The following is a 72,089-nucleotide window of genomic DNA, read 5'->3' as shown; positions in this document are numbered from 1 at the left end:
TACAAAATCAATATTCATCACGCTTAAAGAGTTGTTTCCCTCTTTTTTAATTAATTTTTAAATTTATCTAAATTTTTTTAATAATTTTTCATTTTTTTAATTTTCCATATTTTTTATTTCAATTTATCTATACTCTTCAATAAGTTTATATTCTCTTTTACTTTTTCTATATTTATTCCATTATTAATGAGAAATGACACAAAGTTATAATATTTACACGAACAACTTTCCTCAGTTTGGTTAATAACAGATCCGGGAACCAGTTCCACCGATCTGGGATCCGCTGATCTTTCAGTTAAATTCCTAGTAAATCCTTTAGGTAATTCTACATCTGGATGTTTTTTCTTTACATGAGCTCTTATTCCATCATATCTCACAACAAAACGACAATATAGACAATTAACTTTAGCTGAAGTACAATTTCTACAAGTACATTTACTCTCATCAAAATCAGTTAGTGGTTTTAGAGAATTACATTTGTTACAATTTCCAGTTAAGACTTTGGTGTTAAAGTTCGAGTTAGAGTTAGAGTTAGAGCTATAGTTAGAGTTAGAGCTAGAGTTAGAGTTAGAGCTTGAGTTAGAGTTAGAGTTAGAGTTAGAGTTATATCCATATTTATCTTTAAAGGAACAATCAATTTTCATCGGCGAAGCAAAATCCTTGATACAAATACCACTTAATGCTTTATCACCACATTCACATTTACTAATTTTATCTTCATGATAATTTGAATAATAAAAAGCTAAATTAAAAGGGAGTCCGCATTTATGACTACACTCTAAACATTTTATAAACATTTATAATTGGTCAAATTTCAATTAAACCCAACATATTTAGCCAAGATTTCATTTAAATCTTTAGTATTATCTACAGGATACACTTAGCTAAATACTCTTTTCCTAACATATTGAGTGTATTAGTTTTATATTTTCTATCTAAATTCACTTCAAGGTCTGATTCAATTTTATCTTAAACAAAATCTATACTTTCATCTTTAAATTCTTCACTATTATCATATAGTGTGCATAAATATTTTTGTCCCTTTTTTAAAACTCCCTCATTTATATATTTCCTTGTAGTTTTTTGAAAAACCGTTCTCTCTGCTCTTCTTCTCCAAATCCATATGGTTTCCCATTAACTAATGTATTTGTTCTATTTGATACACTACTCGCAGCAGTTGCTACATATCCAGCAGTTATTATTGTTGTATCAGGACTCATGAAATTATAAATCATAAAACACGTACCTATAATTCCAGAAAGAGCTGATACTATCCTAAAACCATCCTCTGGAATTTTTCTGGTGTTAAAACATCATTCTGTATTTTAATACATTTTAATGTAAGAAGTTTATTAAAGTAGAACTGATAATTAACATGACTACAAGTATTTCTATCTGTATCATTTATCATGAGTGGTTTCATATATGCTATAAGTTCATTTTTGTCTTCACTTTCTAATTTTTTTTAAACTAAGAGCTTTTAAATCAAGGAAACCAACTCTCGAGTCATATATCATTGTTCTATTCTTAAAATAGAAATAAAAGTATTCTTTTCCTATTATATTTTTGATTATACCATAACGAAAATCATCTGACATTCCATCTGCACAACTACAATTGTTACTATTGAACTCACTAATTATTTGTTTGAAGTTATGTTCGCATTTATATATTTCACTAAAATTTATGAATAGATCAGCTCCATTAAGAGTTGTTAAAATAGTATCACAGCTCATTCTTGCTGTATTTTTTATTTGAGCTGGTTTATGACACATTACAATCAGTTGAGTATTATAATGTCTTCCTTCTTTGAAAATATAAACTATTTCCTTATTTAACCTATCACCCATATCATCAAGTACTATTACACTATCTTTGAATTTAGACCTATTTTTTGATGTGATCATATTTATATCGCATGTATTGAATCCAATATAAAACTCACCAGTCTCAGGATCTATCCAATCTCTATCATCTATACATACAATGATTATATTTTAAGCTTGCTGTAGGTTTTGGTTTTGGTTCAGATCTTAATCGGTGTAACCGCTTCGCGGATCTAAGTATAACTTGAAAGATTGTCTAATAAAATATGTTTTGCCTGTACCAGCTCCACCATAAACAATAGTATGCAATGGTGACTTTTCATATTCAAATCTAACTAGACTCCTAATAATTAACCCATCAAAGCTTTCTTTTAGTTTTGTTTATTTACTTGGTATTGAATCATATATTATATAACACATTAACCTATATATATTAAACTATATAAATTAATAATATTAAAATATATTATAAAACAAAAATTATAACTGCTCTGACTGTCTCCATTTTTATACCTATTAAAATTGCTTATCCTAACTTTTGAGGATTTCAATAATAAATTTAATATTGATAATAATGCTATGAGCGATATCAGAATAAATGATATAGCAAAAGATATAAGTCTAACAGCAATTGAAATTGTAATGAGAGATCAAACTCCAGATAACACAAGTAAACCTAACGTCAACATTATTGTCAATCTACATCCAACTGATGGTACACATTGGGTTTTAGTTATAAGAAGAGACGGTGGTCCTGTGTATTACTATGATAGTTTTGGTGTAGAAACCCCACCATTATTTTTTAGAAGAATATGTTGATCTAGGCTCTAATGAAACAATACAACAATATGATGAATCTTATTGTGTGGCCTATTATTTAAATATGATCTATCTTATAGATAGAGGATTTAGAATTAACAATGCTTTGAATATTTTAGTTAATCAATGTAAAAATCCAGGAATAAATAATGAGTGTTTTTGTTTAGATTGTAATGTTAATGATAAATATAATGTTAATGTTAGTGATCTACGAAGTAACTTTGCGAAAAGTGATAATGATAATGATAATGACAAAGTTAATGATAATGATAATGATAATGATCTACTAAGTAGCTTTACTGATAATGATAATGATAATGATAATGAAAATATTAATGATAATGATAATGATAAAGATAATGTTAATGATAATGTTAATGATAATGTTAAGGATAATGATAATGATAATGTTAATGACAATGTTAATAATAATTTTATATATCTATTTGATGAAAAACATCAAAGGGATAAACCTAACAACAAAGAATAACCGCGAAGCGGTTTCACCGATCTTAGTAACAATATCTCTGTTAATATAAATGAAGATCTACAATCATGGCTGAAAGATGATATTATAATTACTGAAGCTACACTCCCAGAGAACTTTAGATGTATAATATCTGATCCTAGTGAATGTGGTAAGACATTCTTATTAAAAAATCAATTCTGGCTAGAATATACTTTGATAAGCTATACATCATTGGTCCTACTGGCGATCAATTTGAAGGTGTAAAGAGTTATAATCGACGAAGTCGCAACTCTGTTGACGATAAAGCAGAGTTTGTTAAAGATATAAAAGATTTACCCTCTCCTGATCAACTACCAAAAGACTTAAAAAAACTAAAGATATTCGATGATGTTAGAGCCAAAGATCCAGTTATTAATGAATACTTTCGTAGGGGTAGACATAATAATTGTAATATGAAATATCTTTATCAAAATCTATTCACAATAGATAGACATAATGTTAGAGAGAATTGTAATCTATTTATTTTATTTGATCAAAGAGGTGAAGTCCTCATATCTAGATATCAAGATTTCTTTAATAATGTTGAACTTAGTTATAATGATTTTGCTAATATATGTAATAAGGTATGGAAAGAGCCTTATAATTACATTGTCATTGATATAACTAAAAATAAAAATATTAATGGTAAACTAAGGAGTAATTGGGATCGGAGAGTTTTGTAGTTAAATTATTTCTATGTCCATGGCTATTATTATAGACTGAGATTGAACTATAACCATATCATTTACTATAAATATATTCTAAATCAAATGTAAAGTAAAACATAATACGTCGCCCTTAAAGTCTATAGGTCTTCCATGCTCATCTTTAATATGAAACTCGATATATTCTATTCTATCTTTTATTACATTTTGATACAAGATATTGGTTGGTATAATATTTATCAAGTAGCCTGGTGGTTCTGTTAGAGTAAAAGTATATAGCATGTCTGTGTTATTGCCATTATCTTTAACACCAGATATCACATTACGATGAATGTTAATAGTTCTAAAACCCAAAATTTCAACAATTTTCTGAGATGTACATTTACCTTGTTCATATAATATTTTTCTAAAGCTCAGTAATGGGGCTATTGAATTTTCGATGTCAAAGTTAATTGCACCTTGTTTTAGTTCCTTTAAATTTTTCATTGTATTCTTAATTACCATTAGTTTCTTCTTTTATTAATTCTGCTAATTCGAATAATTCAAATGCTCCTGGTTTAATAGCAAAAAAATACGGGTATTTGACCATGTTTCACCCTTGATATCATATATGAATTGATTTTTCCTTCTATTCGCATTAAACACCGAATTATAAGCAGCTAATCCAAATAAATCTAGTTTTGATGAGTTAAGTATAGGTTCACTAAAGTTAAATCTTTCTGTTGGCTTTATTGTTCTAAAGTTAAGTGTATGCTCTTCTTTAGTTCTACTTAGAGTTCCATTTATCTTTCGTAGTTCATATAAGATTAACGAAGTTGTATTTCCCGAGATTAAACTGTCAGTCATTTTATTATATTCAAATATTAGATTATAATTGTAGTTATAATTATAGCTTTGGTTATAGTCATAGTTATGGTGAAACATGGGCAAAGGCCCATAGTTATAATTATAGTTATAGTTATAGTTAAAGTTTAATTTTTGGATTATAAAAATGAACTTTAATTTGGATACAACTTATGGCTATAATAATGATATACGCAAAAGTACGATTATAAAATATAAACCTAATAATCTAGCAACAATGAATACGGTTAATACTAATATTAATATCATTCTCAATAGAGAAGAGAATCATTTAAATTTTCATGATTCGTATCTAGAGATAGAGTTTGTTGTATCAGATGATGCTGGCGGTGTATTTGCAAATAATGCTAATATCAGATTAGTTAATTATGGTATGATGGAATTATTTAGTTCAGTTAAACTTGAAACTAGTGGTGGTAGGACTATTGAATATATAGATCATTGACATCCTAATTTATTAATGTATAAATTATTAACTAGTACTGATGATCAATAGGAGAGTGGTTTTGTTAGAAATCAAGGCAACAGAGATAGTCAACTTGAAGGTGACCATATTGCCGCAAAACGAGGTCATATGTTTATGATGATTAAGATGAGTGATCTATTTGGTTTTGTAAATGATTTAGAAAAGATTATATATGGTTTAGGATTTAAACTAATATTAAAAAGAAATAATATTGTTAGAGCTCTATTTAGAGTTAATGCTGGTGCTGATGCAGTTGGCAATGATGGTAATACAGATATTAGAGATATATCATGTTGTGTGCCTGGTATTGAGCCTAGTAATGACAATAGAATTATTGTGCAAAAGCGTTTAATTAAAAAAGAAAAATGTAGACTTTAGTTATTATGAAAGAAAGACATTTTATAAGAATCTACCCATTGCTACTAACTTCTTATTTGATCTAGGCATGGAAAGTGGTATGGAAAGACCACAATATATAATAGTTGGTTTTGAAAATAATAATGTTAATGAACAAACTCATGATGCAAGTACATTTGATATAATGATCGTTACTGAATGTTATTGTTAGATTGGTGTGAGTTTTATCGCGAGGATAGAATGAATATTAATTATGGTACCAATAATTATATTGAAGCTTTTAAGGAGATTGTTAGCATTAATAAAGATTATAATGAATTACCTCATAATATTAAACCATATACAAATCATAGAACATTCAAAAGTAATTATAGAATATATGTATTCGATACTGGATATCAAAGTGATCATATAGGTCCACAACCAATACAACTTAATTTTAAAATTAGTGCTGCAGTTGCCGATGTTATATGTCATGCATTAGTATTAACTAGAAAAGTTATTAGTGTGAATAGTGATGGAAATAAGATGGTTGATATAGTATCATAATTATAGTCATTGTTGTGGTGAAACATCTGCAAAGTCCCATCCGTCAAGCGGTTTCACCGATAGCTCTAAACTATTTCCTACTAGTCTTAACAAAGCCCCTAGCAAAAAAAATGTCTAATTTCTTTTTATTCTCTAAAGATAGGACTCCGTCCATGCTACGCCGTAAACCTTTTGCTTCAAGCTTTATCTTGGGCTTAGGCTGATTCATAACGACAAAGGGAATATACTTTTTAACTTCCATTATTTTTTATATATAGAAATGATTCTTTTACAGAAATTTAAAACTAATTGATATTGTGCTGGTGGTAGACATTGTAGTGGTATTAATAACATAAGAAGTTTTATCACTTCAAAAGGTACTAAGATGCTGAAGGGTAATTGTGTTAAGTGTAAGAGAAATAAGTTGGAAGTGTAAGGAAATGAACAATAGAAGCAGAGGGATTGAAAGATTTCTTTAAAAATTTTGGTAGAGCTACAGTTAATTTTGGAAAGAAAGTTGCTAATAATCCACTAAGAGCATTAGAAATAACAAGTATAATAGGAAGTGCAGCTGCATCTAGAAACTCTAGAGCTGCTTTATCAGCCAAACCTGATTTAATTAAATTTGCAACTACTGGTGAAGATATAAAGGTAGTACAAAAAGGAGGAGTTTTATACTTAGGTACAAAGAAAAGATAAATAGTTATGGCTAATACTAAGACTATAGTTTCAGTTAAACCTCTATATCTATCTATAAATATTAATACTAATATTATTATTGCTAAAAACATTGTTATTACTAAGCACTAATAGCTTTAATCTAAAAAACACTTAACTTATTTTTCCTATCAACGGAGTTGCGGCTGAGCCGATTCTTCTTATATTCTTCATATACCTTGGCTAATTCATTATATTCATCATTATCTATTTTATTATCATTCATTGATTTAGTGTATAGTTTATTAAACTTGTCGCTAATTTGTGTACTTAAAATATACATTTGTTAATACTTTATAATTTTATTTCTAATTTTAGTATTAATTGTTTTTGATAATGAACCACAAACAGTTGCTGTAGCAAAAGCTGTTGGTATAGAATAAGGTAATCCTATACCTGTTCAAGAAACTGATGTTGTTGTTGTCGTTGTTACAATTGATGATAATATTAGTTCTGTTATCTCAGCTACATTAATATAATTTTTATATCTATCTAACTTCTTTTTATAGTTATTAGTTTCAGTTTCAAATTATTTTCTAATATCTTTTATAATGTTAATATTATTATTAAATTTTTTATTGGCTTGAATCTTTTCATTTATTAACCGTTCTGATACTGAAGACAGATCTGGATATAGTAATCTCTCACTCGGTGTTGTTGGGTTAGTCATTTTAATTAGTAAAAATTCCTTCTATTTCTATCGTTATATGTTCTTGTTTAAAACCATAATGCATCTCAAGTCTCTCTTGCTCTTTTTTATCATCTAACGTACTTCGTAAAAGTATAGCTTTTGTTTCTAGTATTAATAATTCTAATCTTTTTACTAAATTATTTGGGTTAGGGTTGCTATTTAAACCCCTGCCAAATACATCATCTTTTACCCCCATTATACGTTTTATTGTTCTATATCTAGCGCTTTTCTTATCACCTTCTCATACATCATATCTAATATCCTTTAAAAACCTTTTAATTTTTTTTCATCTTTTTCAATATCATCATATGTTACATTTGGTTTAGTAAGAAGGTCAACAAATCCTCTGACAATTCATATATATTATCCCTAACTAAAAATACACCCTGCTCTAGAGTTATATTAATATCATTAACTTTATATCTTCTAGTAGGTAAATCTACGAGATTTTATTTTAATTGAGGATTAGTTTGAGCCCCCATGTCATGAAGAAGTTTGGCTGTCTTTGTATCAACAAAAACTGGTGCTATATCTCGAGTTTCCTTTATGGTCCCCTTCAACGTTTCAAAAATCTTGGAAGTGTTTTCACCGATCTGCGAAGCAGTTTCACCGATCTGGAAACCAGCTTGCTGGATCATCTTAGTTTGTTTATCTAACTCTTGATTTGGCCAATCTATTGCTCTTAATGTTTGTTCACTTAATGCTTGATTGTGTTCATTGTTTGCATTTACTGTTTTAGTTAAAGGATCAAATAACTCTTCTATTTCACCATAAAATTCTTGTTGTTTCATTTTACCTTCTAATCTATTTCTTTTGTTTTGTTTTTCTAGACAGTTTAATTCCATAAGTTTATCTAGTTTAATCAATTTTATAATTATAAAAAATCATCAAATAGTGCATTGGCGGCAAGGATGAAATTTCTATCATCATTGATGGTTAATTTTTTAATATTGTTTATAAGTAGGTCTTTGTCTCCATCTAATGTTGCATTATTAATTTCATTTACCTGATCTCTTTTGAATAGATTTAGATTCTCAGCATGAGGATAGCTTTTAATGTTATTTACATAAAATCTTTTATCATCAAATGTGTTTAGACTAATCTTACTTGTTTTTGTTGTTGTCATGTTATCACCAACTTTTTGTATTCTACATTCATCTACACCTCTCTGTGTTATAAATTAGTGCATTATAATACTCCTCATGTTTAGCATTGTTACCATTCTTATTCCTTTCTCTTAGGATAGTATTTGAACGGGCTCTGCCCGTGGATAACCATACTGTTTGTCTTTGTTGACAGGGCTATAAACTCTTCTATAACTTTACTAACTAATTCATGTTTGAATTTGCTTGGAACTTTATTATTAGTTTTGATTGGGCAATCTAGATTGGCTAGATCCATGTGCTCGTCACTAACTTTACCTTCATTTTAACTCAAGACAAAACTATCAGTATCCATATAATGGAGTTGTAAATATTTGAGTGATGGTTGAAGAATATTATAGAATACATAATACATGTGTAATTTACTTAATTCTAAGACAGTAACGCCTACATATACTGGAAAATCATACTCCATTTTTTTAATATATTCGATTTGGCTATACTCTCTATATCTGGTAATATTCTTAAATGTTGGTTTACTTATACTTTTCAATATCTTTTCTTCATCATGTAAAAATTTACTTTGAAGGAAGTGTAGGGGATTCATGCACATTCTTCCATATAGTGAATTGTTCTCTAATTTCTTTAAATCCTTTTCTGCTTCAGTTTTAGCTGTTGCTCTTTTATTTGTATTGTTTTGTATATAATCTCTACATATATAATCTTGTTTATATTTAATTACTCTACGAATTTTAGCTACTTTTACTCCCATCTTAACATAAAACTTTAACATCCTATAATGTATCATAAATTCTGTTTTGTTGTTTTGATCTAAGATTAATTTCTCTGATCTTGCTTTGCCTCCATCTCTTTCTCGATATCCCAATTCATTATCCTTGATCTTTCTCTTATTAGGCATCAGTGTTAACAGTTCTGTTCTCTCTTTACAACAATTTGTATAATCAATATCACAAACTATATAGTAACCATGATCACTATCATCTGGAGTATTCAATATTGCATCGAGGAACCCGCTTCGCGGATCTAGAGTAGTAGTAGTAGTAGTAGTAAATTGGAAGTCCTTATAAGGTAGTTTTTGCATCAATGCATAGCCGTATATTTTGTTTGCATCAATGTACCGCTTGGATTTACCATCACTGTTATTACTATATCTATCACCCATTGTTCCACATATACCACCTCTCTTTGCTCCAACAAAATCATCTAACATTTGTTTATCTTGCAATGTGTCTAATGTAACACCACTTGACATTAACCAACAATCAAAACTATAACCTGGTAGACTAACGTAATGTAGTGGATTGAGCTTGAATTCTTTCATGCTTAATTTAACATATTCATTCATGCAATAGTCTAATATTTCGACATGATTCTGCAAATAATTTATAGTTAGATCTCTACCGGTTGTATGCCTGTTTTCATTATTAAAGTTATCTACTTCTTCTTGTGTTGGTAATTTATTATGTAGTGAGGATTTGAAGTCTTCTATTTTAGGTTACCTATAACTTCATGGTAGTCATTTAAACCAAAAAATTCATATGGATCTAATGTTTTAGTTTTACACCCGTATATCTTTGCCATTTGATCTAGAGGCATAGCTATGAAGTTATAACTATCTAAGAATTTAAGACAACCAATGCTAAACATCTTAGACTTACCAGCAGCTAGTGGTATGTTATCTACTTTTCTTTTATCATTATTCTGTATAAAGAGTTCACTGTATAAAAGGTTGAAGTTATAGCCAGAGCCATTGTGGAAATGTTACAGGAATGAAGTTTTGTTCTTTATACCTCAGATTAAATATTTTACATGCTGGTCCTCTATAATTACCAGTTTCATGACAATGATCTCATACTTTATTAATACATGTTTTACTGCAGATTTGACAAGTGTTATTAGGCTCATGATATAATTTATCTTCTTCAGTGAATATCATTTGCTTGTTGCGCTTGAAGTTATTCTCATTCTCTTTTTAATAGATCACTAGCAAATCTTCTGATACAATCAAGACCGAAGTAGTATTTGAAATTACCATGCCAGAAGTAACCCACACTTATTGGTATGTGTTCAGCTATTACATATTTGCTAGTTGAGGTCGCGACGTTGGTGACACCACATTCTATATCAGTTGTTATAAAATTTTTTATATTCTGTCGTTTGTGTTCATTCACAAAAGTAATTTTCTTCTTCTTAGGACAAACAACCTCGGTTTGAAACAGTTGTTACATTCATGTTTGTCTTATTTAATTTGTGAATCAAACCAATATGTACATCTATCACAATAATAAAATTTAATGTTATTTTTATTTGGTCGTTCTAATTAGGCTTCTATGTTTTTAGTTAGAGCACAGTGTTCTGTAGTACCGTCTCCCCAAACCAATATTCTGACATCTTTTCTATCTTTATCAAAATCATCCACTGGTTTCAACAAATCTACTTTACCCCCACCACAAGGTGTGTATACCTAAATATTAATATTGGATAATTTCTGTATTCTTATTCTATATCCGAAATCATCTTCATTTCGTTGTCGTGCTTCAATTAGATTATTTATATATTTACTCTCACGTGTTGCGTGGTGCATGGCAGGATATAGCCAAGCAGTATTAGTCAGTTGCAAGCAGTTATATTTGGAATTGCGTATATTCAATATTGATTTAGAGTTTTTGAGATCGGGAGGTAAACCTATACAACTACCAATAGATGCTTTAATTGGTTCAATATTTATCTGAATACTTCTTAATCCAAGAAATTTGAAGTCATAGCCATAACCCTCATATATTTACTTTTCAAAATTTAACCATTGTGAGAAGTCTCCATTTTCATATATTGGGTTATTTATAATATAGTCAGCATTGAAAAATCTTTTAGTAGTTTTAACTTCTTCTTTGGTTCTCTTTTTACACTCATATTCGGCTGTGATCTTATATTTAAAACTCTTAATTTTTCTGAACTGGTAACAGTTTTTAATTTCTTCTAAAGAGTAATTAGTTGCTTCGTCTATGTCTTCAATTTTATTCCCACCTTTATCAGTAATATAAAATTCTCTCATGTTCTGACTGGAGTTTATATCAAAGTGTTCTGTGTTTTCTGAATACATGCGATTGTGACTATATGAGTGAGTAGTTAGAGCTATTTTATTCCTAAATTCTTCGTGACATTCTTTACATTCAAACTTAATTGTGGTGTAGATATTGTCGTCGGGTTTAGTTTCAGTTTTGATATTATCTTCAGTTTCAGTTTTAGTAGAAGGTTTGACATAGATAAAGCCTCCATCCGAATCATACATTTTCTCTATAGTTTTATTTGAGGCATCAGTTTTAGTTGAGGCTTCTGTTATAGCCTCATCCAAATCAGAATCAAACATTTTCTTTTCCAATAGTTCTTTATGTTTGGGATCGTATGATTGATGTCTGTATAAACCCTTCTTTGTTTCAACGGATAAATTACAGACGTCGCAGAAGTTCACACTTGTGACATTACTGTTTGTTGAGTGAGACATGGTGTATTTTATTAGGGAAAGTTTTGGAAAAATAAATTTTTCAAAAGTGAAAAATGAAGTGTGATAAGTGTAAAAATAAGCCTTGGAAAGAATGTTGTAATGATTGCAAAGAATTAGAATATTGTCGTTATATAAGTAAAAATATAGTTAAAGCAAAAATTATTTTAAACATTTGGGAGACCATTATGATAATCCAGATCAATATCTGGCGTGTAACATGTGAAAAGTTTACAAACATATTTCTTTCCTTAGGTTTAAAAAGGGAAGATCCATATTGTACATCTATCTTAACAGATATAGATATACACATACCAAAGATAGGTTCAAGGAATATGCTGACAGGTTTAAAATAAAAGTGTAGTATAGACAAGAAATAATTTTTTGTGATGTACATAAGTGAATTTAGAAACGAACTTCTTATTATTTTCTAGAATTAAGCCATTTCTTAATTTAATGTTAGACTTAGAGTGAATATGTAGTAGTGAATATGAGAAAGGGACAAATTTTGCTGGTGGTTGGTTTCCTTGTTTTATCCACTAGTATAGACACTACGATTTTCACATACATATATGTTTTTTTCCAAGTACGATATCTAGAGAAGTGAATCGAATTTTTGTTCAGCAAAAGAACTCCAGTTACCGTCAAAATTGTTTTATTTCTTTTTCAAGCTTTGATTTAATTGAAAATTAGTTTCAGCTGCTATGATTAGTTCTTTGTTCATTAGATACTTAACCATGTTGACGATCATAACAAAACCTCTGTGCAAGAAAACCCAAATTCAAATTAACCCATGTTTTGAGAAAAAAATTTGCAGGCGATTGCTCCATTCTTAACGCTCAATAAAGTGCTCTATTCACTCCAACAGCCAGGTTCCTTTTTCTGCATTTGTGCATTGAACTCGAACCAACAAACGATTAAATAATGCCAACAGAAATATAAACAAAACAAACTGCCCTTCGCTAAAAACAAGATGGAAGCTGTCAGTATAAATGTGTCTTTCTGGACAAACTACGGGGGGACATAAGTGTCTTCCCGTTAAAACTACGGGGGGGGGGGGGGGGGGTGGACACAAGTGTCTTCCTGGGCACACTACAGGGGGGACACAAGTGTCTTCCCGTGAATATTACGGGGGGACACAAGTGTCTTCCTGGGCAAACTACAGGGTGGGACACTGTGAAATTCTTTCTCCTTATTTCCCCTGCCATGCATGAAACTAATCTTAGGAAACCATTTTCCCTCCACTTGCTTGAAGCCATTTTAACTACCACCGCTTTTGCTTTGAGAGTTAATTCGTCATATGTCTGCGCCAGGGTACTTTAGTCTTGTTTTGGTCTGGGATCATTTCAACATTTTACCCACAATTATAAAGAACCTACACACCCAGTACAATATTACGAATTCCAAAATGCCACCAAGGCGAAAACGTTCCTTCTTAGACTGCTTTCTGTGTCGCTCCAAATTTTTAAATTCTGTAGATCTTTTTACACATTTTGAAGAAATACACCCCAACAATTTTAGATATAGATGCGAAAACTGCAATCAGAAAAGTTGGCGTTTAATTGACACACGATACCACCAGTGTGAAAATTCAGCAGTTATTGCGTCCCCTCGAATTATCGAAAACCCTGTTTTTAGGTGCGAAATTTGTTTCAAAGTTTTTACCCAGCAAAATGGTTTGACTAACCATGTTAAAAGTCATTCCCCCATAGAAATTATTCTTAGTCGTCGTGGAATCCCAATAAAACGACATTAGAGAAACCTTTTATTTGACTTCTTTTTTATAATAAAATTTCAATTTTTACGTTAATTTGTATTTAGTTTGTATTAATGCTTTTTATAATTTCTCCATGCACTTCAACTACAACTAAATGTAAGTTATTAGTTATCTTCACTGCTTGAACTGTATAATACTAGACGTCTGCGTTTTGGTGTTGGTTCTATTATAAGACTATTACTTGAAGATAAGTCAGACATAACACTATTATTGCTTGCTTCGCTTTCAGCTGCTTCCAATTCTAGAAAAGAATTGTCAAGGGCTGGCGGGGAAATCGCGTAATGTTCATTCCAACCAACAATATCTTGATCAAGCTCACTTTCCGAAAAATCCTGGATCGGGGGGAGAAAAACTATTGTTTTCAGATATCACATTTTCCGGGGTTGGTTGTGAAATTGAATCCAGGTCGCTTTCGTTTTCTGACTCCCAATCCCACTCATTTAATATAACAATGTGAAATGCAAATTCTCTAAAATTTTTATGTCCAAATGGTAGGAGTTAATTCGGTCAAGGTAAAACCTTTTGTCACAGTAGGCCGAAAGCGCAACTCTGTTTAGTTCCAGTGTCATCAACTCATGTTTTCTGATTTGATGGTCACATTTTTGACACGGACAATTTCCCCGCTGTTCAATACTCTCTTGAAGACCTCGTGCTTTAGTTGCTTTTGCCCCTCATGTGTTATTCTCTTTGCACTTTTCTTCTGACAGTCTGAAAGAACATTACAATCAATCCATTTTCTATTTTAATCTATGTGCTTTCCTAATCTAGGTTTCAATGTTCCTGTTATGTTAAAAAGACGTTTTCTTGATTTTGGATAGTTTGAAAACTGGAATTTGTTTAAACAAGATATAATGTTACACATACCCTTCGTTTGTATTGAATACATTTTGGGTTTCAAGCCACAGAACTCTTCCATTACCACCCCTGTCAGTTCGTCTTTGAATTTGAGAGTTACCATATTATTTTCTGTGTTGTACAAGGCGTTGTTAGAAGGGTAATTGGAGAAATTGAATTCTGTGTTGACTTCTGCTCGTGCGAGCTCCTCATACAAGTCATCACAATCAACAGCATGGGTGAGTGAGTCCGTATCAGAGTATAAAAGTTCGCACCTGAACCACTGTTTCATATTCTCGTAGTAAAATCGAAACATGAATGCTTTAGAAAGATCCAGAATTGAAGCACCAACTATTGTAGGTTTCACCCAGTTTATTTTTGTTTTTCTTGTTGTCACAACTGCCATGTTTTCATCAAAAATTTTGAAGGATTTCATGTTAAACTTATCTGTGTGGTTGAGGAGAGCTCGTTCATCTCTTAAAGAAGTTTTCAGCAATTTTGCTGGTTGCAGCTTGCCGCAATCGTGTGTTCAGTTCGATATACTTTGCCATCCACTTTGATTGTCGGAATTTGAGCACCTTGTGCAGTTTTGAAACTTTAAGGCCGTTGCGTTCATAAATCTTTAACGTTACTTAGTGTAGTGTAAAATCCTTCTTGTCATAGAGTGTTTGAAGCAGTTTGTGGCACTTTGAAACCTTTGGGAGATGGTATTCTTCCTAAAGTTCCAACTGGTAGTTACTCAACCACATGCTGTCCACAGGTTCTCGGGCAGGTGCCATTGGAAAATCTTGGTGAGCATCGTGTATTGAGTTGGGGTAGTCCAAGTCGACGCAGACGATATATCCAAATTCAGCGTCGTCTGGAGTTTGCAAAATTTGTTCAACCGTCACTTCTGCGTCCGTCTGAAAGGAATTGAGTGGCAAGCAGAAATCTTTCATGATCCCACCATAGAGGTTATTAGCATCTATGGTGAGCCCATAAGTTGATTTCTGAGTGTCATCAAAACCTTCCAGATATTTGTTGTTTGGAGTTAACAGCCTTTTTGTGTATACTGAGGACATGACCCCTCGCAACAATTCTTCTGCTAGATCAAGATGGTTGCGATCTGTGAGAAGCTCCAGGTCGGGGTGACGCTAAGTGTGGTGCTGACAGATATTGAGCACAGTCCAAGCTGTACGAGTCTAGACAGACCGCTCGTAGCCGTTCCAACCAGCAGGCGAGCTGGAGGGTGTCGACTGTCAAGTACAGATCGTGATAGTCACCCATGTTTATACAATCAAACTTTTCGAAGATCAGCTTATCTTTTTCGTAGTCATCTTCCGTAATTGTGACTTTTCCTGATTTGAGCTTGTCGACCCAGCACTTTTTAAGTGGTAATTTTTTAGCTTGACTTTTCTGAAGGTGTCCATGTAGGAGTAGGGGTAGAATCCTTTACCGTGCAGTAGTTTCACATCATTTTGGTCACAGTATTCAAAGTGGTTATCGAATATATCGAAACTATCTTCAGGCAAAGACTGAACTAGTTCATCTAAAGACGACTGCATGAAGCGAAGAGAATCGATAAAGTTCTTCGTATATGGGTATGACGTTTTGATTTTTGTTAACAATATCTTTGATCCAAACTTTAAAGCTAAAACTGATATAATTCTCATCAGTTGGAGGAATTTTTGAAAATTTATTGTTAAGGTTGCTGTGATGAAGACTCTTTACAACATGATGCAAGTCATATCCTGACAAATTGTGTGCAATTATGGGAACGAAACTCTGTGTTCTGTTCTGCGCTGTAGGTTGCACTTTGAGTGAGCCCAGCCAAGAAACTGATTTGAGAAGTGGCAGTGATCCAAGACTTTTCCGTTGTCCGCAGAAAAATTGGTTTCACATATCCAACACAGACTGGCAAGCTCTCTTGCTTGTCCAACGGCTCCTGTGAAGTACCTGTGTTTTTGCTTTTTTTCGTAGATATCTTTTGCTAGTGTCTGCAATTGCTTAACAAAAACTTGCATGCAATCTGCCCCTCTGTACAAATAAAAGAACTCCAAATTTGGACTTCCATGTGAAATGGCTACATAACAGTAACCGCTCGGAATGTGTTTGTCCAGGACACGAGTTCCTGAAGTCTGCGGATTTTGTTCAACTGATGATACCGGTACAATGATTGACTCTATGTCAAAATAGATAACCAGTGGAAGAGCTGTTTTTGCTTGAAATTTTTTGAAGGCGAGACTGTTGCTGTCTGGCTCAGGTAGCAGAACTTGACAAGTTTCGAATTGACAGCAAAGTTTTTCGTGTTTTTGAGGCGTTTCGTTGTTCGAGCAAACATGAAAACAGTTGCGACAGTTTTTTGCGCGTCCATCAATCTGCCGCCCTTGCACTTTTCTAAATAAGTTTACGAGGTCCGTTATTAGCACGTAGTGATAACGTTCACCGTCAGTTATCAGTAGGAGATCAACAACAAAATCAGGGTCGTGCTTTGAAACGCGAGAAGGATACAAACTTTTCTTTTCGTATCGAAAAACGTTCACTTTTACTTCATTACATCTTTCAAACACGCTTATTTTGTCAATTGGCATCGGCATTGGGAAATCTCCTACTGCTTGATGAGTTAGAGGGTTTGAGCGAGCGTATGTTGCGGTGTTTGTTTTTTTGCTTAGCCGATCCCCAGGTTGCGTGAGGGGGAAACATTTCCCCTGCAAATGGTAGGCAGCCGTGAAACAATACAAGAAACAGTTTGGATCGTTAAAGTTTCGGATATTGAGCAAGCATTTTAGAGCACTAAGTTCAATCGGAAGTGCTATATAGGTTGATCCCCTAATTGGGTTGAATTTTGCAAATCGAATTTCAAGTTTTTCCACCTTTTCAATAATCCAACCAGTTCCAATTGTGGCATACATTGAAACCACGTTTACAATATGCTGCACGGACTCAAAGAACTGCTCGTCGGAAAGACCATCCGTGTACACAATTTGCATTTCAGCGTTAGCGTAAATTGTAACGTGTTTTTCTTCTTCATTAACCCCCTTAGTGAGTGTAATGATTAGACAAAGTTGAACTTTCTGAGGACCTTCAAGGGTCTTTTGACGTATAAGTTCATTGAGGTGATATCTCGTTGAGTTCATGAACGACAAAACGTCAGTGTGATCATTACCTTCAATCTCGTAGATCTCCAGGGCACCTCGAATTGCCGAATTTACTGGTACTGCTTGATTATTGCCTTGGCCTCGGTTCCAAACAGGCAACCCGTGAACATTCTTCAGATGTTGATGAAAGTTACTCTGGTTGTTGAAAACCAGAGGACAGTATGCACACTGATTTTGAACTTCTCCACCGTGCTCCCATCGGCTGTGTTGGTTCATTATCAGAATGTTGTGAGTCTCAAAACCACAAGTGCTACACTCCAAGGCTGGGAAATCCGGTTGAACTCCATGAACTCGCTGTTTGTGTCTTCGAAGGCTTCTTTTGTCGGCCAGTTCCTTTGCGCAAATTTCACACGGTTGGGTCATTTTTGAGTTTTTCAAATTTTTCTTTCGAAAATTCAACTGACTGTTTTACTGAGAAAAGGACTGAGCAAATGAAGTCAAATTGTAATAACAGTTAACTAGTACAATTAGAGGGAGTGTTAGCTGGTTGAAAGTTGTGTTTTACACGAGAACAATTTCCCTATAAGGGTGTACTTGCACTTTGACACAATTTTCCAAGTTTGGAATGCAACTATTGGTAGGCGTGTAGGTCAACTTTAACGCATGTTAACTTTTGACCAATAAACGGTGTGTTCCTGTTTCAGAACTACTCATTTCCATTATTTCCATGCATGGTAAAAGGTTATGGTGTAGTTGTAGTTATAGCTTTTATCTACCACAACTGGAGCATAGCTAACGCAGTATAGTTACAATATACTCGTTTCTGTCGGGAAACAGTTCAAGTGTTCTAAGTACTCTTCTACAAAACTCGTTTTAGACTTTTTCTACTCTTCGAGGGTTCTATCAAAATTCCGTTGTATTTCCAACCTTATTATCAGTTTTCACGTTTAGGTATCTGGAATACTTGGCCGTATTCTTATACTATTGACTAAAATTGTTCTAAATTGCTATTATCAGCGTGTTTGTGTGAACACAATGTAACTCCTTGAAAGACATTCTATCTTATCATTGTGCAAAAGTAAATTGTAGCTATATGTAAGACAAAGTTGGTTAGAAAGCAATTGAAATTAAGGATTTTAATTTTACCATTAATACTGATAACAATTTTACCAAATATCATTAGGTGAAAATCATAAATGTAGATATGGAATAACGAAAAGCATTCTATTTAAAGAAATTGAACTTCTTTAGTGTTTAAAAACCTTTCTCTACTATATGGTCAACAAAATAAAAGTTCTTTATAACTACCTAAGTAGTGAGATTTTTGCCTTTTTACTGAAATCCTACCTTGAAAATTGACTTTTTACCATCTAAAAAAATTTTTTATACAAAGGTGAATAAAATAAAAGTTTTTTGTAACTATTTAAGTAGTGAGAATTTTGCACTTTTACAGAATTCCTACATAAGAAAATTGAATTTTTACCATTTAAAAACCTTTTTTTACTATATGGTGTATAAAATAAAAGTTTTTTGTAACTACTTAAGTAGTGAAAATTTTGCACTTTTACTGAATTCCTACATACGAAAATTGACTTTTTGCCATTCAAAAACCTTTTTTTACCCTATGGTTAGTAACATAAAAGTTTTTTGTAACTACTTAAGTAGTGAAAATTTTGCACTTTTACAGTATTCCTACATATGAAAATATTTTTTTTACCATTTAAAAACCTTTTTTTACTATATGGCTAATAAAATAAAAGTTTTTGGTAACTAGTTAAGTAGTGAGATTTTTGCATTTTTACAGAATTCCTATATATGAAAATTGACTTTTTTACCATTTAAAGACCTTTTTTTACTATATGGTTAATAAAATAAAAGTTCTTTATAACTACCTAAGTAGTGAGATTTTTGCCTTTTTACTGAAATCCTACATATGAAAATTGACTTTTTACCATTTAAAGACCTTTTTTTGCACTATAGTGAATAAAAATAAAAGTTTTTTGTAACTATTTAAGCAGTGAGACTTTTGCACTTTTACAGAATTCCTACAAATGAAAATTGACTGTTTACCATTTAAAAACTTTTTTTTACTACATGGTGAATAAATAAAAAGTTCTTTATAACTCCTTATTTAGTGAGATTTTTCTACTTTTACTGAATTCCTACATATGAAAATTGACTTTTTACCATTTAAAAACCTTTTTTTACTATATGGAGAATAAAATAAAAGTTTTTAGTAACTATTTAAGTAGTGAGAACTTTGCACTTTTACAGATTTCCTACATATGAATATTGACTGTTTACCATTTAAAAACCTTTTTTTTACTATAGGGTGAATAAAATAAAAGTTCTTTATAACTACTTATTTAGTGAGGTTTTTCCACTTTTACTGAATTCCTACCTATGAAAATAGACTTTTTACCATTTAAAAACCTTTTTTTACTATATGGTGAATAGAATAATAGTTTTTTGTAACTACTTAAGTAGTGAAAATGTTGCACTTTTACTGAAATCCTACATATGAAAATTGACTTTTTACCAATCAAAAACCTTTTTCTACTATATGGTTAATAAAATAAAAGTTTTTGGTAACTAGCTAAGTAGTGAGATTTTTACACTTTTACAGAATTCCTATATATGAAAATTGACTTTTTACCGTTTCAAAACCTTTCATTCTTCAATATGTGTTATAAACAGAGCTTTGCTTGCTGTGTTTTTATGTTATAATATGTGAGATTGTTTTCTTTCAACGTTTACTAGCTAACAATTTGACGGAATACTTTTTTGATTCTGTCTTGTCTTGCCCGTTTTTTTCTCTCAACAAAAAGAGATATTATGATGTTCAATTAAAATTACATTTGCAACTCAATATTTTTTTTACACAATCACACCCAAAAAGTATTATTAAAGCACACCCTTTATTTATTTACAGATTCATAGAAATGGTGACAGTTTCAAAAAGTTTCAGTTCTCAGAGTTTAGTTTAGTCCTCAAATATATCTATAAGTGGTGTTCGATTGGCACGTTTTTGCTGTGGAGCGTTGCATACTTTGGGAGTCTCTGAATTCAAGGGTGTTGTGTTGGTTGAGGTTCTGTACGTTTCGAAGGATACTGTAGCATTCTCTGCACTCTGGGTTGGTGTCACAAATGTTGTCTCTGAAAGAAGAGAAATATCGAAATTCGGTTCGAACTGCTCGGTTGACCCCATATTCCAAGACATTTTGTTCATGATTGAAGCGATGAATGTTTTTCGTTTTGTATCTGTTGTTTCCGGCGTAACAATGGGGCTCGGGTCGTTTGTTGCCGGTGATCCAATTGGTGAAGTAGCTGGTGAGGTTGGCGAAGGTTGAATTCCCCAAAGTTGAGCCAGTTCTTCAATTGCCTGGAAATGGCCGAGTTGATTCTCAAAAATAGGCGCACAGTCACAATCGTATCGGTACAAAAGTCTCTTTGTGTCTGGAGAAAGTGTGTCAATGTCATAGGGGAAAAGTAGGGGCATTTTTCGAGGAACGCTGTATCCTCCAGCTGTTAGCACAGTTTTTGTGCCATTGTTTTTTGTAGATACGTATTTATCTGGTAGTGTTGCAACAAAGTTCACAAACAGTTTTGGTATGATGCAATGTTCAACTGATCTCCAACAGCCTATTTCGCTATTTTTCTTTTGCTGTATAAAAACAATGTAGTTTTCGTATTGATTGTGATAGACAATACTGCGGTCCCAAGAATCTTCAGACTCGCAAAGAATTTGGTAAGACATTATTGGTAAAGCGTTTTTACAATTTCTTTTCTTGAAATTGGAGCAGAACTGAACAACTACAGCCTTGAGTGTAAAACGAATAGAATAAATAAAATCCAGTAAATACCAGCATTAGCAACACTTGTGGGTAAAATTTGTTGAATACTTAACACACCCAGGACAAGGGTTGTAACTGCAATTGTGAATGCTTATTCTACATGAACTTGTCTGTGTTATGGTTTTATGTATTGGTAACTAGTTGCAAAGTGTATAACTTTGTCCTATCTCCACGGACTCAAACACAATAGTATTCAATCTTATTAAACCTTTATAATGTATACAATAACAAGAACATTACAACCAGTTTTGTTTAGCATAGACTGTGTTATATCAAACGCCCAAAGCCTGCTATCAAACGCTTGCTGTGTAATTTTGAGTTCTTTCTTATCTATGGACACACCCAGAGGTCACATTTGTTTTACGTTAAATTGCTCTATGTCTTGCTCTATGCTGAGTATTATTATTATTATCCAAATGTAAACTTTATTACCTATGCAATAAAACAGTTTAAGTGAGGGTCACGGGTTTTGTCTTACATTTTGACGAAACTGCTAAGTTTTATAATCTAGATTTGCAATCAAATTCAAATCAGAAGCTTACATGTTAACCAAGAGCGCTCTTATCAGTAGCAAGCCATTCAAGTGTTGTTTGTGTTTTGTGTTTTAAAGGTACTTGCAAATAAAATCATTTCCGAAAATTTTTTTAAAACAGGTAGTTTGACACAGTTTAAGTACACAAATCTTGAAAATGCCATTTACTGCTGATAAGGACGCAGAGTTTGGGACGTGTATTTTGAAATCTCTAGAACAGAGAAAAGATTGATACGTGCAACAGTGAAGTCATATCAAAATACGGGTTTCTATGTATTTCCCAAGCTGTTTAAAAACGTTGACAAAGAATATGAACTTCAAAAACGAACTACTCTAACTTTAGATGAGTTTGAGCTTTTGCCAAAAAGGTCAGCAAAAATACGGTCTGCTGCTGTAGGTACAGCTACTGTAAACGATCAAGCTAACAAAGCTCCAGCAGCAAAAAGACGTAAAACTAAAAAAGACGACGAGCAAGACAAATCAGACTAATTATAATATATTAGAAAATGGTGGAAGCAATGTATGAGCGTTCCCCGGGTTTCTTAAGAACAGTTTCAGAAAAACTTTAAATATTTTATATCGGAAGAAAAACCAAATTTTTTTTGTCTCAAGAACTTTGCCTTTTGCATGCATTTTGAGAGTGTCCACTGTGATTATAACCCTACTAGTCATTACCATGTTCTTATCGACGTGTCGGAGTTCTCAGCAGACTTTCTCAAACAAACAAAACCGGGTTCAGTTCCGTGTCTTTTTACAACTTTCATGTATCTGTTCTCGTCTTCGGATACACTGGAGGCAAAGGGAGATGTTTTTCAAAGACTCTTGCTGGCAGTGGAGTACAACAAAAGCAATTTCAACGGATTCTCAAAAGCAGACTCTTCTGCTTCCATACAAAAGCGTTTGTCAATGTTCACGAAAATTGCCACAAACAAATTTCAACCACCTGACTGCTTACAACGAAATTTTGCTGGACACGAAAGTTTGAAAGTAAATGCATCGAAGCAGAAAAATCAACCAATTCAAACTGATCAACTAACAACTGAAACTCTGAAAAGATATCAATCGATTCTCTCTGGACCGCATGTTGGTGCTTTTTGTCAAATAATGGACGTTTTTATTAGTGGATATGGAAAGTTAGAAATTGATTCTGATGTTCTGTGTATTCGTTTCCTTTATGAAGAAAAAATTAAGTTTTGAAAAAAAATTATTTTCCATATGGGTTAGTAATGTTAGAACATCATATGAAGCGCAAAACGAAGCAAATCAATATCACTCATTTTTACAAGTTTTTGTCCACTGAAAATATTATGAGCAATATAAATACAAAATAAGCCACACAAAATTGAGTTTCGTTTCTGTATAGGTTGGTTTCTCAGTAATTCATATACGGTATTAACATTAAAGTTTGAGGCGATTCTGCTCTGCAAGTGTTTGTATGACGATAGAGTTTGGCCTAAGGGATCTGCAAAAATAAATTTTTGATCTTTTCGGCAGAGAAGAATCCAATGGGTTCCAATTGATGCCGACGTTGAAATATTGACTATACTGAAGCTGTTGTCGGTAAAGTTGGTTGGAAAATTATCAGCAGCATAAACTCCACGAAATTTGTATTTTAGTTCCGAACATCGCTGAATTAGAGAGTTTAAATTGTCTTCGTCCATTAGTTTGTTAAAATATGATTCTTTGAAACTTTCCGCGCCGAATCAATATAGATGGTACTTGCTTTTTCACAAATGATGTATACTTCTACATTATGAGCTAAGGCAGCAGAAAACTTTAGCTCAATTGATACAGAACAATTTGTAAGTTCAGGGTGAATGAAATCATGAGACGACTGCTAAGTACTTGTCAGATCGAAAACCATAATAAAAATGATTTGGGTAGTCTTCTAGACTAATTCCATGTCCATTGTCGATATAGGCTAGATCTGACATAGTGTTAAAGTAAACACGTTTTGAATCATCAGTTGAAATAGGACTATCAGCAACGGGGAGACCATTACGGTAAATGCAAATTTGTTCCCAATTGAATTTTCTATAGTGAAATGGGTTAAGCAGCTTGCTTCCGAGGAAAGCTTCGTTCGTGTTTAAGCAAATGGCGAGTCTTCTAATAGGTTCTCTACCAAAAATATCTTCTTGCTTCCAGCTCTGCAAACCAGCTGAAGCCAGAAAAGTTTTAGTAATCGTTTCTAGGTATGGATAGGATGCTGGACTGGACAGAAGGGTCTTTTCAATTGCTGACACAACATCATCGTTCAGAATCATTTTCCGTACATATAAGTTAGCTTCTTTAATTTTTATTTTGTAGTATTTTGCAGCGTCATCTGAAATTAAAGAAAAATCGTCAATTGATCGCCGAAAAGAGATTCGATGTGTTACACCACTGAGAAGATGTCGATCACAAGTAAAGAAGTCAACCGCCACCTTTCCGTAAAATGTACACTCAGCAGATCCTCTGACTAGAGCTTTTCGTCTGTTGATTTCGGATGCTGCAATCCCTCCTGGGTTTACTTCATAAGAATAGCCCTGACATGCCAACCAGGTGCTTTTGGCATCTTTGTAGTGAGAAAACTCGGTTTCGATGAAACTTTTTTGGGCATAGTTACCATTGGAACTTGGAAATTTCAAACCGTTAGCAGATACTGTACAATCAGAAAAAAGTGAAAGTAAGACATTGTTGCAGAAGTATGGAGCGTTTGTCTTAGTCACATCTGCAGCAGCAGTGTTGTCAAATTTCGAATCAGCGTCAGAAGACTGTTCAATCTTGCACTTGGTTTCAAGAAAAATTTTTTGGAGATCAATGAAGTTGTTGCGGTCTCCTGCAACTTCAAACTCTAGCATTGGTCCATTAGGGCTGTAAACCAGTCCTAATTTCTGACAAAAGCTTCCATCAAATGTAACAAGGAGAGCTGGTTTCTCGAATAAATCCAACGAACTATGCGATGCTTCGGCTGGTAACATATTACCGATCATCTTTTACCTTGGCGAAGAAGTCCGACCGATTTCTTTTGGGTACTCTTTTTCGTGAAATGACGGTTTTGCGTTTGGTTGTTTTCTTTGGTCCAGTGCGTAAGCGTTTTGAATTTCTTCTCATTCTTCTCTTTTGTCTCATTCGGAGGGCTAAAGATCCACTTGTTTGTTTTTTCACTGTGTTTGATATGGTGTTCCTTAGAGCTTGCTTTGGTGATTTCTTTTTACCGATAACATCCATCAACTCAGGGACGCTTTGTAGCAACAGTTCTTTTCCGATGCGTTTAGCTGCTGGCAAAACAAACTTCCTAGCAAGCGGCAGTGCAACACGTCCAATACCGCTAGCTAGTGCTCCAAAACCACTACCCCTTTGTCTATAGTGACCGGAAAAGTGAGGCAATGATGGTGATGCCTGGTTTGCGTAGTAGGAATCCATTTAATCACCAAATTTTTTAAATTGTAACGTTAAAATAACTTTACCAGTCCCCGAAAAGGGAACTAACTGTCCCGTTTCAGTTCGTAGCTCAATTGAAATTGATTGAATGGTGTTCGAAAGTAGTTTTTTGTAGTCTAAGTTTGTGAAAACTATCCGGTGAGTGGGCTCTAACTCACACACGCTACCGTTTTTCAAACGCTGTTTTGAATCAATGACTCTTAACAATGGTGCTTTTGCATCTTCCACGTACTGATACTCAATAATGTTTGGGTAAATAAAAATTAAATTTTTTCCAGCGCAAAGGTCTGCCGGAAAATCACCATAATAGTCTTTCGTATCATCATTTTTCATTAATCGTTTCGCTGTTGTGGGAATCATTTTGTATTCAATATGTATTCCGTAACCATCTGGAATACCTTTAAAGCCAATTATACTAGGTATTTCTTCACTTGGAAAGGTAATTCCCTCGTATTTACCAAAAATGATTTCATATTTCCCACTGCTTTTGATTTCTCGGAAAGAGAAGTTAGGCAGTCCGACTGTTCTCTTGATAGTTGCTAAAACTTGAGCAACTTTATCATAAGTGCCAGCCATAAACGCTAATTTTTCTCCGTTATAGGGTCGTGAAATGATGTTGGATTCAGTTGCGCGGTTTTGTGATTCCTCATATCCCCTGAGACTGAACGCAACCAAATCTCCATTAACTATGTGTTCAATTTTTGTTGGAAAAATTATTTCACTCAGAGCCACTCTCCAGTCTCCTGTGAGATTAATTTCATCATAAAAAAAATTTCGAAAATTTGCTAAAGTGTTTTCCTGGAAAATATCCATCGAAGCAGATAATATAACGTGTACTGTGAACTCATCCTCAAAGCGGTTACTACTCATTTTGATTTGGAGATTATCGTACTAGTTGTAATTCTGGCTGGTAAAACTTGCCATGGATAACTTCTTTATTAGAAACAATAAGAGAATATGTGGGTGGATTAAGCGTTGGAATATCGGCAATTTCAAAAACTTCGTCAGCGAAAGATTGCTTGTATCCTTTTCGGAAAGTCTCTTCCTTTTTAACAATTCGAACAAATTCATCAACGTAAATTTTTGGTCTTTGACTACGACGTGTCTCCACAGTTAATGATACAAGTCTTGGTACATCTTTTTTGGTAACTTTGTTAGGAGCATGTTTGATGATACGATTAACACGGGAGTTGATAGTTTTTTACGAATTGATCCAAATTGTTAATATAAGAATATGTCATTTTTCATCCAAATATCGGTAAATAATATTTTTAAGTGACCTGATGTTTCTTTCTGCAAACGCAGACTTCTTTTCACTGAAAGTACTATACAAATGAATTCCTCGTTTGTTGCAGAGTGTTTTGAAAGCTCCCAAAAACTCAGTACCATCTTCAACCCAAACTTTTTGCGGTTGCTTGTGTTTGATCATGTTTCGGAAGGCCTTTGCGGTTTCTGTTGCATATTTTGTTTTCAACGGTTCAACACGTAGATACCTCGAGAGGCAGTCAACTGCTACGAGCAAATATTTAACATTACGATTGTGTTTTGCAAGTTTATCAACATGAGCTAAATCTAAAGACCCGATTTCATTCAGATCGTTGATGATTACTTTTAACCGTGGAAAGTTCAACCGCTGTGAACGATATTTTGTGAAAGATGGTTTTGTTTCCAAATACATTTTGACCTTTGCCATTGGTAGTTTGCTCAAATCTTGCAATCGCTTTGAACCTCTGAATGATGCTGGACCTTTAGAATAGAGTCTATCCAGTAGTTTCACATCTTTAATAGTTAGACCATATTTTTTCCTTTTGTCTCCTGCTCTGTCTTTTTGTTTGTTTGATTTTTTGGTTCTGCAGATTTTGATCCGGAGGCTTTACTTTGACTTGAACTGCTCTGTTTGCTTCTCTGTTGTTTTTCTGATTCTCCTTGACTTTGTTCGGTTTCCTCTTCTTTCTCCTCATCACTGTAAACTTCTTTGAGAATTGTTCAAGCATGAGTGTTGGATACTAAGTGTGGGGGGTATCTTGAGTTCGTGCAAAATATTTGTGTACACGGCTAGGTCAATTTTCTTTGTCGGCTGTTGCAAGTTGTACAAAAAAGTTGACACTTTAACTCTCATAGGTTTGTCCTCAATATGAAGGAAACCACTCGGGTCCTCAATGGAAACTGTTTCTGAAATAAATATCTTGTTTAGGATGATTTCAGCTCGTTTGATTTTGTTTTCTTCCATTATTTCTACTTCTGACATTATAGAGTCAAAGTCTGATTGTCTTTTTCTCAATACGGGCTCAATTTCGCCATCATCACTAAAGAAAGACTGTACACTTTCACTTCCATCATCCAATTCACTTTTTAAATCAACACTACTTGTTCTTCTTCTTTTGCTCTTGTTCACAATATTAGGTTACTAGTTTCCTGTTCAGTCGCCTCTTTGCTTTCAAAATCTGTTGGGTTGTTTCGTTGGAGGAAGGATAATTGAGCAGCTTTCTGTTTATAAATAGGATTATCCAAAATTTCTGTCCTAGTCGGTTGTTTTGACACAAACATTCTTTTCGGTATCAAGACAAACTCTTCCGCATCCATTACTACTTCCTCAAGTAAAGGTAACAAGAGAGACTTATGCTTCGAAGTAGATGTAAATTTTTTACCAATAGCTGACGCTTTTTCCCCAAACTTGCCTCTTCGGAAAGAAAATGTCGGAATGATGTTTCGTAGTTTTCAATTAAACTTTTATCTGTGGGCACGTTTCCATTTATAACGTTGAGGAAGCATTCACAGAGAAATTTTAAAAATATATTTGATGATTTTTTGATGAATTTTCTTAGCATATTTTCCGACATCTCGAGCATTCGCCTCAGCACACATATCTCTTTCTCTCTCATTTGTGAGGTGGGTAATTACAGATTTGGAAGATGGCAGATAGAAAATTGTTGGCCCCGGTGGTACAATATTTGAACAGTAACGTAGTGAGTCGGTTGTTTTTGGGTCTATATCAATCAATAAGTGTCCGAATGGTTGTTTTCTTGCAAGATCATAGCTGTCTTTTAAAAAGTTTGTGTTATTGAGTTGTTTTCCAATATAACTGATCTGCTGTATATCTCTGGGAGATTTGAATAAAATGATGTGTGTTGTATTGAGATCAATTGTTCGAGACCATTTACTCTGTTGAAACAAATTATGCTTAACATAAATAACACTGATTTTTTTGTGGCGTCCAGCTGTTGCAAGTTTTGAAAATTCCTTGTCATTGAAAACTTCCTCGCAAAAATCGTCAAAGACGAGCAAACAGTTTTCCAACTGTGAAATGAATTCAAATCCCGAAAATTTGGTCAAATAAATGTTCAAGTTACGCTCCATTGTTTGAAATTTTGGTTGACCATGTTGATAGAAATAGTATATTGACTTGAAATTAGGGAAAAACGTATTCTTAAGAAGCATTTTAAAAATAATTTCGGTCTTTCCACAACCTGAAGGACCACAGACTGTCATGAAAAGACGATCACTTGTTGAGATTATTTTATTCATAACTTAGGATTTGGAAGTGCGTATCCAACTGTGCACGATAGCAATGAAAACCAAAATGTTGATTCTTCACAATCGAGGTGGAAAAAAACTAATTTTGTCAGTGAAACTACAATAAGAAAGACTATTATCGAAACTTGTGTAAAATAAACTACCTCAGAGCGCGGTAATCTAGAGTTGCAAAACCTCCAAGACCGTCTCTCTTGGTTTTGATCATCAAAAACCAAATCAGTGATTCCTGCTCCTCCACTGCCAGCGTAGTCTAATTGATCTGATTGACTCATTTTGAAAGCAAAGGATTTTCAAAAATGATTCTAATTCAAAATTGTGTAATTTGTTAGTTTATTATTTAGTTAGTTCATCAAGTTTGGTCCTAAAACGGCTTCGAGCGCACTTGAGTCTGACCTCGACCAAATTCGAGCGCGCTTCGAGCGCATAGACACTGCCGGGCGCGTTTGAATTTGATCATAAACGGCTTCGAGCGCAACTGAATCTGGACTAGGAACGCTTCGATAGTATAAGCTCAATTACACTCATTAGAACCCGATTGGTTGCTGCTATTATTAGAATATTAATATGAACTCTGACTACAAAGAGATTGAGATTAAAAAAACAACAGACAGCGAGAATAATTGTAAAAGGAATTTATCCTAATTGAATTAGAAATATTGCGTTAATGTAAGCTCCAGGATGAGAATACTAAAAGCAGCGTTGCTATCACTCTCAGTTTTTTAACAGTACCCATTTGTTTCATCTATTAGCGCTTTTCAAAACTAACAACAAAAAATTTTAATTTGAAAATACTCAAATTAATCAAATCGTCATATATGTAAGATCTTGGCTTGACCGAAATAAGAGAAACTTATTACCATCAAACGCCATGTATGGATTTTATGGAAACGTCCTAAACATGCACTGAGCATAAAAATCTTTGAGTTTGGCTGACAATCAGCACAATGGGCAACTGCACTTCAAAAACAACGTATCGGTGCTCGAAATTTCAAGTTTCTGTACTTTTCTTTATTGTTGCTGTAATTGCTATAAAATAACATAAAAAACCGTTTTATGGTTGCAAATTTTCTACAAAAAAAGCTGCAGTATAAAATGCTCAATTTTTTGTCGGATATTTTCAAATCATTTTGAACGCCCGCTTTTGAATTAATTGAATCCCAAAAGACACATCTGTAATTTATTGAATCTTACTTAACATAAAACACCATAAAAAGTCATTTATGGACCGTTTTTAGACTACCAATTTCCGTAAAATGTGCTGGTGCACATATTATTATGTTTTTTAATTATATTTCAAACAGGCTCCAATTTTTCATAACAATTGTCCATAAGTCATTGAAATTGTCTTCGCTTTTAGTTTTTGTGATAAACTACCACCAGACAGAAGATTTCAAAAAGACTGAACTAGGATACAACTGAACATACTTTTATTGTTGTGCTGTTTTTGCAACTGTTTTACCTAACGTAATATCCCATTTCTGAATTGAATCATTGTAACAGTTCGCCAACGAACGAAATCTTCCTTTTGTGCTGTTTTCTGAAAACTTAAATTGGCTATGTCAATGACTTTTTCAAGATCAAACGCAGAAAATTTCGTCCTGGCCCGTTCTTTTTTATTTTTCTTGTTGTTTAAAATGGAAATAAAACTAGACTGTGCACATTGTGGTCCCAAAGGAACGTTTGTATCTCTGTTTTTTGCCGTCTTTTTGGTTTTTTCCTTTTCTGAGTGGCCAAAGACTAATAAAAATCAACTCCGTTAATGAACCACAGTTTGTTTTCCCATGTGCTGTCCAGATTTTGACAGGAACTTGAGTGCTTTTTGCACGTTAATAAGTTGTTCTATGCAGTCGAATAACTCAAAAAACAATTGGGGCAGACAAATATACTTATTTTTGAAATGAGCTAGATCCACAATGAAATCAATACAGCTGTTAAATTATCCTGAACTATACACAAATTTCTCATATAACTGCAAGCTGTCGTTAGTATAATACATGATGCATAATACAATTCTCTCAATCATTTTAAGAACACCAAAAATCTGGGTTGTGTAACAAAAACAAGTAATTTCCAGTTTGTTTCACTTCAAATGCTTGATCTTCATGCATCAAATAAAGATACCACGTCATTTGATTTTTGTTTCCGAATGTCCTCTAGAATGACTGAACCCCCAGGTAGATGCTGACAGTTCTTCCCGAAGAAGACCGTGAAATAAAAACAAACATTATTTATTTTGTTCTGATCAGAACAGAACAGACTTCTTATGACCATCCAATTCGTATTTTACTTATTTCTTATGTCCATCGTCAAAATCTTTCACTGCTTTGAAAAGTTTTGAAAAATTTATCTAGACACAATAAAACTTGCTAATTGATTTTTATAGAAATATGTTATACTCTGGGCTGTACGGCATTTTTTTTCATCTTCGGCTGCTTTTTAAAACGCAAGCAGTAAATGTTTTAAAGACAACTCAAAAGACTGAGTCCATTTTTGACGCATTAGACATTTTGCTATTTTGAACTAATGTGAGTTTTCAGCATTGAGGGACTTCGGCATTGAAGGCTATCACTTGAGTGTGTACTGTGGAGTAAGAATGCAATTAAATCATCTGATCGATGATCGGTATTAGTTTTTTTTGAACAAGACAAAAAATAGTGGGCTAATTTGCAAACTTAAGTGCGTTCAAGTCCAAATTTTAATGCGCTCATGTCCAGACTTTTTTGCGTTCATTTTTATACTTTTTTACGTTCATGTTTAGACTTTTGTGAGTTTTTTGATGTTTGCAAACTATGTAATCTCGAACACACGACGCGCCTGTCATGCGTTTATCATTGGTCTGAGCATAATTGATTCGGACCTCAATCGGGGAAATGACTGTACATTTCTCTGAAGGTATGGTACAAGTTCAAGTGTTCTGATTAGAACATGAATGGGCGCTGCTGTTAATAGAACAATGATAAGATTTTACCCGGAGTTAATTAGAAACATTTCGCTAATGAAAACTCCAGGATGAGTCTACAAGCAGCGTTGCTTTCACTTTGTGTTCTTTAATGGCACCCATTTGTTCCAAATATTGGCATTTTTAAAAATTGCAATGAAAACTTTCAAAATGAACGAAAATATCATTTGTAACATATTGCTGTGCTTACTCCATAAATTCAAACTTCAAAAGTACGCGCCAACTTCTTCGACCCTTACGTGTGCCTCAAAACCCCGAGTAGTAAGGTTAGAGTTATAACCAGGTAGTAGTAACACAGCTTTTATTAGGAAGATGCGGGCAAACAGTTGTAGGGCCCTTCAGCAGTAGTTAGGCAGACCTTCCGAGAGAGTCTTTTTCAGCCTAATGTATATAGCGTTAGGTCTACGTATTTCTGCGCGCCAAGTAGATCTAGCTAATTCTCTCAGACTTACCGACTCACAAAAATAATGAAGCAATATTTCAATTATAACGGCGTACAAAACAGCTATCACCGGGGTCACGGAATTGAGTATGCACATGATGTATATTCAACTATAAGTACTAGATTGACTGAAGTCACCTGTTCAAGCACTATATATAAGAGAATAGAGCCATCTCAGTCATCTGCTACAACCATCAGGGGTTAAGATTTTTTGTAAGAATCTGTAGAATGTAGCTCAATTCAGCTGAATGTGTCATCCTTGTCGAATGTTGGAGTCTTCGGTGCTTTGTGTTTTTGTCTGATGTTTCGGTCCGGAGAAGTCTGTGACTAGAGCTCTCAGTGATTGATCCACATCTTTTAAATTGAGGAGTCAGGCAGGGTGGCAGTTACAGGGTCTGCTGGCCGGTAACAACTGTCCTAAACTGTAACAACTGTCCTGAGGAGTATCCAGATATCTCCCACTGTCAGGTAGTGATGATTTGTTCCCAGCTGGGTGAAGAACTGTAGTCTGTAGACTCTGTCGGTTTTACAAGAGAATTTCAATTCGTCTACATCTTTTACTGGTCTTGTTCCGATCAGACATAACAGATTACCTTCTGTTTATATTCCATCATTAGCTACGGTGAGCTATTTGGTCCCTTAAAAGTTCAACCAGTGAAAATAAAAAAAATATGTTCCTCATCTTCAATTTGTATGAAGAATAAAAAAACAGAGCAGGAAAGAGGAAAAAGAAGAAAATAAATAGAGAAATTTACACTGATAGAAGTTCTCTGCGAGTTTTTGTGAGAACTGTGTCTTATTAGGGACAATGAACCTGGGGATTGACGTTCAATCAGTGGCTTTCAAACTCGTTATCTTAGGGACGATTGTCAAGATAGCGGATAAATTCGAGAAATAAATTTTCCCGCGCCTGACATGCAACAAGAGCATCAAGAGACCAATAGGTGGTTTAGCATCTCCTGCTCATCTGTGGACGGCTCTTTGTTGTCCAAATATTTGAATTTAAAGCCGTACATGCACTTCGTACCTCCTCCCCCTAAAAATTTGCGGTACTCAATTGGCACGAGGATGGGTGGATGCCTCCTAAACTATAGGAGAACAAATAAGTAGTAGTTTGATCGGAACAAAAATCCTCAATGTTCATTCTCATTATCTGTGGTCAATGGCGTCAGAGTGGTTCAGGTAATACGAAGCTGTGATCTTCGTATTGCATTTTGGAGTTGTGAGCAGATGTACATTAAGGGAAATGAGTTATGAAAGTGATATTGCACAAAAGATACTTTTGGATTGTGTGGAGCATCTTTGTGCAACTTACTTTGTGAGATTGATTATTGACATCCATATGTGATTTGGATCATAATTTTGGTAAACACGATAGGGAGTTGGGTCCGTAGTAAACATCGTGTTAATTTATTTATTCGATCCACGAAAGCAAATGAACATTTGGACGTGTGGCAAAAAAGTTCTGTGAATCAGGGATTGAATGGAAACGGGCACAATCGAGGGAAAAAATTTTATTGCGTCCCTCTTCTCGAGAACTCGAATTCAGAGTATGTTATGTGGAGTAGGCTTACAATTAGTCCTCTACTGAACGCCGCAGACGGTATTGGCTCAAAAAGTTTTGAGAATTTCGTGGTACAAGAAATTTTGTCCGGGTGGTCTGTTGAAAGTGCTCAAAGAGGAGGATTGAGGATGCTCGATTTCTGTCTTGAGGAGGATTGTGGGCCTCGGGTTGGTCTAGTGGCCCTGGTCCTGATGTGGCTTGCAACTCTGTCTCTCAGACTGGAGGCTTGCGGAGTGGGTAGTTCTCGTATCTCATTGGGAGAGGCCGTCTTCGAGTTGAAGGTTGTGTGTAGCGATAGTGATTGGTAGCAGTGGGTCTTTCATACGCAAGAGGTTTTGGGACTTGCTATTGTGGTCGTGATGATGCTCTGGGGCTTTCATATTGTATTTTGTACAGCATAGTGGATTCCATCAGTGGTGCGTGCGCTCGCTTTTGTGGAAAAGGTGGGGAAAGGTATACGAGTGATAGTGACTGCGGTTATAGGTTGGGCACTCGTCCATAGTAGGACAAATTGGGGACTAACGTTTCCGGTGTCAATAAGCCCAGGCTTGTTGATGTTGTCGTTGCCATTGTTGTTGCTGTTCTGAGGATTGTTGACCCCGTTACATTAGCTCTTGGGACAAGCTAACTGTTCCTCGTAGTGTTGTCAGGGATTATGGTGAGGTCATACTTGACATTGTAATGAATTGATTATACATCAGCACATAAAACCTGAGGTAGGTTGGCATCTGTGTTGATACTGAACCAAAATTGAGTTTACATCCGAGCACCTGGTAAATGTAAAATGATTTTATAGGGATTTTTCTGATAGTCAACATTTTCCTCAAGAAAATCGATTGATAGTGAAAACACATGAGAGGTTTTCAACAAGTGGGACTGAAAAATTCAAGGTGTAAAGATTTAATATTGCGTTTGATTGTAATTATTGCCAATTCATGAAAATCTTAACTTGAGGTAGGAGGATACGAATTCGGCGTTTTTTAGAGTTATTCCGTACGGGACTGAAGACTTTTTTTGAAGGCTTTTTCAGTATTTCTGTGTAATACATTCAGTGCAGGTTTGGAGTGTCGACGCATCATTTGTTAGGCGATGTTGGCTCCTTTTTTTAATTTGGGCAGTTTGTAACACGTGAAGATGGTCTTTTAGAGCACCCTAAAAATCCTATGGTTATTATTTTGTCTAATGTGCTATTAGGTTCCTAAAGAGTTAGATTATTTGCGTTCAAAATTCTGCGAAACAAACCAAAGAGACAATGTAAAAAACTAAACACTGTCGACGCATTGGCTATTTCTTTTAATGCATATCAAGGTTTTAAAAGATTCCAATATGGGAGTCTTTTAAATATTTTCCGTCAATAAGATTTCAACAATCTAGGCAACGCAGTGTGAATTCTCTACCGCTGATTAATAGCCTGTTAAAATAAAAAGTTTTTGGCTCTGTAACTGGGAGTTTTGTGCTTGTACCTGAAACTGTGCTGCTAAACCTCCGAAAGTTACAGCTTGTTCAATTTCAAATTTCTCCGCCGAATCATTGACTAATTGGTCAAATTTCTTTTTTCGACGTTATTCGTCCAGTTATTTCGGCTAAGAAAACCGTTTTGTTGTGCTGCTAAAACATTTTGTGTAAAACGGCGTTTAATGTCACCGGACGTGATTAGTTCTACATTATTTCGAACTCAGTTGGGTAAGGCGGCAAGCGATATGGTTCATCGCCTTCTGTGTGAAGCGAGACCTGTTTTAAACTTCTGTCAAGTCACCTAATTTCTTATATCTAGAGAAACCATTATGGATTTTTCCTAAGAATTTTCAACTTATAGCGTAGTCCATTTGGCAGCAAACTGTGGGTTTGGATGTACTGCGCTAATCTAAATAATTATAAGGAAAAATCCTTTTTGTCGGAATTTTCCTGATAGTCGAGATTTTCCTCAAAAAATCGATTGATGGGGAAAAAACATGAGAAGTTTTCAACAAGTGGGACTGAAAGTTTCAAGGTGTAAAGACTTAATATTGCGTTTGATTGTAATTATTGCCAGTTCATGAAAATCTTAACTTGAGGTAGGAGGATACGAATTCGGCGTTTTTTAGAGTGATTCCGTACGGGACCGGAGACTTTTTGAAAGAATTTTCAGTATTTCTGTGTAATAAATTTAGTTCAGGTTGGGAGTGTCGACGCATCATTTTTTGGTGATGTTGGCTCTTTTTTAATTGAGGCAGTCTGTAACACATAAAGATGGTTTGTGAGAGCACCCTAAAAATGCTATGGTTATTATTTATGGTGAGGTCATACTTGACATTGTATTGAATTGATTATACATCAGCACAGGAAGCCTGAGGTAGGTTGGCATCTGTGTTGATACTGAACCAAAATTGAGTTTACATCCGAGCACTTGGTAAATGTAAAATGATTTTATAGGAATTTTTCTGATAGTCAACATTTTCCTCAAGCAAATCGATTGATAGTGAAAACACATGAGAAGTTTTCAACAAGTGGGATTGAAAATTTCAAGGTGTAAAGACTTAATATTGCGTTTGATTGTAATTATTGCCAATTCATGAAAATTTTAACTTGAGGTAGGAGGATACGAATTCGACGTTTTTTAGAGTGATTCCGTACGGGACTGGAGACTTTTTGAAAGATTTTTCAGTATTTCTGTGTAATAAATTTAGTTCAGGTTGGGAGTGTCGACGCATCATTTTTTGGTGATGTTGGCTCTTTTTTTAATTGAGGCAGTCTGTAACACGTAAAGATGGTTTGTGAGAGCACCCTAAAAATGCTATGGTTATTTTTTTGTCTAATGTGATATTAGGTTCTAAAAGAGCAGTTAGATTATTTGCGTTCAAAATTCTGCAAAACAAACCAAAGAGACAATGTAAAAAGCTCAAAACTGTCCACGCATTGGCTATTTCTCATGAGGCGTATCAAGGTTATCAAAGATTCCAGTATGGGAGTCTTTTAAATATTTTCCGTCAATAAGATTTCAACAATCTAGGCAACGGAGTGTGAATTCTTTACCGCTGATTAATAGCCTGTTAAAATATAAAGTTTTTGGCTCTGTAACTGGGAGTTTTGTGCTTGTATCTGAACCTGTGCTGCTAAACCTCCGAAAGTTACACTTTATGCAATTTCAAATTTCTCCGCCAAATCATTGACTAACTGGTCAAATTTCTTTTTTCGACGTTATTTGTCCAGTTATTTCGGCTAAGAAAACCGTTTTGTTGTGCTGTGATAACATTTTGTGTAAAACGGCGTTTAATGTCACCGGGTGTGATTACTTCTACATTATTTTGAACTCAGTTGAGTAAGCCTTCAAGCGATATGGTTCATCGCCTTCTGCGTGCAGCGAGACTGTTTTAAACTTCTGTCAATGTCACATAATTTCTTGTATCTAGAGAAACCATTATGGCTTTTTTCTAAGAGTTTTCGACTAATAGCGTAGTCGATTTGGCAGCAAACTGTGGATTTGGATGTACTGCGCTAATCTAATTAATTATAAGGAAAAAATCCTTTTTTCCGGATATCTAGTAAACTTTTGATTCTTGTGGAAGCCTTTATTCTGTTGCCATTCCAAAGTTGATTTTGTGTACGGTGACATAGAATGTGCTATGTGTGCAATTGTTGAATTCATATATTTAAATTCTTGGGTTTTAAGGTGGTAAAAATTAAAATATCTTTATTTTAGGGGCGGTTTTTGTCGCATTTGTGTAGAGGTGATTACTGCGAGTCGAGAAAAGAACTGATGCCTATTAGAGGTGATTGTGAAAGCGACTACAGTATAAGCGAGCTTTTTGTTTATGTCCGGAATGACTTTCGTTAATTGCAAATTTGTTGATAAAATAGCGTCTTTTAAACTTCATCATTCTGGCAAATGATAGTCCTTCGTCGAAAATTCGACAGTGATCACTAAGTTCTCAAATGACAGTGGTTTCACTTTGCTTTTTGATGGACAGTACCCCGTTTCATTGTTACAATCTATGCGTGTGTTTTCTTTATATAAAATTTCAGATTTTAATTCATAAGTGAGTGTGATATTGTTTAGTTATAGTGAACACCCTAGTGTGTGATGACATGATTTTATTATGTGGGGATTTTTCCTGGAAAGCTTGCCCAAAGGTCATCTTTTGCGTTCGGAATCCAATTTTGGTCACGTTGATTGTAAACGAGATTAACTTGTTGGAAAGGAATGAGCGAAAAATATCAAATTGAAATTGTCCCTGTTTTGCTTCTATGTTAGCGTGCCAGCGTGGATATACGCCATCGAGTAGATCAATTGGTTTGAATTGTGGAGCTTAGTAATGCTTATTTTCCAGCTCAATCCTAGCAAGTTCTCTACGATTTTCAATTTCTGTTGGAAATAAAGATCATTCCATATTGTCATCACAACAAATATCGTGATCAAACCTTAGCCTCTTTTAAGAAAGATTTTGTGGCAAAGGCTTTCCGTGTTGCTGATTTTTGCATATAGCAAATGCATGTATTTGAATCGTTCGAGTTTTTAAAAAGATTGAGACGTGGGCAGTTTAGATCTGAATATCTCATGGTTTGAATTTACATTCAAAGATCTTATTGAGCTTATATTACTGCATATTTGTGACACGTTGTGGAGAGCAGTCATAGTGTGTTACAAAAACGTCTTGGAACCCTGTTTTAGGAGTCGATGTATTACGTTTATCGATGGTGATTGGTTATTTTAGAGGCGGCGAGAGTGAATGGAGAACAACAATGAAATATAAGGTCAGATTTGTAATGTAAATGCGTAGGATTATCCTGAATCCTGAATGAGTTCATATATAAGACAAAGTGGCCTAATAGATTTTTAGGGTATCGATCAAATTCATACTGGATTTGCAGAAAAAATAACTGAGGAGGGATTTGTCTTAACCCTAAAAAAGTGTAAATACAACATCCTACGCATTTACATTACAAATCTGACCTCATATTTCATTGTTTTTCTTGAAGATGGAAAATTTGTTTGACAACATTTACAACCAAAAAAAATGAATCTTCATTGTTTAAGTAGATTGTGCACTCGTTGGTTTTGTGCCGGTGGAATTTTGGTATAACTTTCTTTTTTTTTTCACAGCAAATGTACAGCAAATTTTGGATCGAGCTTTAAAGGGAGTATAGCGCAAGTTCTTGTAGTGTCTTGTTGTTTGCCACTTGGGGTATTTGAAATTCAATTTTTGACTTGGGGTCATACCGTGAAAAATTATTTGTGTACCGTGTTACCGGATAGTGCGGTTTGAAAAGAGGTTGAGGAATTAAATATATTAAGTAACTGTTTCCACTGAGCTTGTAAAGATGATCGTTCAATATTTGAAACTGGAACTTGTGGTTGCCTAAAAGTGTTATCTGCGATTTGTGAGGGAATTGGTGAGGAAAACTCTGAGCTTAAAGTCTCTGTGCTTGAGGATTTTACTGAAATAAGACTAACGTTCTGCGGGGATTCAATATATTTGATACAGTGCGGATTTGTTTTGAAGATCTGAGCTTTGTGTTTTGTTTGTGCAAGCAAATATTTTGGTTGAGTTGAGACAATTACTGAATTAGAGTAATACTAAAATTCTGTTTTTGGTGCTCTCGGTGGTGTAGATATTATTGCTGTTGGTGGCAAAACTTTGTTGTCCATACAGCCTGAGTTTGTCAATAAAATTTCTGTGTTCACTTGATGTTGAGTTTGCGCTTATTGTACTTACGCTTGAATCTGATTTTTGGGTACGGTATTACTTATTTTGAGGTGAAGCGGAGGATGTGTCTAATAGGATGAGGTCTAATTGCACATTTGGCAGTAATAGTGACCGAATAAGTGCCTGCATCGGTTTTCTTCGCTTGTGTTTTCTTATTAAAGATTTTAAATATTGATTTTTCTGGAATGTAATGTTAAGTGGCGTCTCTGTAGGAACAAATTGGTGTTCCGGTAGCCTGGGGAGCCTTAGGGTTTGTGTTGGGATGAAATTTAGTTGTCGCAAGCGTAAATTTATTTTTTATCAAACGGTGGGACAATTATTACAAGAGAATAGTTTATAATGCATGTGAGAAAGAATTATTTTTTTAAAAGGTTTTACTGAGGTATACTATCTCTGATTGCTGCGAAGGTTGAATCTGTTGGGAACACCTTGTGCTGATAGATGAGGTCTAAAAAAATCTGAGGAAAAAAATATTAGAGGCCATCCAACAGTGCATTCATTTCTTTCAAAGGAAAAACAATAGGTGTATGTTCGGTTATACTTTGGGATTTGTTGAAGGTAATACATTTTTAAAAGGCCTCCGATATCTTTTGCACCATAGGAGGCTGCAATGGACTTTAAATTGGGAGTTTATAATATAGGGCAATTCTTTAAGCTTTGGTGTAGCTTTTGGTGGAAAAACTGGGAGATAAAATAGAGCAAAGTGATCGGTTTAAAAAATCTCAGATTGAAAAACTCCACTCGAAGATAGTGTTTAATTGGAGTTTGTGATCTTTGCTGTAGAAGATTTTGTGAAACCTGATTTGTTTGGTCTAGAAATATTTTTTATATCGCATTGAGTCCGCGTAGGGTGTTTGTTTAGAAAACACTTCGAGTCATTATTGAGATGTACTTCTCATATCTGCTGTTTGGGTTGGGTCGGAGAAGAGAATTTTCATTACAGTGAACAGAAATTTGAGATTTCATTGCAATTGTAAGCGAGCGAGAAAATTAGGGAGTGCTATAAAAAGTTGATGCTGGAAGCAAAAAAAAAAGAAACTCTACGAAACAAATGAGACCGTAGAAAAACTGTAATGTGAGACAGTTTTTTTGTTCTGCAATGTTTTGAGGTACGTTAGGTTTTTGCGGAGAAAATAAAAATATTTTTAAAGATATGAATTAGAGAAGATGAAAGAGGTCGAAACTGAGAGAGTTAGAGGCCAATTGTTAGAGGCCATCCAACAGTGCATTCGTTTCTTTCAAAGGAAAAGTAATAGGTGTATACTCGGTTTTACCTTGGGATTTGTTGTTGGTAATACATTTTTATAAGGCCTCCGATATCTTTTACACCATAAGAGGCTGGAATGGACTCTAAATTGGGAGTTTATACTATATTGGTATAAAGCAATTCTAAAAGCTTTGGTGTATGAGTTAATGGCACTGGGGGTTTTTCCCTTCCGATCTGTGGAGCAGTTGTCAAATTAAGTTTTGGTTAAATTTCTTTCTTCTATATCCGTTCTGAATGTACTGCTTTTCATTTGTTTCTGTTTCATGATGGAGGTGGTTTTGTTGTTATGCTTAGATAACAGGTAATAAACAATTCCCCAAATTGGGACATCGCGGGGTAATGGCTTTTGTATATATTCTCACTGATTGTAACGTTTTAGGTGAAGATGGATGGAGGATCTGCCCGAGTTGCTTCTGCGTTTTGGAGATATATACTTTTGTGTTTTCCTACTAGATATATTTGTGGGGTACTTTGTTTGAAACGGCAAAATGAATTCTCCTAAAGAGAACGTCGGATGATAAATTGAATTATTTTGTTTTGGTTTTCGTATACAATAATAGTTCGTCGTGTGTGAAATTTTTTCTAACTTATGAGTGAAAAGCGTAGGAAAAAAATTTACTTACTGTGACCAAGTGTCATATTGAGTATCTAAATGCATTGAAATGCCTTTTGCTGTTTTCTACCAGGCCATTTGCCCACGGAGCATGAGGCACAGGTGGTTTAAATGGTACATTGCAAAAACGACCAAAATGTCACACCTAATATGTTCATTTCCATTATCGGTGGCTAATATATCTGGATTTCCAAATTTACCGATCCAGTGATCGAATAAAACGTTCATGGATTTGGCTGCAGAAATTTGTGGAATGGGTGTAGAACTAAATAGTGTGAAAATGAGTCTACTATAACAGAAACGTAGGAATTTCCATTCGATAAAGTGTAACGAGTCCTTTTGTATCCATAGATATAAGTGATTGAAGTATGGTGAAACTTGCTGCTGAGGGGCCATTTTGAGGCTGGGCTTTGCTTCTATAGTTTGACAATCTAAGCCATCTTGTGTAAGTTTTGCTATCCAAATTATAATATTAGCGGAATTCTGTTCGGGTGTAATTCTTGCATGACACTTTTCAAGGCCGGTGTGGCCGGAAAGATCATGTGTGAGTGCTTTCTAGAATTTTACCAGTAGTAGGGATTGTGACAAGTAAACCTTTTATGGTTTTGTTTCTTGTTGTTAGTATGAAATTTTATTCAATTCATTTGTAATTAAATCTTGAAATTGACGATAACTGTGAACAGGTCTTTTTTTGCCCTTATTGTTAATTTTTGTGTTATAGGGCAGTTTTATATTGGTTCCAAAGCATAATCTACCCATGTACTGGATCCTGCTGTTGTGCTTCGCTTGAAAAAGGTTTAATGCTGTGCAAGCAATCTGTGACGTCCTTTTCGGCAGAGAGAATGAGAGATAAGAAATTGTTCTTCTTCGCTGAAATAGTATGTTTTAGTTGATTTGCTGTGTTTAAATATAAGTTTAGTTCATTTGCATTTTGAAATGGTTTAATCACGAAGTACAAGTAATACAACAATTTATTGGCGTTCAACAATTTTTGCTCTATGGTGTCTTGGATACGATATCCGTGACCATAGTTTTTTATGGCCCATACATTATCAGTAAACTAGTTTTGTTCAACCTCTTCGTTTGTTCAAAAATGTTTTCACAACGCCCTCTGCGGTTTTCAGACGAAGAAAATGGAGATTTAAAAACTACCCAAGAAACGAACTTTTTGAAGTCTTGGATACCATATCCAGGACCCTAGACTTTTATGGCCCAAGAAAGATGATAGAGGGATTGCATCACGATTTCCAGAGATTGCAAAGCTGTTGCTGGAAAACCGATCCTTAAGCCGGAAGGAGAAGTGGAGCCGTTTGGAAGCATCTGGACAGCAGTCATGGAAGAATTACAGGAGAAATGGTAGCTACAGTGGAAGAAGAGTTGGTCATCCATTCAAGCATCAGAGTACGAAGATTTTCGTGTACAGGTGAACGAGTGTATGATGAGAGGGACGTTGACAGCTAAGTTATTAAAGCTTTTTCACCCAATTGTTGTCTACATTGTTTTAATCCATTTTATCAGGACAATTTGATCAAGGAATATAGCCGTAAGGAAAATTTTTTTTCAAAATAAGATGATTTAGAGATATGTGTTGATTTGGTAGATCTGTTTTTAGATTTGATTTTTTTAGTGATTTTGGGGTTCCCTGGGTAGATGTATGTCAAAGGCAATAGAGTTTGGTCAAAAGTTGATGTTGATGAATTAGGTAGGATATGTTGAAATGTGAAAATGCAGGAGTGTGCTCCAATCTGATTTAATCAGCCGCTATTCAAATTTTGGTGCGGTTAGTTTATATTAACCCGGAGCTAAATATAAGTGGTTCACTTTACTAGATCGAATATGGTTAAAGTACGTAGGAGTAAGTTAATCGGGTCAAAGGCTAAGGCTTTGCAATTATTCGGGAGAATAATAATCTAGGAGGGAGGAGTGTAGAAAGCATAAGAATAAACTCAATAGAAATTTCATAACCAGATAGCGCTAGTTAAGTCAGATAATTTAGGTCAAGTTAGACAAGTTAATTAAGTGTTTGAAATAAGCGTTCTTTCGTAAAGTGTTATTGTTTTGGAGGCGCCAGATGGGGTAGTTGAGTGATATCTCTTAAACAAACCAATTGATGAACAAATGCATATTGAGCTGTCGATATATTTTGATTAATTAGCAAAGTTGTATTCGAGCATCAGGACAAAGTCGAAATGAGGGATTTAAATTTAGATGAAAACTAGAGAGCAATGATTTGAAGTGAACTAGATATTTTGATCAAAATTGGAATTTCAATTTGAACCAAATTAAAGTGTGATTTTGAATTTGCAAAATTATTGGCAACTCCAAATTTGTTACCCTCGACTTTTTAAGTTATATTCATCATTGGAATCTAAAAATTTTTGGGGATGCTCCCCTGATTGTCCATATATAATAGGGATGCGCGGTAGGTTACACCTTTTTGATCTGAGTTACTTAAGTAGAGTTTTGTTGATTTAGAGTAAATAAAAAGGCAATTTATCAGTTTTTCGAAATACCACCAGGCGGATGTTCCCCCCCTGGAGGTTATATTAACCGGACGTTTACCAAATTTTATTGGCATGTACACCCAATAGTCTTCTCAAGCTGGTATACCTTTTGGGCCAATCCGACCACCCAACTCCGAGTTATTCGCACCGGAATTTGAGTGATTTGAAGGTTTTCGATATTTTGAGCGACAAAAATGACTGTTCTAGTATGATACAAAGTAACTAAGGGTTGCAATGGGTATTAAGTCTAGAGTAATGTAGCATATGATCATGGGAAGGGTTTAGGAAATTGTGGGAGAAATTTATTAGCATTTTGCAATAAGAATAGGCAGTTTTCACTAAAGACAGTTAGCACTTAAATTGAAATAGCAGTTTTAAAAGTTGAAGTAGGATTGACCTGAAATTTGGGGGATAGACTAATTTGGGTACGGGGAATCCGATTTTGAGGTCGGATTTGACCCCACACCAACCTGCACGGAACAAGCGCACGCCCGTGCTGTGGAACGTAAAATTTGAATTGCTCGTGGAGTATTGGTAGTAGCCCTATGATTTTTGGAGGGTTAGTGTAACTTTTCAAGGGCTTTCGATTGGTGATATTTTCATTCCCAAATTCCGACCCGAGTGCCGAAAACCGGAAATTAGGCTTTTTGAACGGCCGAATGACTTTGTAATGGTATTAATATGATAACCTGAGACAGTTAGTGACAAAAAATAACCACCCCGGTCAATTTTGACGAACTCGGATTTTTCGGGTTTTGGCAACCACGACTCGTTAAAAATTTTGAAATTGCAAACGACTAGCAATGGCTGATCCGTTGGTCATGAAACTTGGCACGCAAGTTGGTGGCACCCTATAGTTAATAGAAAACTTTATCCGAAGACGTTTTGACCACTACTTCGCAAGTTATTAAGTTCCGAAATTTGGGGCATCCGGGAGATCGATGAAAAGTGTGCACGGTCATTGCTCGTGTTCTATTAGGAGTTATATGCTAAAAATTGGTGGGTAGGTGTAACTATGGTAGGACTTTCCGCGCCAATAATGATTTTTACCAAATTGACCTCTCATTTTGGAGGAGTGACCTTTGATTGACTCCTAGAGGTCAAATTTTGGGCTTTTACGAATATTAGACTCTTCGGCGGCTTTTAACTGGGGAATTGCATGAAATAGTTTCAAAATTGGAAATTACAATTGGTCTTTGGTTTAGGGTTGAGTTTAGTTATTTATTCAACACTTGATTATTGACAGGGATTGATTGCAGCTAAATAATTTTATAGCGGAAATAGAGGTTTAACAACTTTTCAGTGTAACGTTCAATGTTTACTACGCAAACACTGATTGACATGCCAAGTGCAAATAAGAGATAAAGTGGAGTGGATTTGTTTACATAAGAGTCCAAAGGTCGTGTACTTAAGATAAGGAGAAAGTTGAACAAGTAGCAGTTGAATGACAGAGCATAATTTGATATTGGTTTGTTTGCATAGCAAACAAAGCCCTCCTACAGAATGTGACAGATTGCAAGTGTAAGTTGCATTGTTTACTTAAGAGATTAAAGTTTGTTTGCTTAAGATAAGAGCGTTTTGATTGAGTATAAATTGAAGTGACACAGAGAAATTTTGGCAGAGAGAGAGAGAGACAGATTTTGGAGCTTTTGGGAGAACTTCAGAAGTTTGGTTTCGATCAAGCGAGAGAAAGTAGTTGGTTTAGTGGGAATAAACTTTGAAAGATTTGTAATTGCAAGACCAGTTGGGATACTGTGAGCGTTTTGATTTAGTTCATTTCGGAAATGAAGCAAGGATATTGGTAAAATTATTTTAATTAATATTATAAATTGTCTTGAATTTGTCTTTACCTTTGATATGCAGGTAATTCTCTTACCTTTGTTATCCATATAACTAGAATTGATATTACGAGCTCAATTGTGAATTAACTTATTTCAAGGCAATCTAACTTACAACAGCATACAAGAGTGGAAGAGGAGAATTAGCAGAGTAACAAAGTAACGCTTGCTTCACCAATTCAAAACCTTTGGTTTATTTTATTTGATCGATCATCTGGGCGACAGAGTCCCCTCACTGTTGAGCCTTGTCAGAAATTCAGAAGACGACATTGGCGCTCCTGGGTGGGCTTCGTTTCTTTGTTACTTTTTGCTGTGGATTATTATCTGATTAAATCGAGAGCGTGCGTATTTTTCGTCGGCGAAACTGCTGAGAGCGCAACGAAATTCGACTTACATTTTAAATTTGGGCTACCAAGAGTTTGATTATGTTTGGTTATCAATTGGAGAAGCGTTTTCCTTCACCAGGTTACGAAATTTGGGAAGATTGGCGTGAACATTATTTGAGCACGGGCATGAAGCTGGAATGGACGGAAGAAGAGATGATGAAGTGGTTGCCTACAAAATTGTGTAGGTGGGCCTTGAACGCAGTAAGTGATTTACCAAGAGGTTATTGGCGGTCGACTCCAGGGAAGCAAGCATGGACACTGACAGAGACGCTGTATCAGTTTGATATACAATTGTCTGACAATCCACTCTTTTATGAGCGAAGCTACAATTTGTTTAAGAGAGGGAAAGCGAGAAGTAGAACGGAATTCATTGAAGCCAGTAATACTATGAATCAGAGAACGCGACAGCAGTGTTCTCAAAGGCAGGTGATTGATACCAGTAAAAGCGTTGAAACTTCTTTGATGGATAAATTTTGGCAACCCGCCGAAAGTTCTGATGGGTTTGTCATTGGGTCCCGCTGTGGTGTACCAAGAAAAAAGGCCTTCGGTAAAGATCTGTCTGGAGAAGTGGAAGATATGAGCATTGCTGAGAGTGGTAGTAGGATAAGAATTCCAGGTGACGGCAATGAAGTGCAAACTGCTACTGAGGTCGAGTTAACGGATGAAATTGGTGGTCAAACAAATCAGGAAATTTGTAGAGCAGCGCTAAGCAAATATGAAATTAGTGGATTCAGAAATATTCCGATAGAAGGAAAAGTCATTGAGCGGAGAGTTAAGTCTTATGGACCAGATGAGCATCATGCTATGGAAAAGGAATGTGTGCTGTCACCAGAGTCTGGGGAGCTAAGCGATGAACAATCGGATGATGACAATTTGTTTGAAGATATTTGGGATACAGATTTTTTGGATGTAGAGGAATTTGATGTCAACGATGCGAGAAGCGAGACAGGTTTTGCCGCGAGTTTGAACTCAGTAGCATGCGACAACGTAACTGCAATAGCGAGCGATTTTGGCGGTGGTGTCAAAGCTAGCAGAGACGATATGTTGGGAGCCTGGGCCTTGATGGAGTTAAAGAAAGGAGGTATGGACCTGAAGCTCTGCAATGCAACAAACGAGGCTGATGAGACACAATTGTGTACAAAAGAGTGCACTGTGGACACTTTGGAGAATTGGACAAGTTCAGGGGGAACTGATCGGCTGTTGATATCTGAAACACAGAAGGGTCAAAGCAAATAGCAGCAGTTGACCGAAGTAATTTTGCACAGTTGGAAAAGGAGTTGGAGTAATGGGTGCAATCGCAATTGAATGAAAATCAGCCTAATGGTAGTGTATTGGTCAAACCAACAAATGAGCATCAAGGGGAAAGAGCTGGAATTGACAGGACAGGGAAATGCGATCAGAAGTCAATGGCTAGAGTGTTGCACAGTTGGGTTCATAATGATCAACAGCCTAGGAGGGAGGACTCTGGCGGGTTTTCGATGGCACTTGCGTAGAAAGATGATAGAGGGATTGCATCACGATTTCCAGAGATTGCAAAGCTGTTGCTGGAAAACCGATCCGTAAGTCGGAAGGAGAAGTGGAGCCGTTGGGAAGCATCTGGATAGCAGTCATGGCAGGATTACAGGAGAAATGGTAGCTACAGTGGAAGAAGAGTTGGTCATCCATTCAAGCATCAGAGTAAGAAGATTTTCGTGTACAGGTGAACGAGTGTATTATGAGAGGGACGTTGACAGCTAAGTTATTAAAGCCTTTTTACCCAATTGTTGTCTACATTGTTTTAATCCATTTTATCAGGACAATTTGATCAAGGCAAAAGAATTTGGTCAAAAATTGATGTTGATGAATTAGGTAGGATATGTTGAAATGTGAAAATGCAGGAGTGTGCTCCAATCTGATTTAATCAGCCGCTATTCAAATTTTGGTGCAGTTAGTTTATATTAACCCGGAGCTAAATATAAGTGGTTCACTTCACTAGATCGACTATGGTTAAAGTACGTAGGAGTAAGTTAATCGGGTCAAAGGATAAGGCTTTGCAATTATTCGGGAGAATAATAATCTAGGAGGGAGGAGTGTAGAAAGCATAAGAATAAACTCAATAGAAATTTCAGAACCAGATAGCGCTAGTTAAGTCAGATAATTTAGGTCAAGTTAGACAAGTTAATTAAGTGTTTGAAATAAGCGTTCTTTCGTAAAGTGTTATTGTTTTGAAGGCGCCAGAGAGGGTAGTTGAGTGATATCTCCTAATCAAACCAATTGATGAACAAATGCATATTGAGCTGTCAATATTTTTTGATCAATTAGCAAAGTTGTATTCGAGCATCAGGACAAAGTCGAAATGAGGGATTTAAATTTAGATGAAAACTAGAGAGCGATGATTTGAAGTGAACTAGATATTTTGATCAAAATTGGAATTTCAATTTGAACCAAATTAAAGTGTGATTTTGAATTTGCAAAATTATTGGCAACTCCAAACTTGTTACCCTCAACTTTTTAAGTTATATTCATCATTGGAATCTAAAAATTTTTGGGGATGCTCCCCTGATTGTCCATATATAATAGGGATGCGCGGCAGGTTCCACCTTTTTGATCTGAGTTACTTAAATAGAGTTTTGTTGATTTAGAGTAAATAAAAAGGCAACTTATCAGTTTTTCCAAGCGGAAATACCACCAAGCGGATGTTCCCCCCCCCCCTGGAGAATATTTTTAACCGGACGTTTACCAAATTTTATTGGCATGTACACCCAATAGTCTTCTCAAGCTGGTATACCTTTCGGGCCAATCCGACCACCCAACTCCGAGTTCATAGCACCGGAAGTGGTGTGATTTGAAGGTTTTCGATATTTTGAGTGACAAAAAGGACTGTTCGAGTATGATACAAGATAACTAAAGGTTGCAATGGGTATTAAGTCTAGAGTAATGTAGCAGATGATCATGGGAAGGGTTTAGGAAGTTGTGGGAGCAATTTATTAGCATTTTGCAATAAGAATAGGCAGTTTTCACTAAAGACAGTTAGCACTTAAATTGAAATAGCAGTTTTAAAAGTTGAAGTAGGATTGACCTGAAATTTGGGGGATAGACTAATTTGGGTACGGGGAATCCGATTTGGAGGTCGGATTTGACCCCACACCAACCTGCACGGAACTAGCGCACGCCCGTGCTGCGGAAAGTAAAATTTGAATTGCTCGTGGAGTATTGGTAGTAGCCCTATGATTTTTGCAGGGTTAGTGTAACTTTTCAAGGGCTTTCGATTGGTGATATTTTCATTCCCCAATTGCGACCGGAAGTCGGTGCTTTGGGACGACCCGAGTGCCAAAAACCGGAAATTGGCCTTTTTGAACGGCCGAATGACATTAAAATGGTATTAATATGATAACTTGAGACAGTTAGTGACAAAAAATAACCACCCCGGTCAATTTTGACGAACTCGGATTTTTCGGGTCTTGGCACCCACGACTCGTTAAAAATTTTTGAAATTGCAAACGACTCGCAATGGCTGATCCGTTGGTCATGAAACTTGGCACGCAAGTTGGTGGCACCCTATAGTTACTAGAAAATTTTACCCGAAGACGTTTTGACATCTACTTCGCAAGTTATTAAGTTCCGAAATTTGGGGTCATCCGGGAGATCGATGAAAAGTGTGCACGGTCATTGCTCGTGTTCTATTAGTAGTTATATGATAAAAATTGGTGGGTAGGTGTAACTATGGTAGGACTTTCCGCGCCAATAATAATTTTTACCAAATTGACCCCTCATTTTGGAGGAGTGACCTTTGATTGACTCCTAGAGGTCCAAATTTTGGGCTTTTACGAATATTAGACTCTTCGGCGGTTTCTAACTGGGGAATTGCATGAAATAGTTTCAAAATTGGAAATTACAATTGGTCTTTGGTTTAGGGTTGAGTTTAGTTATTTATTCAACACTTGATTATTGACAGGGATTGATTGCAGCTAAATAATTTTATAGCGGAAATAGAGGTTTAACAACTTTTCTGTGTAACGTTCAATGTTTACTAAGCAAACACTGATTGACATGCCAAGTGCAAATAAGAGATAAAGTGGAGTGGATTTGTTTACATAAGAGTCCAAAGGTCGTGTACTTAAGATAAGGAGAAAGTTGAACAAGTAGCAGTTGAATGACAGAGCATAATTTGATATTGGTTTGTTTGCATAGCAAACAAAGCCCTCCTACGGAATGTGACAGATTGCAAGTGTAAGTTGCATTGTTTACTTAAGAGATTAAAGTTTGTTTGCTTAAGATAAGAGCGTATTGGTTGAGTATAAATTGAAGTGACACAGAGAAATTTTGGCAGAGAGAGAGAGGCAGATTTTGGAGTTTTTGCGAGATCTTCAGAAGTTTGGTTTCGATCAAGCGAGAGAAAGTAGCTGGTTTAGTAGGACTAAACTTTGAAAGATTTGTAATTGCAAGACCAGTTGGGATACTGTGAGCGTTTTGATTTAGTTCATTTCGGAAGTGAAGCACGGATATTGGTAATATTATTTTAATTACTATTATAAATTGTCTTGAATTTGTCTTTTCCTTTGATGTGCAGGTAATTCTCTTACCTTTGATATCCATATAACTAGAATTGATATTACGAGCTCAATTGTGAATTAACTTATTTCAAGGCAATCTAACTTACAACAGCATACAAGAGTGGAAGAGGGGATTTAGCAGAGTAACAAAGTAACGCTTGCTTCACCAATTCAAAACCTTTGGTTTATTTTGTTTGATCGATCTTCTGGGCGACATAGTCCCCTCACTGTTGAGCCTAGTCAGAAATTCAGAAAACGACAGTGGTGGAAAAGTGTCGCATCGATAAATCCCATTTTTAGTCAGATGAGTGTACAGATTGTCTCCGACAGATCCACTGCAAGGGCTGCCGTGGGTCAAAAAATTTGATTGGTAGTTGACTGGAGATTTTTAAAGTATCAGTGTAACTTTTGAGGGCATTTGGTTGGTCCGGTTTTGACTTCAGGGTCCGAAAGTAAGTTGTTCTGTTGAGACGACCCATTTGCAAAATACCAAAAATTGTGAGTTTTCAGCTCTCGGAGTTTGAAATGGTAATATTTTGGTAAGCTAGGACATTAAATGACAATACATACACCGAAGTTTTTCACCCTTCAGTTTCGAATTTTATCAAAGTTTGATTTTTTAATTTAAAAAAAAAGAATTCGCAGCAGATCGAGATTGAGTACTAACTTTTAAAGGCGAAATTTATCTTGCTTTTCAGCTTCCGAATTACTGATTGATGCAACTTTGACTCCAGGATACTCAGAAAATTTGCAACCAACAAAAATTTCATTAAGCACCTCCACGCTTTTAGTTTTTTATTAGAAAAACAGCGATTTCAGAAATTTTCATTCTCCTTGAGGTCTCACTAAAATTTTTATACTGATTATAGGTCAGTCGCATGAGATTTCTGTGGATTTCTGTTAATAACATTCATAGTTGGTAAATACATTCACCAACCCCGCAATATGTTTACACTTTATGGATCAAAACTCGTGAAATATGTGCTTAACAGAGCATTTGAAGTCTTTTTTTAAAGTGGGATAAAAGACCCTTTTTGTTCCGACCCACTTGTGGGGGAGGAACTATATACTCAAATAGTTTTCTTTTGTTGCGCCAATTTTGTCCGATCGAGATATTCATCGTAGAGAAAGGTGAGTGGCATCATTAAGAATCTAGTCCAGCGTAGAATTCAAATTAAAAACATTTTTTTTATTTTTCTTTTTTTTGAGGAGTTATCGAGGATTGAGGTTTTGTGTGAACACGGTATATTCGTTCACTTCTAGTGTAATTTCTCTTCAAATTAAGATCTTTTTTTGTGATCCTAATAGACGAAAGGCGATAGAAAGACTAGTTCTGGACTCATAGGGAAGTTTAATTTAAAAAAAGAGTTTGAATTCTATTTGAGAGCTCTTTTTTTAGAAAATTTTTCATATTCTTTTGTTTTTTAAGCCCCCTAGAGACTAGTTTCTTTTCATATCGAGGTTCCGCTAATGAAAGAACTGATATACAGTCTAATGAAGCCCAAAGAACAAAAATTTTTGTTTTCAATGAATCGCTCGTGCATTTTTTTCTTCGACTCTGAGTTTTCGTAATTTTAAATGAAATTTTGATCTCGTTTTTGAGATTTTAATAATTTTTGGAGTCGAATGGCATCAATTCATTAAACAAAAGTGCAATAAGTTTTTTGGTGAGCATAAAGAGAACCTATCTGGAGCTTTGAGTGGACAGCTAATGGCTGTTAAGACTTTAAAAATGGTTTTTCGAAAAATTTTTTTAACATTCACCGATCATGAATTTGTTTTCGTGAATTGTAAGTCAGTCTCAGTAATGACAGGACCCTCTTCCTTTCTACTGCAACCAAAATTTTACTGGTTAGTGGTTTTTTCTTCTAACTATTTGTTATGTCTTCAATGCCACAAGATTTAAATTTTCTTATTATCTCATTATCCTGATAACAATGTATCCCATTCACCTAAAGAAGACGTCCAATGGACTATGGATGAAGTTTTATGGATAAAGCTTCGACAATTACTTCGAGTTTTTAGATTTACCTGTATTTGTTGTTGTTTCCATATTCATAAGACTTATCGTGATGTCTTATTGATTGCCTGTGCGTGAAAGATATCTTTTTTCTCTTATGGAGGCAGACTTAAGCGTATTTATTGACTTCCGTTGAAAGCTAGTGAATTTAATGGCTTTCAAGCCTAAGAAAAACCATTTTTCGAGAAATTTTAAAAAAATTAATCGATCTTTAACTTATTTATGTGAACTGTAAGTCAGTATCAGTAATGAATGGACCCCAACTTTTCTACATCAGCCAAAGTTAATCTAGCTAGCGCCTTTATCTTCTAACTTTTGGGGGTTTTTAGTCTTCGATGTACGAGTTTTTAATATTTCTTTTGTAGTTTCTGTATGCTTTTTTGGTAATTATTGTCCCTATCGTAATCTTCATAAATTATCTCATGGTTTTTATTTCCATTGGTTTAAGGAAGAGATTCAATGGTTCATACATACATTTTTCAGAGAAAAGCGTATGTTTTAAATGGCTTTGATACTTTCCTCTCACACTTTTCTACATAGTTTTTGGATTCTGCCTGTAATTGTTGTTGTTTTCATAGTCAATGAGCTATTGTAATGTCTTATTGATGACTTATGAATGACAAACATCCTTTCCGTCAGATTGAGTAGTAACTTAGCGTATTTATTAGCTTCCGTTGACAGCTATTGAATTTAATTGCGTTGATACTATGATTTTCGCAAAGCTTTCGTGGTTTTAATGTATTGTTCTTGTTTGTTGATTTAATGGAGTCAAAAATTCAACAGAAGAATCTGATTAATAAAATAGATTGCAAGTAGGGAAGTATTTTCTGAAAATTTCATTTTTTTGGCTTCAACACATTTTGCTCATTTTTTTTGAATTTGAAGTTTTTTGCCTGTTTCTTTTATTCTCTAGTTAGCCGTAAAATGCTGACCGGTCTCAAAAGCGTGTAAATGAGGATTGAATGAATGAAATTAAACGAAGCATTAGGTTTATAGCGAATAGTCTTGAAAATTATAACATAAATCATTTTAAAGATTCTTATGGACTTTTCAGTTTTTTCCAGTTTCTGTTGTTCTTTTCGTCAACTTGTAACTTATTCTCATTCTTGAGTGGTCCCATACAATTCCTAGTATTTTAAAATTCAACATGTGTACTGATGTTATAGCGTAACTGATGTTGTGGTTGTATGACAACATGCGTTGTCATTAAAAGTTATGTGAGTGTTGTATTTGTGTTTCTTTTTCTCTTCCTTTACGACAATCGCGTTATAACAGATCCCAATGGTTTTCAAATTTGGTCCCACTGAACTTATATATTAATTAAAATTAGTTTTAGCTCAGTTATTATAATTATAATTTTAAAAAAGGATACAATATTTGGATCATAGCTAATGATTTTAATGGCTTCACTAATTTGCGTTTTCGCAATGATTTTAAATTGTTGTTCTTAAATTTTTGAGTTTTTCTGCATCTTTATTCCGTTCCTATGGCTTAATTTAACCAAAGACTGGTCGTTGTGGTTTAATTATTTATGGTTTAATCAGGAATTTTTTTGTTAAAAGCTAATGATTTTTAAGACTTTTGAAATTATTTGGTTTAAAAAATTTTGAGTGATTTTTGAATTTTGCCTAATCAATTCTTCTTTTCGTCAAATGTTTGCCAAGTTTCATTAAGGAAAAACCCCATCTGCACTGTAGTTAGAAAAAAGTTAAAATTTTGCTGTTGGGGTTTTGTCTGATTGTAATTTGACGTTGATACTAGGCGATTCTAAATTTAGATATGAGTTTTTGCCGTAAAATTTTTGTTTTTGCCTTTTTTTGTTGTTGTTGTTATCTCTCGTAATCTTTTAAATGGCAGATCTTGTTGTAATTAAAAGTGGCCTTATTTAATTCAATCATTAATTTGGTTACGTAGCAATTTTTTTTAATTCCAAACATCAATTTTGGATTATCTCTTTGTCAAAAATCTAGGTCAAAAGACAGTTAAGTCAGAAATGTAGATGAGCGTGGGTCGGAAAATCATGTGCAAAGGCACATTAACGAACCTCCTTGTCAGTTCTAATTTTGAATTGGAAAGAGCAGAATGAATAATTATACTTGTATATGCGATACGTCCTCCAAAACTTTTCACAAAAAAGTGTTTTTTTTGTGATTAATGGAAGAATTTGGCGTTAATATTTTTTGGCTGACTGAATCTATTGCATTAGTTGCACACACATTGAGCATAGGCTTCCACAGATTGATCAAACAACTATCAATTTTAAGTATCTGGCGAATTTCGATTAGATACAAGTCAGCCCGTTGAACAATATCTGCCGACTTCTCTAATATTTTTTCAATAACGTTAATAATTAGCAATTGATATAATTTGCACGTAAAGTGGTGACATTGACTGCTATACATAGGCAGCCCACATTCAAGCATGACGCCAGCTATATCGTGTAAAAATTGTTATAGTTATCACGTGCCTAGATTTTTAACTAGAAATCGCAGAGACTGCCTTGCGAAAATACAAAAAAGCTCTAATCATAGTTAATTAATCATACAATGCCACAAGCATAACTCCAATTTCGTCAGAAATTTTCAAGAAAACTCATTAATTTGTTGACAACTTGAGTTTATTAGTATTTCTTAACATTGTTTCTTATTTAAATCAACAATTTGAGCTTAATAAAATTATGCTAGAATGGACCGTACTACTTCTTTTGCGATGCCTGACTTGGGCTATTTTAAAACCAATGATGAAGGTGAAAACTACTACATACGATATTTTCAATACGCATCGGATTATGAGTTTTTCAATAGAAAATGTGCGTACAACTTTCGATACGAAACAGAGGACTACTCGTGGTTCGCATTCAGACGGAGTGACGAGTATGTAGATTTCTACACAAGGACTCAGAGCTGGAAAAGCTACCTGTTTTACACAGAGGTGAAATTCTTCTAAAAGTCTTCAGTAAATTCCCAAGGAATTTTAATCAATGAAAGAATTACGATTAGATCCGAATGGAAAAATCATTCCTCTTTTGTCATTCTTTTTTTCAAATTTTCAAAGTAATTCATATTCGCGTTTATTTTACTTGTTTTTGAGTCAGACATCTGTGCGTATTGTAGAACAACTATTCAAAGTGACATGAGAAATTCGCAAGAAATACGATAAATTGTCTAATTTAAGAGGACGCAAAACCATATTTAACTACGTTAAGAACCAGTTTTGTCCTCATTAGTCGGATAAATAAATGTCACTCAATAAATGTCTTTTCCAAGTGTGAAACTTAGAGATATGATTATGAATTTTTCTCAGCAGAAGAACTCCAGTTAAAGCCAAAACCTTTTTTTGATGCTCGTTAAGCTTGATTTCATTGAAAGTTAGTTCTAGCTGGAATATATAATTTTGTGTTTCAATAAATACTTAACCATGCTGCTAATTGTAACAAAGCCTCTGTTCAAAATTCCCCATTATAATTAACCCCTGTTTTAGGAAAATTTTATATCAGGCGATTGCTCCGTTCTTAGTGTGCAATAAAAAGCTCTATTCAATCAAAAAGGGAGGCTCTTTATTGTTCGTTTGGGCAATTTTCTTCAAACTCGCTCAAATTTTCATCAATTTGAGCTCCTACCATAATATAAATTAATTAATGCCAATTTAAAGGGCTGAATAAAACTTTCATTAATCATACTACTGGATATAACTATAAAAATCCATTGAACTTTTGAAACCAAATCTTTTTTAAAAGTGATATCAGTTTTAGGCTTCTAACATTAAAAATCTTTTAATTGTTCAAAACTGAGGACAAGGAAACTTTATGTCGATTGATCGAAGACACTAATTCAAAAAACTACTAAAAAACATAAGCAGGCGAGAAAAACAAAAAATCTTTGGAGAATGTGTTAAAACGCAACGTTAAGGCTATTAACATTCTATGCTACCAACTGAAAATGCCAAACATGTTGAAATAAAAATAATTTGAACATCAATAATACCTGCTGTACAGGGTCTGAGTAAAATGACAACAAAAAGGTACGAATTTTAATAAGTATCAAAAATCCAAAACTACTTAAAAGTGCAGTGCAAAGCCGTTGACCATACGCTAAAACAGAAATCTTATAGAGAGATTAGTGTCTGCTTCACATTGATAGGGGTCATTCTATTCTGTAATTGCATTACTCATCGTTCAGAAAATGTAATGATATGAAGAGGAGAAAAACTATTATATTCATAACCAAAAACTTCAATGAAATAATGCGAGAAAACAGCGTAAAAGACATCAAAAACATATAAGCAGTTCTCTAAGGCCATATCACAGGTTCAATTGAGGCACCATTAAATGCAAGAGACGTCTCAATTTTGATCTGAAGTAATCAAATAACAGAAAAGATTCGCAAATTTAAACATTTCTAACAAAAATTGTACAATTTGCGCAAATGAAGGAAAGCAGTTACTGGTAATAGCTAAGTTAAGGAAAAATGCGTGAAATAAACAAATCACTCAACATATACAATGACATTGGGATTTTGCGAGAGAAAAAATAAAGCTGTCAGAGGGAATATGTAAAACGGAACAAAGTTAAAACATTCGCACAGTTTTTTGAAAGCAATTTACATTCATGTTCAGAAGAGCAATTAGGTACATCTGAAACTGTTAGCTAGGTTCAATTTGAGTTTGTATGATGCTAATTGAATACTTGACTAATAAAAAAGAGCTTACGTTCACTAAATGAACAGCAAATACATATTGAAGTAATTTTTTTAGTTGTAGCAGAGAAAAGTGTCCAAGAAATCAAAACTAGTGGATTTGACTTATGCATTAGTGAGTGTTTTTTACGCCGAAGAGACTTGTAATGAAAACTGCGGTAAGGTGACAGGAAACCAAACAACATCAATTTTGGGCAAACAGGCAAAGTTTGATTTTTGTGATTAATGAAAATATGAAGTTAGCAAAAGGTCCAATTGAAAAAATAACGCATCAGATTATTTTTTTCAGTAGAAAAAAAGATGCGAAACGTCATTAATGAAGCAAAATTCCAGATTTGCACAAAGTATACAGGAGGAAAAAATAATTATTCCACGGAAAATTTTTGAAACCCAATATACTGAAAGTCAAAAGAGGCATTAGGTATCAACTGAAAGTTTTAGAATGAAATATATAGTGAACATTCAAGATTTGAAATAGATTTTTCTATATCTACATTGTGGGAGCTACAAAACACAAGATGAGGTGCCCGACAAAACCTTTAATTGTATATGTCCACACCTTCCCAGACGAAAAGATCTCATGTCCAGACAACCTTGAGTTCATTAGACTTTCGTGTCTCAAACAAATGCACCGAAATTTGTACAATTTGCACAATTGAAGGAATGCAGTTAATGGTAATATATAATTTAACGAAAAATATGTGAAATAAACAAATCAATCAACCTATACAATTTTCTGGGAAAATGACACCAGGATTTTGCTAGATAAACTATTAAGTTGCCAGAGTGAAGATAATGAACGGAGCAAAGTTAAGAAAATCGTACAGATTTTTGAAAACAATTTACATTCATATTCAGAAGAGCAGTTGGGTACATACGAAACTGTTAGCTATGTTCAGTTAGAGTTTGTATGATGCTAATTGAATCCTTGACTAATAAAAAGAGCTTAAGTTCACTAAATGAACAGCAAATATATACAAAAATCAATTTTTTAGTTGTAGCAGAGAACAGTGTCCGAGAAATCAAAACCAGGGGTATTTGACTTAAACATTAGTATTAGTGATTACTTTTAACGCCAGAGAGACTTGTAGTTAACACTGCGACAAGGTGACAGACACCAAACAACATCAAATTTGGGCAAATTTGGGTATGAAGTTAGAAAAACGTCCGATTGAAAAAATAAATATTCCAGTTTTGCAGAAAGTATACAGGAGGTAAAAATAACTAATTCATGGAACATTTTTTAAACTCAAAATACTGAAAGTCAAAGAAGACATTAGGTATGCACTGAAAGTTTCAGAATAAAATATTTAGAGAAAATTCAAGAACTTAAATAGATTTTTCTAAAACTACATTGTAGAAGCTACAAAACACAAGTTGAGGTGCCAGACAAAACCCATAAGTGTGTATGTCCACACTTTCGCAGACAGAAAGATCTTATGTCCAGACAGCCTTGAGTTCATCAGAGTTCCGTGTCTCAAACAATTGCACCAAAAATTGTACAATTTGCACAATTGAAGCAATGCAGTTAATGATAATACCAAATTTGACGAAAAATATGTGAAATAAACAAAACCATCAACATATACAATTATCTGGGGAAAATGACACCAGGATTTTTCTAGATAAACTAGTAAGTTGTCAGAGTGAAGATGTAGGAACGGAGCAAAGTTAAACAAAAATCGCACAGATTTCTGAAAACAATTTACATTCATGTTCAGAAGAGCAGTTGGGTACATATGGAACTGTTACCTATGTTCAATTAGAGTTTGTATGATGCTACGAGGCTAATTGAATCCTTGACTAATAAAAAGAGCTTAAGTTCACTAAATGAACAGCCAATACATACAAAAATCAATTTTTTAGTTGTAGCAGAGAACAGTGTCCAAGAAATCAAAACCAGGGGGGATGACTTAAATTTTAGTGACTGTTTTTAACGCCAGAGAGACTTGTAGTTAACACTGCGACAAGGTGACAAGACACCAAACAACATCAAATTTGGGCAATAAGGCAAAGTAACATTTTTGAGATTACCCATGGTATGAAGTTAGTAAAACGTCCAATTGAACAAATAACGCATCAGATCATTTTTGTTCACTAGACAAAAGATGCGAAACCTCATTAATGAAGCAAAATTCCAGATTTGCAGAAAGTATACAGGAGGTAAAAATGACTAATTCACGGAAATTTTTTGAAACTCAATATACTGAAAGTCAAAGCAGGCATTGGGTGTGAACTGAAAGTTTTAGAATAAAATATTTATAGAAAATTCAAGAATTAAAATGATTTTTCTAAAACTACAATGTGGAAGCTACAAAACACAAGTTGAGGCGCCAGACAAAACCCGTAAGTGTGTATGTCCACATTTTCCCAGACGGAAAGATCTTATGTCCAGACAACCTTGAGGTCATCAGACTTTCGTATCTCAAACAATTGCACTGAAAATTGTACAATTTGCGCAATTGAAGGAATGCAGTTGCTGGCATTTTATCGAAAAATGTGTGAAATAAACAAATCACTCAACATAAACAAATTTCTGGGGAAAATGACACCAGGAATTTGCTAGATAAACTATTTAGTTGTCAGAGTGAAGATATAGAACGGAGCAAAGTTTAAAAGAATTGCACAGATTTTTGGAAACAATTTACTTTCATGTTCAGAAGAGCAGTTAGGTAGATCTGAAACTGTTAGCTATGTTCAGTTAGAGTTTGTATGATTCTAATTGAATCCTTGACTGATAAATAGAGCTTAAGTTCACCAAATGAACAGCAAATACATACAAATATCATTTTTCTAGTTGCAGCAGAGAACAGTGTCAAAGAAATCAAAACCAGGGGGGATGACTAAAATTTTAGTGATTGTTTTTGACGCCAGAGAGACTTGTAGTTGGCACTGCGACAAGGTGACAAGACACCAAACAACATCAAATTTGGGCAATCAGGCAAAGTTACTTTTTTGAGATTACCCATGGTATGAAGTTAGTAAAACGTCCAATTGAACAAATAACGCATCAGATCGTTTTTGTTCACTAGACAAAAGATGCGAAGCCTCATTAATGAAGCAAAATTCCAGAATTGCAGGAAGTATACAGCAGGTAAAGATAACTAATTCACGGAAAATTTTTGAAACTCAATATACTGAAAATCAAAGAAGGCATTAGGTATGCACTGAAAGTTTCAGAGTAAAATATTTAGAGAACATTCAAGAACTGAAATAGATTTTTCTAAAACTACATTGTAGAAGCTACAAAACACAAATTGAGGTGCCAGCAAAACCCATAAGTGTGTATGTCCACACTTTCCCAGACAGAAAGATTTTATGTCCAGACAAGCTTGAGTTCATCAGACTTCCGTGTCTCAAACAATTGCGCCGAAAATTGTACAATTTGCACAATTGAAGGAATGCAGTTACTGGTAATTTTACGAAAAATGTGTGAAATAAACAAATCACTCAACAAAAACAATTCTCAGGGGAAAATGACACCAGAATTTTGCTAGATAAACTATTAAGTTGTCAAAGTGAAGATGTAGAACGGAGCAAAGTTTAAAAAATTGTACAGATTTTTGAAAACACTTTACATTTATATTCAGAAGAGCAGTAAGGTACATCTGAAACTGTTAGCTATGTTCAGTTAGAGTTTCTATGATGCTAATTGAATCCTTGACTAATAAAAAGAGCTTAAGTTCACTAAATGAACAGCAAATACATACAAAAATCAATTTTTTAGTTGTAGCAGAGAACAGTGTCTGAGAAATCAAAACCAGGGGGATTTGAGTTAAACATTAGTGAGTGTTTTAACGCCAGAGAGACTTGTAGTTAACACTGCGACAAGGTGACAAGACACCAAACAACATCAAATTTGGGCAATCAGGCACAGTTACATTTTTGAGATTAACCATGGTATGAAGTTAGTAAAACGTCCAATTGAACAAATAACGCATCAGATCATTTTTGTTCACTAGACAAAAGATGCGAAGCCTCATTAATGAAGCAAAATTCCAGAATTGCAGAAAGTATACAGCAGGTAAAGATAACTAATTCACGGAAAATTTTTGAAACTCAATATACTGAAAGTCAAAGAAGGCATTAGGTATGCACTGAAAGTTTCAGAATAAAATATTTAGAGAACATTCAAGAACTGAAATAGATTTTTCCAAAACTACATTGTAGAAGCTACAAAACACAAACTGAGGTGCCAGGAAAACCCATAAGTGTGTATGTCCACACTTTCCCAGACAGAAAGATCTTATGTCCAGACAAGCTTGAGTTCATCAGACTTCCGTGTCTCAAACAATTGCACCGAACATTGTACAATTTGCACAATTGAAGGAATGCAGTTCCTGGTAATTTTACGAAAAATGTGTGAAATAAACAAATCCCTCAACATAAACAATTCTCAGAGGAAAATGACACCAGAATTTTGCTAGATAAACTATTAAGTTGTCAAAGTGAAGATGTAGAACGGAGCAAAGTTTAAAAAATCGTACAGATTTTTGAAAACACTTTACATTCGTATTCAGAAGAGCAGTAAGGTACATCTGAAACTGTTAGCTATGTTCAGTTAGAGTTTCTAAGATGCTAATTGAATCCTTGACTAATAAAAAGAGCTTAAGTTCACTAAATGAACAGCAAATACATACAAAAATCAATTTTTTAGTTGTAGCAGAGAACAGTGTCCGAGAAATCAAAACCAGGGGGATTTGACTTAAACATTAGTGAGTGTTTTTAACGCCAGAGAGACTTGTAGTTAACACTGCGACAAGGTGACAAGACACCAAACAACATCAAATTTGGGCAAACAGGCAAAGTTACATTTTTGAGATTACTCATGGTATGAAGTTAGTAAAACGTCCAATTGAACAAATAACGCATCAGATCATTTGTGTTCACTAGACAAAAGATGCGAAGCCTCATTAATGAAGCAAAGTTCCAGATTTGCAGAAAGTATACAGGAGGTAAAAATGACTAATTCACGGAAAATTTTTGAAACTCAATATACTGAAAGTCAAAGGAGGCATTAGGTATGCACTGAAAGTTTTAGAATAAAATATTTAGAGATTATTCAAGAACTAAAATAGATTTTTCTAAAACTACATTGTAGAAGCTACAAAACACAAGTTGAGGTGCCAGACAAAACCAATAGGTGTGTATGTCCACACTTTCCCAGACAGAAAGATCCTATGTCCAGACAACCTTGAGTTCATCAGACTTCCGTGTCTCAAACAATTGCACCAAAAATTTACAATTTGCACAATTGAAGGAATGCAGTTACTGGTAATTTTACGAAAAATGTGTGAAAAAACAAATCACTCATCAAAAACAATTCTCAGGGGAAAATGACACCAGGATTTTGCTAGATAAACTATTAAGTTGTCAGAGTGAAGATGTAGAACGGAGCAAAGTTTAAAAAATCGTACAGATTTTTGAAAATAATTTACATCCATATTCAGAAGAGCAGTTAGGTACATCTAAAACTGTTAGTTATGTTCAGTTAGAGTTTATATGATGCTAATTGAATCCTTGACTAATAAAAAGAGCTTACGTTCACTAAATGAACAACAAAATCATACAAAAATCAATTTTTTAGTTGTAGCAGAGAACAGTGTCAAAGAAATCAAAACCAGGGGGGATGACTTAAACTTTAGTGATTGTTTTTAACGCCAGAGAGAATTGTAGTTAACACTGCGACAAGGTGACAAGACACCAAACAACATCAAATTTGCGCAAACAGGCAAAGTTACATTTTTGTGATTACTCATGGTATGAAGTTAGTAAAACGTCCAATTGAACAAATAACGCATCAGATCATTTTTGTTCACTAGACAAAAGATGCGAAGCCTCATTAATGAAGCAAAATTCCAGATTTGCAGAAAGTATACAGGAGGTAAAAATGACTAATTCACGGAACATTTTTGAAACTCAATATACTGAAAGTCAAAGGAGGCATTGAGTGTGAACTGAAAGTTTTAGAATAAAATATTTAGAGAAAATTCAAGAATGAAAATAGATTTTTCTAAAACTACATTGTAGAAGCTACAAAACACAAGTTGAGGCGCCAGACAAAACCCGTAAGTGTGTCTGTTCACACTTTTCCGGACAGAAAGATCTTATGTCTAGACAAACTTGAGTTCATCAGACTTGCGTTTCTCAAACCATTGCACCGAAAATTGTACATTTTGCACAATTGAAGCAATGCAGTTACTGTTAAATTTACGAAACATGTGTTATATAAACAAATCACTCAACATAAACAATTCTCTGGGGAAAATGACACCAGGATTTTGCTAGATAAACTATTAAGTTGTCAGAGTGAAGATGTAGAACGGAACAAAGTTAAAAAAATCGCACCGATATTTGAAAACAATATACATTCAGATTCCGAAGAGCAATTAGGTACATCTGAAACTGTTAGCTACGTTCAGTTAGAGATTGTATGATGCTAATTTAATCCTTGACTAATAAAAAAGAGCTTAAGTTTACTAAATGAACAGCAAATATATACAAAAACCATTTTTTTAGTTGTAGCAGAGAACAGTGTCCAAGATATGAAAAGCAGGGGGATTTTACTTAAACATTAGTGAGTGTTTTTAGCGCCAGAGAGACTTGTAAATAACACTGCGACAAGGTGACAAGATACCAAACAACGTCAAATTCGGGCAAACAGGCAAAGTTACATTTTTGTGATTACTCATGGTGTGAAGTTAGCAAAACGTCCAATTAAAAAAAATAACGAATCAGTTTATTTTTTTTCACTAGACAAAAAAAACGGAACGTCATTAATGAAGCAAAATTACAGATTTGCAGAAAGTATACAGGAGTTAAAAACAAATAATTCACGAAAAATTTTTGAAACTCAATATACTGAAGTTCAAAGGAGGCTTTAGGTATGAACTGAAATTTTTGGAATAAAGTATGAAGAAAACATTCAAGAATTAAAATAGATTTCTCTAAAACTACATCGTGGAAGCTACAAAACACAAGATGAGGCGCCAGACAAAACCCGTAAGTGTGTATGTCCACCTTTTATCAGACGGAAAGATCTTATGTCCAGACAACCTTGAGTTCATCAGACTTTCGTGTCTCAAACAATTGGACCGAAAATTGTACAATTTGCACAATTGAAGGAATGCAGTTACTGTTAATTTTACGAAAATTGGGTTATATAAACAAATCAATCAACATAGCAATTCGCTGGGGAAAATGACACCAGGATTTTGCTAGATAAACTGTTAAGTTGTCAGAGTGAAGATGTAGAACGGAGCAAAGTTTAAAAAATCGTACAGATTTTTGAAAATAATTTACATCCATATTCAGAAGAGCAGTTAGGTACATCTAAAACTGTTAGTTATGTTCAGTTAGAGTTTCTATGATGCTAATTGAATCCTTGACTAATAAAAAGAGCTTAAGTTCACTAAATGAACAACAAAAACATACAAAAATCAATTTTTTAGTTGTAGCAGAGAACAGTGTCAAAGAAATCAAAACCAGGGGGGATGACTTAAACTTTAGTGATTGTTTTTAACGCCAGAGAGAATTGTAGTTAACACTGCGACAAGGTGACAAGACACCAAACAACATCAAATTTGCGCAAACAGGCAAAGTTACATTTTTGTGATTACTCATGGTATGAAGTTAGTAAAACGTCCAATTGAACAAATAACGCATCAGATCATTTTTGTTCACTAGACAAAAGATGCGAAGCCTCATTAATGAAGCAAAATTCCAGATTTGCAGAAAGTATACAGGAGGTAAAAATGACTAATTCACGGAACATTTTTGAAACTCCATATACTGAAAGTCAAAGGAGGCATTGAGTGTGAAATGAAAGTTTTAGAATAAAATATTTAGAGAAAATTCAAGAATGAAAATAGATTTTTCTAAAACTACATTGTAGAAGCTACAAAACACAAGTTGAGGTGCCAGACAAAACCCATAAATGTGTATGTCCACACTTCCCCAGACAGAAAGATCTTATGTCCAGACAACATTGAGTTCATCAGACTTCCGTGTCTCAAACAATTGCACCAAAAATTGTACAATTTGCACAATTGAAGGAATGCAGTTACTGTCAATTTTACGAAAAATGTGTGAAATAAACAAATCACTCATCATAAACAATTCTCAGGGGAAAATGACACCAGTATTTTGCTAGATAAACCATTAAGTTGTCAGAATGAAGATGTAGAACGGAGCAAAGTTTAAAAAATCGTACAGATTTTTGAAAACAACTTACATCCATATTCAGAAGAGCAGTTAGGTACATCTAAAACTGTTAGCTGTGTTCAGTTAGAGTTTCTATGATGCTAATTGAAACCCTGACTAATAAAAAGAGCTTAAGTTCACTAAATGAACAGCAAATACATACACAAATCATTTTTTAGTTGTAGCAGAGAACAGTGTCAGAGAAATCGAAACCAGGGGGATGACTTAAACATTAGTGATTGTTTTTAACGCCAGAGAGACTTGTAGTTAACACTGCGACAAGGTAACAAGACACCAAACAACATCAAATTTGCGCAAACAGGCAAAGTTACATTTTTGTGATTACTCATGGCCTGAAGTTAGCAAAACGTCCAATTGAAAAAATAACGCATCAGATCATTTTTTTCACTAGACAAAAGATGCGAAACGTCATTAATGAAGCAAAATTACAGATTTGCAGAAAGTATACAGGAGGTAAAAATAAATTATTCACAGAAAAGTTTGAAACTCAAGATACTGAAATTCAAAGGAGGCATTAGGTATGAACTGAAAGTTTTAGAATAAAATATGTAGATAAATATTAGAGAATTGAAATAGATTTTTCTAAAACTATATTGTGGAAGCTACAAAACACAAGTTGAGGCGCCAGACAAAACCCGTAAGTGTGTATGTCCACACTTTTCCGGACAGAAAGATCTTATGTCTAGACAAACTTGAGTTCATCAGACTTGCGTTTCTCAAACCATTGCACCGAAAATTGTACAATTTGCACAATTGAAGCAATGCAGTTACTGTTAAATTTACGAAACATGTGTTATATAAACAAATCACTCAACATAAACAATTCTCTGGGGATAATGACACCAGGATTTTGCTAGATAAACTATTAAGTTGTCAGAGTGAAGATGTAGAACGGAACAAAGTTAAAAAAAATCGCACAGATATTTGAAAACAATATACATTCAGATTCCGAAGAGCAATTAGGTACATCTGAAACTGTTAGCTACGTTCAGTTAGAGATTGTATGATGCTAATTTAATCCTTGACTAATAAAAAAGAGCTTAAGTTTACTAAATGAACAGCAAATACATACAAAAACCATTTTTTTTTAGTTGTAGCAGAGAACAGTGTCCAAGATATGAAAAGCAGGGGGATTTTACTTAAACATTAGTGAGTGTTTTTAGCGCCAGAGAGACTTGTAAATAACACTGCGACAAGGTGACAAGACACCAAACAACGTCAAATTTGGGCAAACAGGCAAAGTTACATTTTTGTGATTACTCATGGTGTGAAGTTAGCAAAACGTCCTATTAAAAAAAATAACGAATCAGTTGATTTTTTTCACTAGACAAAAAAAGCGAAACGTCATTAATGAAGCAAAATTACAGATTTGCAGAAAGTATACAGGAGTCAAAAACAAATAATTCACGAAAAATTTTTGAAACTCAATATACTGAAGTTCAAAGGAGGCTTTAGGTATGAACTGAAAGTTTTAGAATAAAGTATGTAGAAAACATTCAAGAATTAAAATAGATTTCTCTAAAACTACATTGTGGAAGCTACAAAACACAAGATGAGGCGCCAGACAAAACCCGTAAGTGTGTATGTCCACCTTTTATCAGACGGAAAGATCTTATGTCCAGACAACCTTGAGTTCATCAGACTTTCGTGTCTCAAACAATTGCACCGAAAATTGTACAATTTGCACAATTGAAGGAATGCAGTTACTGTTAATTTTACGAAAATTGGGTTATATAAACAAATCAATCAACATAACAATTCGCTGGGGAAAATGACACAAGTATTTTGCTAGATAAACTATTAAGTTGTCAGAGTCAAGATGTAGAACGGAGCAAAGTTAAAAAAAATCGCACAGATTTTTGAAAACAGTTTACATTCAGATTCAGAAGAGTAATAAGGTACATCTGAAACTGTTATCTATATTCAGTTAGAGTTTGTATGATGCTAATTGAATCCTTGACTAATAAAAAAGAGCTAAAGTTTACTAAATGAACAGCAAATACATACAAAAATTAGTTTTTTAGTTGTAGCAGAGAACAGTGTCCAAGAAACCAAAAGCAGGGGGATTTGACTTAAACATTAGTGATAGTTTTTAGCGCCAGAGAGACTTGTAATTAACACTGCGACAAGGTGACAAGACACCAAACAACATCAAATTTGGGCAAACAGGCAAAGTTACATTTTTGTGATTACTCATGGTATGAAGTTAGCAAAACGTCCAATTGAAAAAATAACACATCAGATCATTTTTTCACTAGACAAAAGATGCGAAACGTCCTTAATGAAGCAAAATTACAGATTTGCAGAAAGTATACAGGAGGCAAAAAAAATAATTCACTGAACATTTTTGAAACTCAAGATACTGAAATTCAAAGGAGGCATTAGGTATGAACTGAAAGTTTTAGAATAAAATATGTAGAAAACATTCAAGAATTGAAATAGATTTTTCTAAATTTACATTGTGGAAGCTACAAAACACAAAGTGAGGCGCCAGAAAAAACCCGTAAGTGTGTATGTCCACACTTTTCCGGACAGAAAGATCTTATGTCTAGACAACCTTGAGTTCATCAGACTTGCGTTTCTCAAACAATTGCACCGAAAATTGTACAATTTGCACAATTGAAGGAATGCAGTTACTGTTAACTTTACGAAACATGTGTTATATGAACAAATCACTCAACATAAACAATTCTCTGGGGAAAATGACAACAGGATTTTGATAGATAAACTATCAAGTTGTCAGAGTGAAGATGTAAAACGGAACAAAATTTTAAAAAAATTGCACAGATTTTTGAAAACAATATGCATTCAGATTCCAAAGAGCAATTAGGTACATCTGAAACTGTTAGCTACGTTCAGTTAGAGTTTGTATGATGCTAATTGAATCCTTGACTAATCAAAAAGAGCTTAAGTTTACTAAATGAACAGCAAATACAAACAAAAATCATTTTTTTAGTTGTAGCAGAGAACAGTTGTCCAAGATATCAAAAGCAGGGGGATTTGACTTAAACATTAGTGAGTGTTTTTAGCGCCAGAGAGACTTGTAAATAACACTGCGACAATGTGACAAGACACCAAACAACGTCAAATTTGGGCAAACAGGCAAAGTTACATTTTTGTGATTACTCATGGTGTGAAGTTAGTAAAACGTCCAATTAAAAAAATAACGCATCAGATGATTTTTTTTTCACTAGACAAAAAATGCGAAACGTCATTAGTGAAGCAAAATAACAGATTTGCAGAAAGTATACAGGAGGTAAAAATAAATACTTCACGGAAAATTTTTGAAACTCAATATACTGAAGTTCAAAGGAGGCATTAGGTATGAACTGAAAGTTTTAGAATAAAATATGTAGAAAACATTCAAGAATTAAAATAGATTTTTCTAAAACAACATTGTGGAAGCTACAAAACACAAGATGAGGCGCCAGACAAAACCCGTAAGTGTGTATGTCCACCTTTTCCCAGACGGAAAGATCTTATGTCCAGACAACCTTGAGTTCATCAGACTTTCGTGTCTCAAACAATTGCACCGAAAATTGCACAATTTGCACAATTGAGGGAATGCAGTTACTGTTAATTTTACGAAAATTGTGTTATATAAACAAATCAATCAACATAACAGTTCTCTGGGGAAAATGACACAAGTATTTTGCTAGATAAACTATTAAGTTGTCAGAGTGAAGATGTAGAACGGAGCAAAGTTAAAAAAAATCGCGCAGATTTTTGAAAACAATTTACATTCAGATTCAGAAGAGCAATTAGGTACATCTGAAACTGTTAGCTATGTTCAGTTAGAGTTTGTATGATGCTAATTGAATCCTTGACTAAAAAAAGAGCTTAAGTTTACTAAATGAACAGCAAATATATACAAAAATCTTTTTTTTAGTTGTAGCAGAGAACAGTGTCCAAGAAATCAAAAGCAGGGGATTTGACTTAAACATTAGTGAGTGTTTTTAGCGCCAGAGAGACTTGTAATTAACACTGCGACAAGGTGACAAGACACCAAACAACATCAAATTTGGGCAAACAGGCAAAATTACATTTTTGAGATTACTCATGGTATGAAGTCAGCAAAACGTCCAATTGAAAAAATAACGCATCAGAACATTTTTTTCACTAGACAAAAGATACGAAACGTCATTAATGAAGCAAAATTCCAGATTTGCAGAAAGTATACAGGAGGTAAAAATAACTAATTCACGGAAAATTTTTGAAACTCAATATACTGAAAGTCAAAGAAGGCATTAGGTATGCACTGAAAGTTTCAGAATAAAATATTTAGAGAACATTTAAGAATTAAAATAGATTTTTCTAAAACTAAATTGTGGAAGCTACAAAACACAAGTTGAGGCGCCAGAAAAAACCCGTAATTGTGTATGTCCACACTATCCCAGACGGAAAGATCTTATGTCCAGACAACCTTGAGTTCATCAGACGTTCGTGTCGCAAACAATTGCACCGAAAATTGTACAATTAGCACAATTGAACGAATGCAGTTACTGGTAATTTAACGAAAAATGTGTTATATAAACAAATCACTCAACATAAACAATTCTCTGGGGAAAATGACAACAGGATTTTGCTAGATAAACTATTAAGTTGTCAGAGTGAAGTTGTTGAACGGAGCAAAGTTAAACAGAAATCGCACAGTTTTCTGAAAACAATTTACATTCATGTTTCACTAAATGAACTGCAAATACATACAAAAATCATTATTTTTAGTTGTAGCAGAGAACGTCAGAGAGACTTTTAATTAACTTGTAATTAACACTGCGACAAGGTAACAAGACACCAAACAACATCAAATTTGGGCAAACAGGCAAAGTTACATTTTTGTGATTACTCGTGGTAAGAAGTGAAAAAGTAACGCAGCAAGTAATATTTTTTCACTTGTAAAAAGATGCGAAACGTGATTAATGAAGCACAATTCCAGATTTGCAGGAAGTAAACAGATGACAAAAACAATTAGTTCGCGGAGAAGTTTTGAAATTCAATATACTGATAGTCAAAAGAGCGAGTAGATATCAACTGAAAGTTTTAGAATGAAATATTTAGAGAACATTCACGAATTAAATAGGTTTTTCTAAAACTATAAGTTTAACAAAAGCTACGAAACACATTTTGAGTTGCCAGACAAAATCCGTAAGTGTATATGTCCACACCTGCCCAGATGGACAGATTTTACGTCCAGACAACCTTGAGTTCATCAGACTTTCGTGTCTTGAAAAATTTATTAATTTCGTATACCCTCCTCAAAATCTTTAACTGTTTATTAAACTTTTGTAAAATTTTGCCTAATCTTTATAAAACATGAGGAAATATTTTGTAGCTGAAAAATATATACTCTTGCCTGTAAGGCTTCTTATCAACTTTTAGATAATTTTATAACACAAGAAGTAAACTTTTCAAAGACAACAGAAACGACGCAGTGCATTTCCTTTAATTTAACACTTTGCTATCTTACTTGAACTCAAATGAGTGTTAGTTTTCAGCATTGAAGTCTGCCACTTGAGTGGGTATCCTAGCCTGGAGAAAGATTGCTTTTACTCATCTGATAGATCTTATTTTTTCAAGAAAACTGAAAAAAATGTGTTGATGTCAAGAAATAGGTCCCTTCATGTTCAGATTTTTGTGCCTTCTTGTCCAGACTTTCTTGCGTTCATGTCCAGGCACCTTTGCATTCAAAGTCAGACTTTTGTGAGTTTTTAATATTGTTTCCATATAATTTGTTTTTGAACGAACGAAGCAACCGTCATATGTTCATCTTTGGTCTGAACATATTTGATTCAGTCCGGAACCTCAACTTTGGAAATTAATTTACTATTCCCTGAACACATTAAAAAAGTTCAAGTGACCTGATTGGAACATGAATGGGAGCTGCTATAAATAGAATATTGATTTGAACTCTGATTGCTAAGAAATTGACATTAAGAAAACAACAAACAGTGAGAATAAATTTAAAAAAAAACATTTTACCTGAAATTAAATAGCAGCGATGCTATCATTTTGCGTTTTTAGTAGCAGCCATTAGTTCCAATTTTCCGCCGTGCAATTTTTAAACTAGCAATAAAACCTTCAAATTGAAAAAAAAAATTAAATTAATTTGTCATCAAATGTAATATGTAGTCACGGCTCTGTAATGATAAACAAGGCTGATGTGCGCGCTCAAAAACCTCCTGGTCCAGAACATTTCTAGCCCACGCCTGATCATCGTGCGCCCGAAACTACAGGGTCTGGATGGAGGAATTTGCACACTTGAGTCTTG

General features: G+C 34.4%; 1 protein-coding gene across 1 annotated transcript; it reads right to left on the bottom strand.

Annotated features, from left to right (window-relative positions):
* Positions 1 to 23,961: 23,961 nt before the first annotated feature.
* On the bottom strand, positions 23,962 to 25,098 carry LOC142336750 (uncharacterized protein F54H12.2-like). Its single transcript, XM_075385659.1, has one exon. It carries the CDS (start codon positions 25,096 to 25,098, stop codon positions 23,962 to 23,964), a length of 1,137 nt encoding a protein of 378 aa, XP_075241774.1.
* Positions 25,099 to 72,089: the final 46,991 nt, after the last annotated feature.

This window comes from Convolutriloba macropyga, chromosome 3, assembly GCF_964194025.1.
Source record: "Convolutriloba macropyga chromosome 3, txConMacr16.3, whole genome shotgun sequence".
Taxonomy (NCBI): domain Eukaryota; kingdom Metazoa; phylum Xenacoelomorpha; order Acoela; family Convolutidae; genus Convolutriloba; species Convolutriloba macropyga.
The sequence above is the reverse complement of the archived record's forward strand: the minus strand, read 5'-3'. Positions and strand labels throughout refer to the sequence as shown.

Coding starts and splice junctions, on each gene's coding strand:
- LOC142336750 (XM_075385659.1), bottom strand. CDS start 25,098: ATGTTACCAGCCGAAGCATCGCATAGTTCGTTGGATTTATTCGAGAAA.